Raw genomic sequence first — 72089 nt, 5'->3', positions numbered from 1 at the left:
GCGACACGACTCCAGCAATGCGCCGCCCTTACGCCATCAGATGCGTCACGCATCTGTTTATCCTTGCGCCACGATGTGCAGCATTGTAAATGCGGCGCATCTGTGGTGGCGCAAGGGTAAACTTGCGTGACGCATCTTTCCTGGCGCATCCCTGCTGATTTGCAGGGATGCGCCAGGAAACATAAATCTGCCCCTCAATATTTTGGCAATTCGATATTAAAAATGCAATATTATGTCTGTTCACCATAGAGGGCCTTCTTCCACTATCTCAAGTGCATTTTACATGCAGTCTCTTTGATCTACCAGGCATAGTGAGTTTGCATACCAGGAGCAGGGGAAGGCCGCTCAACCAGAGGTGTAGCTACTTCCTGGGCAGCATTTAAGAGGCATAGGCAATGTTGCTACTTGGGTCACTTCTCACACGTTCATGTCTCAGGTGTGTGGCGGTCAGTCTGCGGTGTTCGTTACTCATTTTGAGTGCGCACTGCTGCCAACTCATATACAGTTTTTCTTTTTGTTCTTTGATTTTTGCGACCATCAAGAAGATTTCTTTTCTTATCCTGTAACACTTTTACTGTCCTATATTTCCACCTTCTCCTCCCTGTTTATTGTCCCAGGGGTTTAGTAGGAGTTGGGAATACATGATAATAAAAGGCCTATCTAAAACAAGCTTCGCATGACCTAAGCTTCCGCCTAGACAGTAATGTCTGTAGTAATAGGGAGCATTTCCAAACAATAATGGATTCCATTACTATGAAAAGAGCTCAACCTTATGTGAGATAGAATATGCCCCATGGTAATAGATGCTTTTGGGCCCTTTTACTATTAAATATCCTGCCTTTAAACATTATGACCTCTAAATGGCATGGGTCATCAAATATATGCAATCTTTGTCAATATGGTGTTCAAGACTTGAAGCATGTTTTATTTATCTGCCCTGCTCCTCTGCTGTCCTGTCGTAAGATGGTAAGACCGCCTTTTCTGAAATTGTCTGTGCAAACTACTTTTGAGGCCTTGCAATTAATGTTCTGCCTCCTAATTTTTAACTTTTTAAAATGTTTTTTAAATTTGTATTGACATTTTTACATGAATCATGTTTTAAGACGCCTACAGCTGTAGCAAAAATGTGTAAATAGTCTTACAGTCGTTTTATGGTACTCGTTTTGCATGCAACTTTTTTGTATATGCTTACCTGTATGTGGACCTCTTTGGAGTTTCAAATCATGAAAATAAAAGTTGAACGAGCAGTATTGCAGTGTTAGATGCATCATGAAGGTGCCAGGCCTACTTTTAATGATTTAAATCCGTGTTGTAACAGGACCGAGGGGGTCCTGTCAGTGTGTCCCTGTCCTGGTGCCAGTGTCTCCCTTTGCAATTGTTATTGTTTGTGTCTTCCAAAATCGGTACCATTCGTTGAGTCTCCTGCCTCCATATCAATGTCTGTTTGTCCCAGGGTCTGTTAGTGGTTGTGTCTCCCCTGTATCCGTTCTGCACCTGTGCGCAGGCGCAGAACCTGCTGGTGATATTGCCCCAGGTGCATGATTCCTCAGACTCAGTCATCCTGCCCCACATTTCAGCATCAGCCCTCCCTCCCACAGACTTCCTGTCTGTCCCTGCCTTTCTCTCTTGCCTGTGGTTTCATGCTCAGTGGAGATATCAGCTACCCTAGGCGTCCCTCCTGTTGCTGCCGACTGCATGTTGAGTTTGTTCTGCTTCTTTGTTAACACTATTGCCTTCACATTTACATAAATCAGATTTCACAACGCACTGAGCTCGGAAAGCCCTGGGACACCCTGAGGCCTGTGTTCATGCCGCTCGTTCTGGAAATCAGCAAAGTGCTGAGCTGAGAGATAAGTAGGATGTGTTAACCTACCCTCCCCCACCGCGGAAATAGCTGCTAATGTGCTCGTTTACAGCATTACTCGGCCACTCAGGCCTGTTTTTTAAGGGTCTGGGTAGTCACAAAGGAACCCACTAAGAAATTCACTGTCCACTTGCCTCTCCAGCAACTAAAAAAACATTAATTGGAAGTATTATTGGTAAACACTAGTAAGGACATCCAGTAGCAGCTGCTACAAAGCATGGGTAGTGGGGCAGGAGAGGGTGGGGGGGGTGAATGTATAAAATAAAAATGAACTGACTTACCTGATTGCGAATGCTGCTGGGTGATGCCTCCTCTGCTCCATCTCGTCCGCGCCACAATAGGAAGCTCCCAGCCTTCCAGAAGCCCCATTCCAATCTCAACACTGCCTTAAGCAGCGCTGTGATTGGTCTGAGCGTCGTGGTATGGCGCTCAGACAGGGGCTTAGAGGCTTTGCTTGTTCCTCATCAGGCTGTGTAAGGCAGCACAGTGGGGAAGATGCAAAGGGCCGGTCAAACCGCGATGCGCACTTTAGAGTGTGCTTTACTCTCGTACCCTGCCCCCTGCACTGGCCAGCCCTGTCCACCCATCCCACCCTGCATCCGAGCAGGAAGGAAAACGAAAATTATAATAATGTTAGTTATTATCGTTTTCGTTTTCCTTTTTACACTGCTTGCAGAGCAGTGGGGCGATGCTCCTCTGCCTTTGCCGAGGAGCCGCTACTGTGGCCATCTAGAGGGATGTCCAGTATCTACAACATTCTTATGAGCTGATAGAAACTAAAGAAAGACGCTACAGAGTGACACCAATGATTTCTAGGGGGGACAAAATGGATTGTCTTTTCTTTGTAATAGTGCTATTTGAATCCTGGTAAAGCAGGTCAAAAGGGCAGCTGAGGAGAGCGCAGGATACCATGGAGAGTAGGGCAGACTTTTGGGGTAGCACAGGGTTCAAACTGACCCATAACACACAAAACCTGTAGAATATCGGAAGCAGTACTGCACGCATGTAAACATACATAGACACAAACAAAGGCAGAAAAGGCACTACATGGTCTGAACATTCTAGGCGTCCTTTCAGCAGACATAACGAGTATCACTCTCTCTTTCTCTCTCCCTCTCTCTCGTTCTCTCTCCCCCTCCTGCCCTCTCTTCCTCCCCCTCTCTCTCTCGTTCAATCCTCCCGCACTTCCCAGCTGCAGTACATTCAGGTGCCGATCACGATCCGGTAAAAACCGGGTACGAACCGTCGGACGGAGCACATTCCCCGTCCGACGCGTACCTGGTCGTCAAAATATACAACCATGGAATTACGATTCGCACGGAAACACCTTTCCCGTACGAATCGTACAAAACCCCGACCGAACAAAATAAACGTACAAATGCGATCCGGGAAAGCGCCGACGTGACGTCGGGACGCACGCAGCCTGCCATTCACGAACCAGGAATTAGGATTCACACCGACGTCATCCCGCACGGTGAATATTTTCCGGCTGCCAAAAACTGCCGGGAAATCAGGACGACGTGAACAAGGAGGACCCGTACGCGACGGACAGACAGGACGACGCGAACAAGGAGGACCTGTACGCGACGGACAGACATGGACCCGAACCTACGTGTCATCCCGGCCCTCATAGCAGTCGACCTCCTCTACAGGTTACGACGCAGACGCCGCAGAAGGTCAGAACAACACCCATGGGCAAAGGGGGGGGGGGTCAGGGGCAGGACACATAACCCCCACCCAAGTCACACAGCACACATGCCCTGGACATACCTGACCCTCAGGCCCTGGTCACTACGAGGGGGTGGGGGCGTGTCCAGCCAAGCCAGCGACCGCCACAACGGAAGTTCTTCACGACGCGAACCGGCAACACAACCATACAGGTACGTCCCGTACCCACGCCTTAAGAGCGTGGGTACGAGTCGTACCACGCCCACACCTATGTCCCCCCAACAATTGCGGGACGGCACGTACCCACGTGGCAAAGGCCTGGGGATGGCCCGCACAAGCATTCCACAGCGTGGGTACGGCAATGTACGGAACGTACCCCCACCCACGTATGCATGGAGCGTACCCCCCACCCCAACAGTGTAAGTACGACACGTACCCCCACCCGCGTACATACGGAGCGTACCCCCCACCCCAACAGTGTAAGTACGACACGTAACCCCACCCGCGTACGTACGGAGCGTACCCCCCACCCCAACAGTGTAAATACGACACGTACCCCCACCCGCGTACGTACGGAGCGTACCCCCCACCCCAACAGTGTAAGTACGACACGTACCCCCACCCGCGTACGTACGGAGCGTACCCCCCATCCCAACAGTGTAAGTATGACACGTACCCCCACCCGCGTACGAACGGAGCGTACCCCCCACCCCAACAGTGTAAGTACGACACGTACCCCCACCCGCGTACGTACGGAGCGTACCCAAACCCCAACAGTGTAAGTACGACACGTACCTTCACCCGCGTACGTACGGAGCTTACCCCCCACCCCAACAGTGTAAGTACGACCTGTACCCTCACCTGCGTACGCATGGAGCGTACCCCCCACCCCAACAGTGTAAGTACGGCCTGTACCCTCACCCGCGTACGCATGGAGCGTACCCCCCACCCCAACAGTGTAAGTACGACCCGTACCCTCACCCGCGTATGCATGGAGCGAACCCCCCACCACAACAGTGTAAGTACGACCCGTACACTCACCCGCGTATGCATGGAGCGAACCCACACCCGTGTATGTTCGAAGCGTACATATTGTGAATTAGGAGGGGTGTGTGCAGAGTCCCCCCAGCAGTGCCCAGACATATGAGGGTGGGTGCCTATCACTCCCAGCAGTGCCCAGAGACAGGAGGGGTGTGTGCAGAGTCCCCCCAGCAGTGCCCAGAGACAGGAGGGGTGTGTGCAGAGTCCCCCCAGCAGTGCCCAGAGACAGGAGGGGTGGGTGCAGAGTCCTCCCAGCAGTGCCCAGAGACAGGAGGGGTGGGTGCCTATCACTCCCAGCAGTGCCCAGAGACAGGAGGGGTGTGTGCAGAGTCCCCCCAGCAGTGCCGAGAGACAGGAGGGGTGGGTGCAGAGTCCTCCCAGCAGTGCCCAGAGACAGGAGGGGTGTGTGCAGAGTCCCCCCAGCAGTGCCCAGAGACAGGAGGGGTGTGTGCAGAGTCCCCCCAGCAGTGCCCAGAGACAGGAGGGGTGGGTGCAGAGTCCTCCCAGCAGTGCCCAGAGACAGGAGGGGTGGGTGCCTATCACTCCCAGCAGTGCCCAGAGACAGGAGGGGTGTGTGCAGAGTCCCCCCAGCAGTGCCGAGAGACAGGAGGGGTGGGTGCAGAGTCCTCCCAGCAGTGCCCAGAGACAGGAGGGGTGGGTGCAGAGTCCTCCCAGCAGTGCCCAGAGACAGGAGGGGTGTGTGCCTATCACTCCCAGCAGTGCCCAGAGACAGGAGGGGTGGGTGCAGAGTCCTCCCAGCAGTGCCCAGACATATGAGGGGTGGGTGCCTATCACTCCCAGCAGTGCCCAGAGACAGGAGGGGTGTGTGCAGAGTCCCCCCAGCAGTGCCCAGAGACAGGAGGGGTGTGTGCAGAGTCCTCCCAGCAGTGCCCAGAGACAGGAGGGGTGGGTGCAGAGTCCTCCCAGCAGTGCCCAGAGACAGGAGGGGTGTGTGCAGAGTCCCCCCAGCAGTGCCCAGAGACAGGAGGGGTGGGTGCCTATCACTCCCAGCAGTGCCCAGAGACAGGAGGGGTGGGTGCAGAGTCCTCCCAGCAGTGCCCAGACATATGAGGGTGGGTGCCTATCACTCCCAGCAGTGCCCAGAGACAGGAGGGGTGTGTGCAGAGTCCCCCCAGCAGTGCCCAGAGACAGGAGGGGTGTGTGCAGAGTCCCCCCAGCAGTGCCCAGAGACAGGAGGGGTGGGTGCAGAGTCCTCCCAGCAGTGCCCAGAGACCGGAGGGGTGGGTGCCTATCACTCCCAGCAGTGCCCAGAGACAGGAGGGGTGTGTGCAGAGTCCCCCCAGCAGTGCCGAGAGACAGGAGGGGTGTGTGCAGAGTCCCCCCAGCAGTGCCCAGAGACAGGAGGGGTGGGTGCCTATCACTCCCAGCAGTGCCCAGAGACAGGAGGGGTGTGTGCAGTGTCCCCCCAGCAGTGCCCAGACATATGAGGGGTGGGTGCCTATCACTCCCAGCAGTGCCCAGAGACAGGAGGGGTGTGTGCAGAGTCCCCCCAGCAGTGCCCAGAGACAGGAGGGGTGTGTGCAGAGTCCCCCCAGCAGTGCCCAGAGACAGGAGGGGTGGGTTCCTATCACTCCCAGCAGTGCCCAGAGACAGGAGGGGTGTGTGCAGAGTCCCCCCAGCAGTGCCCAGAGACAGGAGGGGTGGGTGCCTATCACTCCCAGCAGTGCCCAGAGACAGGAGGGGTGGGTGCAGAGTCCTCCCAGCAGTGCCCAGACATATGAGGGTGGGTGCCTATCACTCCCAGCAGTGCCCAGAGACAGGAGGGGTGTGTGCAGAGTCCCCCCAGCAGTGCCCAGAGACAGGAGGGGTGTGTGCAGAGTCCCCCCAGCAGTGCCCAGAGACAGGAGGGGTGGGTGCAGAGTCCTCCCAGCAGTGCCCAGAGACCGGAGGGGTGGGTGCCTATCACTCCCAGCAGTGCCCAGAGACAGGAGGGGTGTGTGCAGAGTCCCCCCAGCAGTGCCGAGAGACAGGAGGGGTGTGTGCAGAGTCCCCCCAGCAGTGCCCAGAGACAGGAGGGGTGGGTGCAGAGTCCTCCCAGCAGTGCCCAGAGACAGGAGGGGTGGGTGCAGAGTCCTCCCAGCAGTGCCCAGAGACAGGAGGGGTGGGTGCCTATCACTCCCAGCAGTGCCCAGAGACAGGAGGGGTGTGTGCAGTGTCCCCCCAGCAGTGCCCATACATATGAGGGGTGGGTGCCTATCACTCCCAGCAGTGCCCAGAGACAGGAGGGGTGTGTGCAGAGTCCCCCCAGCAGTGCCCAGAGACAGGAGGGGTGTGTGCAGAGTCCCCCCAGCAGTGCCCAGAGACAGGAGGGGTGGGTTCCTATCACTTCCAGCAGTGCCCAGAGACAGGAGGGGTGTGTGCAGAGTCCCCCCAGCAGTGCCCAGAGACAGGAGGGGTGGGTGCCTATCACTCCCAGCAGTGCCCAGAGACAGGAGGGGTGGGTGCAGAGTCCTCCCAGCAGTGCCCAGAGACAGGAGGGGTGGGTGCCTATCACTCCCAGCAGTGCCCAGAGACAGGAGGGGTGTGTGCAGAGTCCCCCCAGCAGTGCCCAGAGACAGGAGGGGTGGGTGCCTAACACTCCCAGCAGTGCCCATGGAACGCAAAGGGTGGAGTAGCCACAGATACCATGCCCACAAATGTCAGTCAGGTGCACAAAGACCCTGCAGTACATGTACCACATGTGTGCGAGGCTGGGAGTATACGCATGCATAGCGCCGAAAAGAAAACATGTCCACATGAAGTCATGTCAATAGTCCACACACACAAGTACTATGACTACCAAGGATGCCACGAATGATGCAGGTGGAGACATCGCTCAGCATGCATGTGCAAAGTTGAAGGAGTCCGTCACACACCCAGCTGATGTAGACACAGCTCAGCACCACATATTGGGAACACCCTGCAGGGAAGTTGTCAGGGTACACAGAGGAAGGAATACACCTTGGGACAATTTCACCATGCAGCAACAGCGTACATGAACAGAGAAACCTAGCTAACACTGTGTGATGGCACACAGATACCAGGGTCCCCCCTATGACCAGCACACTACTACATTTCCCACACACCCAACACATGATTACCACCCAAAATCAGGTCGCAGCCCCACCAACAGCAACATCAGAAAAGCAGTAGTGTTCAAAGGAAACAAAAATGGCTTTAATCAGCATGATCTTAAATAGTGTGTTAGTAGAAAGTTCAATATTTACAAAGCCCATAGGGCAGTCCATGAGTCACAGCTGGATGGGGGACACAGTGGGATGCGTGTCCCCTAGCTTGCCTGCACAGTTAGATTCCGTCGTCTTCCACAGGGGTGAGGGCATCATGTGGGGGGGAAGGAACAGGCACCGCAGGGACAGGAGGGCGAAGGGTAGGCGACGTGGGTGCAGGGATGGAGGACTCCACCACAGGGGGTGGGCGAAGGGCCAAAGGTGGATTCTAGGAGCGCGCTGCACACCTTAGCAAGGTCCTCCAGGGACTCCCCTGCACCTGAAGGAACCACAGGCCCCAAGGAGGGGGGGGGGTCAGAGGGATGGGTCGCAGCGCCACTGGGGGAGGGTGTGGACAGGGGGGGGGGACTCAAGCACCCTGACCGTGGACTTCCTTGACCGCTTGCGGGGTGGTGTCACTGTGGGGCTCAGGGACAGAGCGGCCATGAAGGAGTCTTTGGGGGAGATGTGGCCAGGAGAGCTGAGGGGAGGGGATTTGGAGGGAGTGGATTGGGTGGAATGCGGACTCCCACTCTGGCTGCGTGTCACACGTTTGCCCCCCGACCCAGTGGGTGTGCCTACTACACCCTGTGTGTGCGTGTCAGGAGGTGTGCGGCGGACCTTCCCTGCTGGTGTGGTGCCTGTGTCTGTTGTGGTGGGTGCATGCTGATGTCTGGGTGTATGTGGGACAGGCATGGGAGTGGGAAGTGTGGAAGGGGCAGGGGTAGGGGGTGTGACGTAGCGCTGCAGGAGACCCACTGCTGCAGTCAGTGTCGAGTCTATGGACCTCAGCAAGTTGCGTTGGTCAGCCTGCGATGAATGAATGCCCTCCAAGTATGCCTCCATGTTGTTGAGGACCTGGCTGTGGGCATGGAGGACATTAAGGATCGCAGTCTGACCAACCTGCAACTGCCGCTGGATGTCCACAGACTCGGCATTGGCGGCAGCAGTGGAGACAGGGGCAGGGGGTGCGGTGCCTGGCAGGAAGGAGACATGCGGTGACTGGCCACGCTGGGAAGGGACACGAGCACGTGGGAGGCGGCTGATGCCAATGGAGGGGGCGGTGCGAGATGTAGGGCTGCCGTCAGATGGTGGTGCAGCCACCGCCCACTCGGAGAGATCATCCTCGGACCCGTCAGCTTCATACTCTGTTGTGCCAGTCGACAGGTCCCCGGCTTCACTCTCCTCCGCCTCAGTCCCACTCGATGTGCCAGCCACGATGTCACCGCTGGCACTGGTGCTCGGTCCCTCTGCGCCGTCTGTGTCCATGTCTCCCTCCGTGTCCCCCAACGATGCTGTGGGCAGGGTGAAGAGACAGAAATTAATCATACACCTGTATACATATGTCACATGAGTCCAATCTACTTAGGTTACAGTGCATAGCCTGAAACAAAAGAAGAGTTACAACTACAAAACAAGGTACATATGTAGGCCATGCAAGACACAGTTGTTTGACCCACCATGCCACGGAAAAACTATGGAGAGCATGACACAATAGCAAATGAGATGACATGGAATTTTGAGTGAGGAGCAAGGCACTGGGGACAATCCAGCACTGCATCTGCACCACACAGCGTGGCAGGAAATAGGGATGAGCAGGGACCATATCCAGGAACTAGAGGCACATGCAGCATAGGTAATACTGATAACATGCCCACCCTGACTGGCACACTGCACCTTGAGTGTATGTCCAGACAAACATCACACACTGGCCAGTCCTAGCAAGGAGATTTCAGGTCTTGACATGTAGGCCATGCCCGCACCACCCACCCCCTACATGAGACAATTCTTTGGAGACACAGGAAGCACTTACATCTCTTAGTCTGGGTGAAATACACATGGGATGCAAAAATTCAATATTGCACACAAAATATCCAAGGTGCGCCTGTCCAAATAATCATGTACAAATGGGCATCACCAGATGATTGTAACAAGACACAGGCAATGGCCACCTTGAGTATGTACTTGGAAAATCAGGTCAGGCTGGACAGTGGACACTTGTACTACATTTCACGTCAATATACATGGTGCCAGGGGACAATGGCACAGAGCACAACCTATGCTGTAGACACAGAGATTGTCGACATTTTCGGATTACACACATGATACCTAGGAAAAGATGCCCCTGGGGACAGTAGTGGCCACACAACTCCATGCTCCTGAATGGGAATGACTGCAACACACGCTAGCATCCCTGCACTATGCGTACCGCATACTCATGCACATCATGTCACAGGCCACCACATAGGACATGCGTGCTGGAAGGCCTCGCACTTGAGAGATTAACTCCCATGTCTGGAATCAGCATTAGTGCCAACTGACATGGAACCCACAAGTCCAGAACTGGACAGGGCACAGGCAAGGTCACAAAAGCTGTTACACACCACCCCCACACATGATGCTGCAGGCATAGTACACTTGGAGAAGGTGCCAGGCTACATAACCTTGTGACGGAGTGACTACACACAGACCAGGGAACACATTGCAAGGAGGGGAAGGGAGGCAGGAGAGCACTGCAATACTGTGGGTAACAGGATCTGCACAGCACCATAAAACCCTGGCAGTGTATCCATGGAACAGTGCACGTACAAATGCTGGTGAAACACAACAAACACACATGTACCTACCCCCTTCCTGCTGCTGCATCTCCTGTAGGCGCCTGTCCAAGTCTGGAAAGACCACCGCCAGCACACGCTTGTGGATGTGGGAGAGACGGCGGCGCCCCCGGTTCTTATGGCTCTCAGGTGAGTCCCCCAGCAGGACCCGTGCGATCCTCCGCCAGCGTTTCCTCACCTGGGACAGGCGCCGCTTCCGACCATCCGCACTCCTCTCGGCGCTGACGGCGTCCAGCCATATCTGCTCCTTGGCAGAGGCGTCTACCTGTGAGGATGAACAAGTGACACTACATCAATACACCTGGCACATGTCACAGAGACACAGATTAGAACACATTTGCTGTTTACAACAAAGCATAGTATGCATCCAACGCATTGCACCTTTGTCATAGGGACATGATCCTCTGGGGAAGTCCAAAAGCAGTACGTGCCATTGAAAGGACACAGGTGGAATGAGGGCAACTACACAATCAATGATCCAGGCTCACACTGTGCATCACACCCACCCCTCCTGTCTCTGGGAACTGCTGGGAGTGATAGGCACCCACCCCTCCTGTCTCTGGGCATTGCTGGGAGTGATAGGCACCCACCCCTCCTGTCTCTGGGCACTGCTGGGAGGACTCTGCACACACCCCTCCTGTCTCTGGGCACTGCTGGGAGTGATAGGCACTCACCCCTCCTGTCTCTGGGCACTGCTGGGAGTGATAGGCACCCACCCCTCCTGTCTCTGGGCACTGCTGGGGGGACTCTGCACACACCCCTCCTGTCTCTGGGCACTGCTGGGGGGGACTCTGCACACACCCCTCCTGTCTCTGGGCACTGCTGGGAGGACTCTGCACCCACCCCTCCTGTCTCTGGGCACTGCTGGGAGTGATAGGCACCCACCCCTCCTGTCTCTGGGCACTGCTGGGGGGACTCTGCACCCACCCCTCCTGTCTCTGGGCACTGCTGGGAGGACTCTGCACCCACCCCTCCTGTCTCTGGGCACTGCTGGGAGTGATAGGCACCCACCCCTCCTGTCTCTGGGCACTGCTGGGGGGACTCTGCACACAACCCTCCTGTCTCTCGGCACTGCTGGGGCGACTCTGCACACACCCCTCCTGTCTCTGGGCACTGCTGGGAGGACTCTGCACCCACCCCTCCTGTCTCTGGGCACTGCTGGGAGGACTCTGCACCCACCTCTCCTGTCTCTGGGCACTGCTGGGAGGACTCTGCACCCACCCCTCCTGTCTCTGGGCACTGCTGGGAGTGATAGGCACCCACCCCTCCTGTCTCTGGGCACTGCTGGGGGGACTCTGCACACACCCCTCCTGTCTCTGGGCACTGCTGGGAGTGATAGGCACCCACCCCTCCTGTCTCTGGGCACTGCTGGGAGTGATAGGCACCCACCCCTCCTGTCTCTGGGCACTTCTGGGGGGACTCTGCACACACCCCTCCTGTCTCTCGGCACTGCTGGGAGGACTCTGCACCCACCCCTCCTGTCTCTGGGCACTGCTGGGAGGACTCTGCACCCACCCCTCCTGTCTCTGGGCACTGCTGGGAGACATCAGGCATTCCCCCCCTGGGACCCCCCCTACAGTACATAGCATGTGTGTCACACCTGGACACAATGGCAGAAGTCACAGTCACAAAAAAGGGACACAGTCTGTGCCAGTGGACACTGCACTCACCTGATAACCTGGTCGCCCATACAGCATGGGGTACTGTGGGTGGATCACATCCAGCAAAGCCATGTTCTCCTCCAGGGTGAATGGCTGTGACCTCTCCTCAGCCCTTGACATGGTTCCAGGGAATCAGTAGCAGCAGCTGGGTCGTGGAATACAGAGATGTGCAGGCAAGTGCTCCCTCATGGGACCTGGCTGCCTTATATCTGCCTTGCTGGCCCATTTCATGCACAGGAGTGCAGAGTGATTGGTCACTCACATTTGCATCCTATGTTACCTCCAATCCTTTCAAACCTAGCAGACAGTGGGTTCTTATTCTGTTTTTTTCTTCAGCATGATGTCAACCCCACAAACACATTGCAACAAAGTAGATTCATTCCAACTGACTTCTGCTGTGCACCTTCCAGAACAAAATCAAAGTTTAAACTTGGTCTCCATCACAACCAGCATGCATGTAGGCCTTAATACTTGTCCCTCATGTGTCCCCTATGTAATTTGGAGCTTCACACACAGGTACGGTGTGTTCCGGGGCCCTAGGGCACCCCAAATGCATAGCAACGGCCCGTACACGCGTGCGTATGTTCACTATCACTATGGGTGTCCTCGCGTATGCGTACTCGTAGTGGTACGGCCCGTACACACGCCTGTACGCTCCCTATCACTATGGGTGTCCTCGCGTATGCGTACTCGTAGTGGTACGGCCCGTACACACGCCTGTACGCTCACTATCACTACGTGTACGCATACGCGAGGACACCCATAGTGATAGGGAGCGTACAGGTGTGTGTACGGGCCGTACCACTACGAGTACGCATACGCGAGGACACCCATAGTGATAGGGAGCGTACAGGCGTGTGTACGGGCCGTACCACTACGAGTACGCATACGCGAGGACACCCATAGTGATAGGGAGCGTACAGGCGTGTGTACGGGCCGTACCACTACAAGTACTCATACGCGAGGACACCCATAGTGATAGGGAGCGTACAGGCGTGTGTACGGGCCGTACCACTACGAGTACGCATACGCGAGGACACCCATGGTGAAAGTGAACGTAGGCACGCGTGTACGGGCCGTACCACTATGGGTGTTCTTGCGTATGCGTACTCGTAGTGGTACGGACTGTACACATGCCTGTACGCTCACCATCACAATGGGTACACATACGGCAGCACTCCCATAGTGATACGGGAAGGTACACAGGCCCTCTTAGCAGAAGTACGGTGTTTTTCACACTTCACAGTGGTGACAGGCAGCACACAGGAAGGAATAGGGCTGACATACTTGTCCATGGATGGACATCAAGGCATTGTCTGGGCAGTACTACATGTGTGGGGCACAGGTGTGAAAGGCTGTGATGTGGCACAAAACTCCTGAGTGGAGAAGGCACCAGATGTATGATGAGATGGGTACATATGTAATGTGTGATGGTGCAATGTGTGCCAGGCATGCCCTTGACTCCTTTGACATGTGTGCATGTCGTACTGCACACTTGGCATGAGCGTCACTGGCATGGCACGGACACCAACACACGGAAGTGTCCCCTGAGGCACGGTACAGGGGTTACCACACCTGACATGTCACTACCCACGGTGCACGATGTGACTATGTCATGTATGTGTGGGGGGTTCCCATTAGGTAGATGTTTGAGCTCCCTCAAAAGCTGCAGCCGTTGCAGCAACCAACATGTGTCTGTGTGTAGATGGCCATGGCACACTGTTCCGCACACCATGCCACATGTGGTATCGGATGTGAGGTGCATATGTATGCATGGGACACGGAGTAGCGTAACAAGGACATGTCTGCATCCTCTCTATGAATGTGTGGTGAGTCATGACATGTACGCCTTCATGGCAAGGTGTGTGGGCTGTCCTAGTGTAATGTCATGTGACCTGTGTCTCTAGTATTCCGCTACCACTCTCTGCAATCGACATCCTACTTCTGCTGATGTGTGGATGTATGTCACTCCTGTCTTGCGTCTGGCTGTTCACTAGCACTGGGACACAGCTATTCCCATGCCATGGCATGTGAAGGTTCACAATCTCCGTGTGTAGCTGGGTCTTGGTAGGAGTGTCACCTGGCAGCCATAAGTGTCCAGGGCATGTAGCACATACCTGACTCTGTATGTGGCATATGTGTATTGACAGATTAACATGTGCACAGTACAAATCAATTGTTGTTGTGGTGCACTCACTCTTCCTTGTCACTTCCAAATTACTGCAGAGCGCCACCTCTTGCCCGACCAATTCCGGACTTGGCTGCCATGCGGGAGAATGACAGTATCTGGTGCTACTGCTTCCCCCAGCCGTTAATTCTGGAGTTGACGGCGAGACTGGCACCACACCTGCAACCGCAGCACAGGTATCCTACGGCACTGACACCCAAGCTGAAGGTAATGGCAGCCCTACATTTTCTAGCCACGGGTACCTTTCAAAATACCATAGCTCATGTTGGTGGCATGTCCCAGAGCATGTTCTGCCGTGTGCTGCATGATTTCTTAGAGGCCATGTTGATTCACCTGGATGACTTCATCCATTTTCCTACCCCTGCAATGTTGACTGGGGTCAAGCGTGGATTCTATGCCCTGGGAGGGATGCCCCATGTCATTGGGTCCATAGATGGGACACATGTGGCTTTGGTACCACCACACGCACAGGAGGTAGCGTACCGGAATCGCAAGCACTACCACTCCATCAATGCCCTTGTGGTGTGTCTGTCCAACATGGTGATTTCACATGTCTGTGCTCGTTTTCCAGGATCAGCACACGATGCCTACATCATGAGGCGCAGCAGGATGCCTGAAATGATGACGCAGCTGCGCAACGAACGAGCATGTGTTGTTGGTGGGTACAGTCTGTCTGCCCTGTATTTTGCGTAGACTTCCAGCACGACCGTTACTCCTGTCCTACTTATGTCCATGTGCTTTCCATGTAGGGGACGCTGGCTATCCCAACATGCCATGGCTGATCACACCTCTCCGCAACCCCATCACGCCGGCCCAGCTCCGCTACAACACCGCTCATGGCCGGACAAGGCGAGTGATAGAGAGGACGTTTGGCCTCCTGAAGACCCGATTCAGATGCCTCCACAAGACAGGCGGCGCCCTCCCATATGCCCCGGCGAAGGTCTGCAAAATCTTCATGGTCTGCTGCATGCTGCACAACATGGCAGTTGAGAAAGCTGTGCCACTCATCCTGGATCAAGATGACCAGGACCATCCACCCGTGGAGGATGAAGGGCTTGGCAATGGGGCTAGTGATGTGGAGGATGTGGAGCCGCAAGAGGACATCCGGACTCGGCTCATACGCGACTTCTTTGCTTAGTGGTGAGTACCAGTGTCTGAGTGTGCACGCATTGGTCCCCATGTGGCATGTGTTGCGATGTGTGTCTCCACCTGCATGTATGGCACGTGAGTCAGAGGTGTGTGTGGGTGTGTCACTGGAGTGATGGTGCCAGTGATGGGTGTATTTTCCCAGTCATAATTGTGACCTAGCATGTGGTCATCCTTACATGTGTCGAGTACATGCACATGCAAGTGGCTGTGCTTTTTGTGGCTGACTTCTTGTGTGTCTCTCTTCCCCAGGTACTTGCGCATGCCGTCTGCTGGTTGCATTGTTGTGGCACTGCTATTCCTCATGGACACGTCATCATGTGCTGACTCAGCGTTACAGGCATGGACACGTTTGGAAGTCTCCTTAGGGTAAGGGATGCATCAGGGGTGTATTGGGTGTGGCAGTTGTTCACGATGTATGCACACTGCCCCTGTGGATGTTTGGTTCCTCTGCAGACATGTTGCATCACCATGGTACACATTACATGCAGCTGGGTACACCTGAATAGATGGTCAGACTTGTTGACAGTCATCAGTGATGGGATTGTGGAATGTGATGATGGCATCAATGTGTGTAACACTGCCCTCGGACACATACGGTTTGCATTGGCTTGACATGCTGTGGGACTTCCACATCAGCGGATCAATGGTGTGTGGCAGGCTCTCCGTGAGCAGCAGGGGGTGTTTAGCTGTTAAACGACACTTGTGTGCCAGTTCCATGGCTATCACACATTTGTGCTGCGGAAGGGGGGTCTCAGTGTTGGACCCACATGTTACTCCACATAAACTGTTCATGTGTGCTCCGAGTTGCCTCTGCAATCCCGAATACATGACTAATAAAGGTGTCCCTATGCCTCCAAGGTGCCTCTTCTCAGTCAATGCTGGTGTGTTGCCACGGTGCATCCGGCATGTCTGGCATGGTTTTCCGTGATAGTGGCTATGTGTCTATGTGTCGAGTAGCAAGATGCAAGCTGTTTGTGTGGGATTAGACTGTGTATTGTGCATGATGTCCATAAGTGTGTGGGTATTGTGACATGTGCCATCCCCATGCATCCAACGTTGGCCATGCCACCATTCTCAGCATCCACCGGACTCAAGCTTGCAGGACATGGTTCTGCCACCTGTCTACACATACCTGGGTGCCCCCTAGGACACTCCACATGATCCCTGCCCTCTGCGCATGACTGTTGCTGCAATATGTCTGTCGGCACGGTTGTGCGGCCACCCCCGCAGCTGGTTGGGCCCATCACGGGTGTGTATGGTGCTCCATTTCTGTCTTGCCTAATACACTGTGATCCATGTGTGTCCTGTGCCAGACTCAGGCCCCAGGGTGTGGATGGTTGAAGTCAAAAGAGAACTCAGGCATGGTTAGACTTTACAAGACACATGTAAGGTAATAATGCAACCAGCCGGCATCTTCTCTTCATGGTGTGACCTTTTTATTTTAGTGGGGGGGTTGACATGAGGGGCTTTCCAGGTGTGTGGAATCCAAAGTTCACTGGGGGAGTTGGTGTCCTTGCCATTGTAAATCCTCAGAGTCCATGCCACAGTCTTTGTCAATATTGGTCAGACAGTGACCAGCAAGGCCATGTGGCCGAGAATGTCTTTTGATGCTATGATGCTGTTGCTCCAGTGGGCGAGGTGCCAGGCCAGGTGTCCTGGGAGATGGTGGTGTTGCGCCGACCCTCACGGCCTTTTCCGTGGACGACCCGCCCTCCTGCGGGGACCCTCAGAAGCAGGCCGTGACGATGTTTGGGATGCTCCGTCGGATGTTTCCTCCTCCTCCTCCTGATCCCTCCCTGTGGGTGGTGATGTTCTAGGCCTTCTGGAACAGGGAGGGTTGCCCATGTTGTCGGCCATCCGACGGAGTGTACTGTGAATTCCCGTGAACACCGTCACGAGCTCAGCCTGTCTGTCCTCCATCCTCCGTTGGTGTTGCAGTAGACAGGCATGTTGCTCCGCATGTTGCTGGGCCTGCTGGATCTTGATTTCATCGAGGGTCCCCTTCATCTCATTGAGGGTGGACACAACCTGGGCCATGCCCGTGGTGTCCTGCCGGTATGTGTCCAGGATGTTTCGGACATGGGCATATACCGGTTCCCCAGCCAACTGGTCAGGCTGGCGCCTCCGCCGTCCTCCACTCCCACCACCCCTGCCCACTTGTGCCTGGCCTGCCCTTGTTGGCACATCGGGTCTCCGGGACCCCTGAGGGATGGCATTTGCGGTGTTGCCTGCCTCCTCCTGGGTGCCCGGAGAACCTTGTCCCTCCTGGACAGACTGGCTGCTTTGTGGTGGTGGGGCAGGGATCCTGGGTGTCTCCTGGGATGTGGCAGGAGTGGGGGTGGTGGTTGGCCCCGTTGTACCTGACGCAGGTGCTGCAGGTCGTTGGACACCAGAGGGGCCAGGTTGGTCGGGGGCAGGTTCGTCCACAGAGTGGTGAGAGTCGTCGCTGGCGGTGGCTCCGTCATCCTGCCGAGCCGGGTCCTGTGAGTCTTCCCCCCCAGTGTTGGGGGGTGATCCACGACGTTGACCTGTGTGTGAGAGAGACCATGTTAATTTTGTTCCATGCAACATCCATGTTTCATTGGTTTCTAAGTTGGCACATTTCCTCTGTGAATTTGGATATGTCTTGCATTCCACTCACAGTGCACTTGTACATGGGTAGGTCCCTTGGCCACAGCTTTTGCGACTTTACCTATGTGTGGCACAGTCTTAGTTGCTGCGTCAATTGTGACTGCAGTCAGCAGTGGAGTGGGCAGGTGTGGCGAGCCATGCATTTGGCGCCTTTCTTGTTGCAGTGTACGTGGGCACATGGGGTGGTTCCACACACTTAGATAATGCAGGTGGCTGTCGTTGTGCTCGTGCACAGGTTGTGACATGGCCCTGTGTTTTGCCATGGAGGAGAGGGGGGGTTCTGGCACTGGCCACCCTTGTCTACATGCACGCAGTCTACCTGCTGATTAGCAGACATTCCCACACCCCACAAGGCTGATTTGCTCTCCCTGTGTGTCCCTTTCTCGCTCCCTCTCTGTCCCCCTCTCCCTCCCTCTGTGTGTCGGCCTCCTCCCTGTGTCCGTCTCCCTGTGTCTCCCTCCCTCTCTGTCCCCCTCTCCCTCCCTCCCTGTGTCAGCCTCCTCCCTCTGTCCATCTCCCTTTCTCCCTCCCTCTGTCAGCCTCCTCCCTCTGTCCGTCTCCCTCTGTCAACCTCCTCCCTCTGTCCGTCTCCCTCTGTCTCCCTTTCTCCCTCCCTCTGTCACCCTCCTCCCTCCCTCTGTCTGTCTCCCTGTGTCCACCTCTGTCTCCCTCCCTCTCTGTCCCCCTCTCCCTCCCTCTGTGTGTCACCCTCTGTCACCTGAGCCCAGCTTCCTGGGCACACACTGTTAGCAGATCTTTGAATGGCCCTTGGATTGTTGATGTGAGTTTGTTTGTGATCTCCAGGCACCCATTGGGTGTAGTGTGTGTGTCTGCACTGCTGCTGTGGTGGTGTGTGCTGCCACTCTTTCACAGTGTTGGCTGTTCATTGGCTGCTGTCATGTGCAAGAAGGTGCCGTCACCCCCATGTGTTGATGCAAGGCGTCCGCCATTTGCTGGCGAGTCTTTCCTGTGTGGGGACACACTGTTTGTCTGGCTGTGACCTAGGCCATATGGGCAGAGGGCATTGTTGTCTGCTTCTGATTTGCACTATGTCATTTTTTGGGCCCACACTCCCGCCATGTGGCTTACCGTGTCCTGTGTTGGTGTTTTCTGTGGCCTGTGACTTGACTAGGCCTGGGCGAAAATTTCGTTCCGTTCGCGGAAATTGCGATAATTTGACATTTTCGCGTTCTGCGGAGAGCGCGAAAATGTCAAAAATTCCGGTTTCCGCTGCTTGGCGATAATTTGTTTCTTGCTCGCGCTGTAAAATAATACATTCTCGCGCACGCGCGATCGCCTTACCTGAATCCCTGCGTTCGCCGACAAGTTTTCTTGATCCGGTCGCGTTCTCCATGAGATGTTGTATTGTTTTTAGCCATTTGCGCTGTCTCGCGACAGTTCGCGCCCGCAGTGACGTCATGCGTCGCGCGATCACGTCTTTCTTCTCGCGATCTTGCACCGCGAGAACAACTCAAAACAAGATGGCCGCGCCCGCAAGCAACCACATGGGTAAGTTGGCGACCCGCAACCATGCAGAAAATCTCGCGAACATGCCGGAAAAAAACTTCCGCATCTTCGCGATATTTCCGCTTGTTTGCGATAATTTTAAACATTTTCGCGATAATTTGCGAAAGTTAATTCCGCAAATTCCGCCCACCCCTAGACTTGACATTGTCCAGCTGTGTGCATGGGGCATGGTGGCGCCAGTGGCATGTGCGTGTTCATGGAGTGTGGTTGAGTCATGCGATAGCTTGGGGTGGTTGCGTGCCTGTTTGTGAGTTTGGTTGTGGATGACGTTCCCCCCATGTGAGGTGAGTTGTTTGTGTACTCACCCGGGTCTCGGAGTCCTTCTAATCCGTCGACTGCCACCACTGGCAGTATGGCCATCACCCTCTCCTCCCAGGGATGGTAGTGTACGGGTCTGCGGGCCGGCCCTCCTCCAGTGACGTTGGCCTGGTTGTGGTCGTCGGTCAGTTTGGCTCTGACCCTCCTCCGCAGATCGTACCACCTGGCTTGGCATTCATGCCTGGTCCTTCTGGTGTCCGCAACAGCATTCACAGCATCGACGATGGTCTGCCACATGGCTGTTTTTTCTGAAATGCTGGTCTGTCTGACCAATGTTCCAAAGAGGTGTGGCTCAACTCTGAGGATTTCATCGACAAGGACCTCCAACTCTTGGCTAGTAAACTTTGGATTCTTGTTGGTGGGCATGGTGAGGGGTGTGGGTGTGGATGGGGGGGGTGTGGATGGTTGTGGGTGTGTGGGTGTGGTTGTTTGGGTGTGTGTGTGAATGTGATGTGGGGGTGTTTGTGAAGGTGTGTGTGTGAAGGTGTGCAAGTGTGAGGTGTGGTCAAGCTTCTAGTATGGTGCTGTAGGTTGTCTGTGGGGTCTGGCAGCAGTGAGTCTGTTGCAAAGGCTCATGGTTTGTGTGTGTGGTCCCTTTTTATTGGTCCATTGGTGGGTGTGGCTGTGTTTGAACTTTGGGTGGGTGTGTTATAAGGAGTGGTGGTGTTTTGGGCCTCTGTTTGTTTTTGGCAGTTGCAGGTCAGTGAATGTGTTGTTTTGGTAGTTGTTGGACATGTTTTGTGGCTTTGTACCATTCGAATGGTGTATTCTTGTGTCGTTTTGGTTTGTCCTGGTTGTGTACGTGCGTTTTTTGGCGTGTATACGGTGTGTACATGGCCCATTTTGTTGAACAGTGCTGTCCTTGTGTGTGGCTTAGTACGAGTCGTACATTCGGTTGTGATGTTGGGGCCTGGGGTGCGCTCCGTCCTTAGGATGTTGTGGTGGGGGTACGCCCCATGCATACGCGGGTGGGGGTACGACTCTGACGTACACGGGTGTAGGTACACGGGGGTACGACATGTACAGGGGTGTACATACACGGGTGGGGCTTCGACACGTACACGGGTGTACATACACGAGGGGGTACGACACGTACTGGGGTGTACATACACGGTGGTACGACACGTACAGGGGTGGGGGTACGACTCGAACGTACAGGGGTGTACATACACGGTGGTACGACACGTACACGGGTGGGGGTACGACTCGAACGTACAGGGGTATACATACACGGTGGTACGACACGTACAGGGGTGGGGGTACGACTCGAACGTACAGGGGTGTACATACACGGTGGTACGACACGTACACAGGTGGGGGTACGACTCGAACGTACAGGGGTGTACATACACGGTGGTACGACACATACACGGGTGGGGGTACGACTCAAACGTACAGGGGTGTACATACACGGTGGTACGACACGTACACAGGTGGGGGTTCGACTCAAATGTACAGGGGTGTACATACACGGTGATACGACACGTACAGGGGTGGGGGTAGGACTCGAACGTACTGGGGTATACATACACGGTGGTACGACACATACACGGGTGGGTGTACTACTCGAACGTACAGGGGTGTACATACACGGTGGTACGACATGTACACGGGTGGGGGTAGGACTCGAACGTACAGGGGTGTACATACACGGTGGTACGACATGTACACAGGTGGGGGTACGACTCGAACGTACAGGGGTGTACATACACGGTGGTACGACACGTACAGGGGTGGGGGTAGGACTCGAACATACTGGGGTGTACATACACGGTGGTACGACACGTACAGGGGTGTACATACACGGTGGTACGACACGTACATGGGTGGGGGTACGACTCGAACGTACAGGGGTGTACATACACGGTGGTAAGACACGTACACGGGTGGGGGTACTACTCGAACGTACAGGGGTGTACATACACGGTGGTACGACACGTACACGGGTGGGGGTAGGACTCGAACGTACAGGGGTGTACATACACGGTGGTACGACACGTACATGGGTGGGGGTACGACTCGAACGTACACGGGTGTACATACACGGTGGTACGACACGTACAGGGGTGGGGGTACGACTCAAACGTACACGGGTGTACATACACGGGTGGGGGTTCGACACGTACACGGGTGTACATACAGGGGGGGGTGTACATACACGGGGGGTGTACATACACGGAAAGTACGACTCGAACGTATGGGTGCTGGGGGGAGTGTTGGGCGCGTATGCGGGCACATGTCTCCATGGTTGCTATGGGAGTTCGGTGCGGACGGTGTTTTTACCATACGGTTGTAAGATCGGACGCACGGGTTGGATCGTGATTCCTCGGTCGGACTTCACTTTTCACATTTGTACGGTAATTCGTCCGAGGACGTGTCGGACACATTTTCCGACCCGAGGACGTGTGGGGAATAATTCCCAAGGCGGTTCGTATGGACTTTTTACCATGCGAATCGTGATTGCCAGTTTGTACGGCACTTGTACGATTCGTACGGTAAAAAGACCGGATACGAGTCGGACGGGCCTTTTTTTTACCGGATCGTAATCGGCACCTCAGTATATGGTCAAGTGCTTCTCGCTCAAATCCATCGAAGCAAAGGTAGCAGAACACACAGGGGCATACGTACAAGCCCCTATTGCCACGGGAATGTCACTTTTTGTGACGTTCACGTGGCAATAGGGCCCTTGCCTTGCGTACAAGGCAGCGTTAAGCCATTAACGCTGCCTTGTTCATGAGGCACCCTTTCATGCGATGCTTAGCGTAAAAGAGGCGTGCAGTGGGTTATGCGGTGGGCGTTCCACCGCAACACCCATTGTATTTGATGCTGCCCCCTATGTACAAGGGTGGCAGCACCAAAATTAAGACCAAGAAAATCCTGGTCTTAAGTTGGCAAAACGAGGAGAAATACATTATTTCTCCTCGTTTTTGCTTTTTCTATGTGTGCTGCCTTGTGCAGGACACATGGAAAACGCAAAATGCCATTGTTTGTTTATGTACAGGAAGGTGTCCCTTCCTGTACATACACAAACCTTTTAGAAACATGCCATTTTGTAACTTTCATGCGTGCTGCATGAAGCAGCACACATGAAAGTTACAAAATTGCATTTTAGGATTGTTTATGTGCAGGAAGGAACACCTTCCTACACATAACCAATCCTCCCCTGCATGAAGACACCCTTGCTCTCTGGTGCACGGGTGCTTGCGTTGGCGCTAAGTTGTTAAGCTTAGCGCCATCACAGGGGGAAACGCAAGGTTGCACCACATTCTTGTAAATATGGTGCAGCCTTGCATTTCCGACGTGGCGGAGCGTGTCGTTAAGCCCAGGAGGCTAACGACACGCTGAACCACTCCATTGTACATATCCCCCACAATGCACAGAGGGCACGCTGGATTTAATGGTAGCGCTCACGGTGCAAGTAGAGGCAGGGTGCACTAAAAGGGGACGGTTCATGGAGGAGGGCCACATGCTTGGTGCAAGTGCGCACGCAAAATAGCTACAGCACTGGTTGCTGCAGTCTATTCCTGCAACACACAGAACATTTACATCAAAGGTGGAAGCACCTAGGATGCTCTGAGCTGCACAAGGTGCGAGGTAGCACAAGATGTGAAGGGAAGTGCATTGCATAAAGGAAGTGCAAACTGCAAGATGTAGTGCACAGTGCAAGTTTATCCAGCACACAGACACAAGGTACAGTATAGGGAACAGCCATGCATGCTTTCCACATCCACACATATGTGAGCACATGAACACGTACACGTACACTTTCAAACACAATATGTACCCCACAAGCGCAATCAGTGCCAGATTCTTTCATACACATAGAACTTATATTGCATGTGCATCAGCAGTGCAAACTTCACACACACAAAATTTTCAAACTTCACACACTAGCACATACACTGCTTCCACTAAGGTCACTCGTTTCTGACTGGTATACCAAAAGCAACCCTCGCCCCTCTGAAGGTATCTGTGCAGGTAGCAGCTTGTTTTGTCACTGCAAGCAGAAAATGTGAACACATTTGACCTATCATGCTTATGCTTCAGCACCTCCCCATCCCTCCCCCTCTTTTGTACATTTGTCTCATATTCCAGGCAGAGGACTCAACTTCTACAAGACAGCCTATTTCACCACAAGGTTAGTCTCTACAATGTACCTCGCCTCGCTGCCTGACCAGTGGCATAATGCAAAGTGCTGAGGCCCACTTTAGTATGTGGTGTTGTACCTCAGAAACTTTTGTATCTCAGGTATCAAGGGACTTGAGCTGAATGGGTGGGCCATCAGCATGGCGGGGGACCCCCTGCACCACAGGGGCTTCAGAGGCCTTCATTACACCCCTGTATCTGATTAATAAACTGAGGGACATATTTACAAGCCCCTATCGCCATCACAATGTCACTTTCAGTGACATTGGATGGCGATAGGGGCCTTGCCTTATTTACAACGCAGCGTTAAGCCACTTAACATGGCTTAACGCTGTCTTGTATATAAGGCACCCTTTCAAACTGTATTTAGCGTGAAAGGGGAGGGTAATGTGTGTTGTGGTGGGTGTTCCACCGCAACACCCATTGATTTTGATACTGCCCCCTATTTACAAGGGTGGCATAAATAGGAGGCAGCGCCAAAATTAAGACCAGGGAAAACCTGGTCTTAAATAGGCAAAACGTTTTTTGCTGTTTCCATGTGTGCTGCATTGTGCAGCATAAATAGAAACAGCAAATTGCTCATGAATGGAAGGTCCCCCTTCCTGTACATAAACAATCATTTTTAAAAAATGCCATTTTGCAACTTCTAAGTGTGCTGCATTAAGCAGCACACCTGGAAGTTACAAATCAGCATTTAAAGATTGTTTATGTGCAGGAAGGAGGACCTTCCTGCACATAAACAATCTTCCCCCAACGCAGACACCCTTGCACCATAAGCAAGGGTGCCTGCGCTGGCACTAGGCAGCGGAACACAGTTCCAGCACTAGGGGAAACGCAGGAGTGCGCCGCATTCTTGTGAATACGGCACATCCCTGCATTTTCAGAATGGAGAAGCTTGGCGTCAGCAATGTTTGCTTAACGTCACGCTTCTCCATTCTGCTGTAAATATGCTCCTCAGTTTGATAAGATGTCAATGGTCTCCACACAAGGAAGAAACATCTCTCCTAGAAACTCCACGTTTAAAAAAAGAGTATACAATGGCATACTGAATACTGGTTTCAGTCCATGTTTATTGTTACCTTTCTACTTTGACAATTTTGCCCATTTATTGTAAAATGTTCTAAGGCCTTTGGATCTTGTTTGAAATATATAAAACTATATATATATCAACTGAAACAACCAAAGGTTAAAGTAACTTTTCAGTTAGGTGAAAATTTCTGTGACAAAATAATGTTTTAATAAAAAAAAACACTGAAAATAGTTATCTCTAGGAACTATAACTTGTGCTGTGAAGTGACTATAAGATACGCCATCAATTATGTCATTTCAGATGTTGCAGTCAGTCCTGTTATCAATGATGTTATAGAACATTTCATCAGTGAGGTAATATATGTGGTAACTGTTTATGGTGAGGGTGCTAGTTAGTGTTACTTTATGGCACAAGTTATAGCAGTTTATACTGTAATAATCAGGATCAGAGCCATGGCAGTGACTGCTGTGGTGAATCAACTGCTTATACGGGTCCTAATTTAGGAGTAGAAGGGGTGTGATGATGCAGAGTGTTTGACCAATCATAACCAAGTTCTATACAAAACTTCGCAAGATGATTGCTAGTCTGTTAGCTGCAGGCAAGCAACTCCTAACTTCCTTGTGGGCTCAGAGCCCCTCTGCATGGTGACTAAGGAGCTGTGCAATGGATTAGGTCCCACCCTTGATGGAGGTGATTCACCGGCCTTGGGTGAAGAGGAACATTTGCTGTGTAAAAAGGGCACTGGAAGAGTACGCTGAAGAATTACACAATCTAGAAAAGGAGGGCCCGATTCACAGAATTAATTTAAGACAAAATCCTAAACTTACTACTTTTGGTATTCACAGAATGCACTTACTACTTTTGGTATTCACAGAATGGATTTACGACTACTAACTTTACGTCCGCACTTGGGTCGGAAATTCCGGCCCAGAGGCGGGGCTTCCGGCCCGGAGGCGGAGCTTCCGGCCCAGAGGCGGAGCTTCCGGCCCGAAGGTGGAGATTTCGGCCATGGCTAAATCTCTGCCACTGGCCGGAATCCCCACCTCCGGGCCGGAAGCTCTGCCTCTGGACCGGAAGCTCCGCCTCTGGACCAGAAGCTCCGCCTCCGGGCTGGAAGCCCCACCTCTGGGCCAGAAGCTCCGCCTCCGGGCCGGAATTTCCGGCTCGAGTGCCGACGTAAAGTTAGTAGTCGTAAATCCATTCTGTGAATACCAAAAGTAGTAAGTGCATTCTGTGAATACCAAAAGTAGTAAGTTTAGGATTTTGTCTTAAGTTAATTCTGTGAATCGGGCCCGGAGATCACAGCTACCGAGAAAAGATATACAATTGGGACCATCTAAGCGAGGGAACAGACCATCGCGTCTCCTGTGCTAGGGCGGAGGAGCATCGCCCCACCGCTCACTGATTAATTAAAAACAGAAAAATACAATTATTATAATTTTATTTACATGTTCTGGCTCAGTTGGCTGGGGGAGCGGGGTGGGGCTGGGCTGTTTAGAGGTTGGAAATGGAGTGGTAGGCACTTCCTAAGTGCACATGACATTTTGGACGACCGATCCGGACAGGCCAAAATGTCATGCGCACTTTCTATGTTCTCAACCCAGCCTGCATTACAGCCTGGGTGGAAAACATGCCCAGGCCCCATCTGAGCGCTGAACTACAGCGCTCAAACCAATCACAACGCTGCTGTAAAGCAGCATTGTGATTGGTCAGGGGAGTCTGGGAGGCTGCTTGCTTCCTGCAGCCCCGGAGATGAGGACGAAAGCAAGGCGGTGGTCGGCCAGGTCCAGCTGCATCAAAGTAAGTGTTTTTTTATTGCCTCCCCTTCTGCTGCTCCCCCTCCCCATGCGTGTTTGGTAGTATCCGCTACTGCCGCTACGGCCAGTAAGCACGAACCCTCCTGAGGCGGAAGCCGGGAGATTTAGCCTGTTGTTTTAAAAATTTTGATTGTCACTATTGCTGATTTTAAGAGCACTTACTTTATTATTTCATCAGGACTCTGCCCTTGAAAGCACCGCACAGCCGATTAAGCGCTGGTCGCGGACACTTCCAAAATGCACTCTTCCCGCCGAGGAGATGTGAGGCCACACCCACTTCGAGGCCACGCCCCCTCCCCTCTGGGTTTAAAAGCGCCGATTCCCTGCGCCCACTGCCAGTAAGCACGAACCCTCCTGAGGCGGAAGCCGGGAGATTTAGCCTGTTGTTTTAAAAATTTTGATTGTCACTATTGCTGATTTCAAGAGCACTTACTTTATTATTTCATCAGGACTCTGCCCTTGAAAGCACCGCACAGCCGATTAAGCGCTGGTTGCGGACACTTCCAAAACGCACTCTTCCTGCCACGCCCTTTCTGAGGCCACGCCCATCTGAGGCCACGCCCTCTCCGAGGCCACGCCTTCTCTGAGACCACGCCCACTTGAGGCCACGCCCCCTCTGAGGCCATGCCCACTTGCGGCCACACCCCCTCTGAGGCCACGCCCCCAGGCCTCCCCCTCCCTATTTCAGAATGTGCTTACACCGTACGCGCAGCGGACGGGCGCAGCGGGCGCACCGTTTGCGCGCCAAAGGCGCGCCTAAGGCAAGCCCGTCTGCTCCCGTCATCGCCACGACATCACCATTCGCCAGTCCCCCTAGTCTAACCGTGCCCCATATGCCCTTATGGTACAACCGAGAAGAACTTCTTGCCGTGAATCACAGACAAAGATGTTCTGATGTGACAGGCGTTCTTGGCCACTCGAAACTCCAGTGCAACTCTTGCCACTTTATTACTGACAGCCCAAATCGCGTTCGGGGAAACCGAGGCACTACCACCACCTCGCCCCTTACGATACTTCAACTTAACGTCAAGTCACTCACCAAACACCATCTAGAGGTCAATTCGCTCATATTGGATGAAAACCCAGACATCCTCTTTCTTTGCGAAACGTGGCTACGAGATGGCGCTTCTGCCATTCCCAACCTTACGCTCCCAGACGAGTATCATTTGGCCACCTTAAATCGCGATACACGAGGCGGTGGCATCGCGGTAATTTATAAGAAGCATTTCACCTGCTCATTTATTAAAGAAGCTCTCCCTGATTGTGAATGCGCCCAATTTAAAATTACCACAAGCCCACAATTCACAATGTCGGGTCTATATATCTACCGCCCACCTGGCCCTGCTTCCAGGTTCATTGACGCCCTCCTCGAGGTGTCTACCGCACTTATAACCAAATCTGCCAACTTTACTATTCTGGGCGACCTCAACCTGCATTTTGACCTATCCAACGATCACACTATTACTAATCTTCTCACTGATCTCTCGGCATTGCAGCTTAACTCCCTCATCCAGGCTCCCACCCACCTAGCCGGGCATACTCTGGACCCGGTCTTTACCAACATCCAAGAGGCAGTCACAGAAGTCCCCATACCTATGGGATGGACGGACCATTACCTCATCAAACTAACCGTCCCAGTTCCAGGACGTCAGTACAAAACCGAATCCAACCGCCGCCTTAAAAGACCATGGCACAAACTTTCCACCCCTATTTTCCATGAAACCCTAGGAGTATTTCATCGGGAAGCCAATCAAGACATTGACACGACCTATACCTCCTTCAATAACTGGATCACAGGTGGACTTGACACTCTCATTCCAGCCAAATTGACCAAAGGACGGTCCACACCATCTAACCCTTGGTACAATGACACCCTTAAAGCCTTGCGCAAGGAATGCAAAAGAGCCGAGCGTCAATGGAGAAAAGACTTTGACTGTCAGGATAAAGTTAACTATTTATCCAAACTTAAAATATATGTAATGTAATGTAATGTAAGGAGATTTCTAAAGCGCATGGCTGCCCTTGAGCGTCCCAGCGCTGGAAGATGCGACAGCGAGTTCAACCGGAGGCGGAGCAGAAGGTTATGGGAACAGCCATGTCTTTAGTGCCTTTCGAAATGGAAGCAGATTGTATTGAGCCCGAAGGTCAGGCGGAAGGGAGTTCCAAAGCTTGGACGCATGAACGGAAAAACGTCGACCTCCTGAACGAGCCTTCCTTATCTTAGGCGTTTGAATCAGATTGGCATGCGAGGATCGGAGGATTCTGGTAGTGGTATAAGGGATCACAAGGTCCTTTAATATTGACGGCGCTTTACCCTGTATGATTTTATGGGTTAGGCACATAGCCTTAAAATGTATCCTTTGCTCAACAGGCAGCAAAAGCCATCCGTACTGCCCGCGCTGCTTTCTATGCTGACAAAATCAGCTCCAACCCAAATCCAGCTAAAATGATTTTCAAACTAGTCAAAGAACTTCAGAGTCCTAGGTCACCCTCTCACAAAATTGCATCCATTGAACAATGCGAACAGCTTGCCACATATTTTGTAGAGAAAGTCCAGAATATCTACAAAACCTTTTCGCAGCACCCTCTTCACCCTGGTGAACCCATCAACCTTACCTCCAATATCACCCCTCTCACCCAAATCCCGGCTATCTCTGCTATCGACCTAATCAAACTCTGCAAAAAAGTGAAATCTGGCTCCCATGGGGATCCTATGAGCCCTTCTCATTTTCTGGACTCGCTTGACTTTTTCCTACCCCCCATGATCGAAATACTCAATCTTTCCTTCTCATCCGCCACTGTACCTACAGCCTGGAAACAGGCTTGGGTATCACCCATTATCAAAAAACCCTCCCTGGATCCTTCGAAGCCAGAAAACTTCCGACCTATATCCCTTCTCCCCTGGATGTCTAAAATAGCAGAAGCCCACGTCAACGGTATTCTCTCCAAACATGTGGACCTAAATGGCATCCTGGACCCATCCCAAAATGGTTTCAGACCGGGCCACAGCACGGAATCTGCCCTGTTGGCCACCACCGAATATCTCCGGACGATTTTAGATTCCGGTCAGAGTGCTGCGCTGATCCTTCTTGATCTCAGCGCAGCCTTTGATACGGTATCCCACGACATTCTTCTTAAACGTCTGGAGATGGCCGGTGTGTCTGGCCTTGCTTTAACCTGGTTCCACTCCTTTCTCAAGGACAGATCCTTTCGGGTGTCAGCTCCCCCTTTCCTCTCAAAACCTTATCCCATAACACAGGGAGTTCCCCAGGGCTCAGCGTTGAGCCCCTCCCTTTTCAACTTATACGTTCAGCCTCTTGCGGAAGTGGCCAAAGAGTGAGGGCTTACTCTAGTATCGTATGCCGATGACACCCAGTTGGTCGTCACCCTCACTGAAAACCCTTCCATCGCGGCGTCCAGGTTCAGAAATGGCCTGGCAGCAGTGGCACAATGGATGACGGACAATTATCTACAACTGAACGCCGGGAAAACCGAGGTGCTCCTCCTTGGCAGAAACACCAGCCTTTGGAACGAGCACTGGTGGCCGTCATCCCTTGGTACCACTCCACTCCCTAAATCCAGTGTCAAAAATCTGGGAGTCTGGATGGACGCCACTCTCAGCTTCCAGACACATACCAAAAAGGTGGCAGCCACTTGTATAGGTCTTCTGAGAAATCTTAGGCCCATACTTGGCTTTTTCGATCCGAAGGTTCGCCAGCTGATTGTCCAGGCAACTATCTTATCACACCTGGACTACGCGAACGTCCTCCTCCTAGGTGCAAACAAAGCAGAAACTGCTAGATTTCAACGAGTGCAAAACGCGGCGGCAAGAACGTTGGTCGGTCTTCCCCGCAGATGCTCAGCCAGAGCCACCATCCGCAAACTCCACTGGCTGCCCGTTGAAAACAGAGTAAAATTCAAAGCCCTCATCACGATCTTTAAAATCTTTAAACAGGGAAGCCGCACTCTCCTACAAAACCTCATCTGCCCCTATGTTCCTAGCCGTGAGTTGCGCTCCTCCAACCAGCTCCTTCTGAATGTACCCCGAATAAAGCTCTGTCGCATTGGAGGTCGCTCCTTCAAGGTCCTGGGACCCAAGCTGTGGAACGCTCTACCTCTTCACATACGTTCCATAGACAGCCTTTCTGCCTTCCGTAAGGCAATCAAGACCCTCCTATTTCCTTCCGACTAGTGCTGCTCCCTTTCCCCCCCCCTTCCTCTTCCTGGTAGGTTCTGTGACTTCTCTCAGCGCCGGGATGCCCCATTGCTGGGGTAGCTGTTGCGCTTTACCAAACCCAGAATAGAATAGAATAGAATACTGCAAAGTGCATCAAAATCGCTGCAGTGGAGTGATGGTCTTTGAAGAATCTGTTTGCGTGTAGTACCCGGAGGTTTCCTGCTGTGATCTGAGGTACTGTGCAACCTCACCACCAACCTACATTGGCCATATTGGCTCTGTGGCATGCCCCAGTCTGCCTTACTGCTGGGTGAAATAGCATGTTACCCCAGACAGTGATGGCTGGTGTCAATATCGAACATGTCACCTGAGTAAAATCATCGTCTGTGGCCCAACATTTGTGAAGGCACTGGGGAAGCTGAGCTGCTTGTGGGGGGTCACAGAGGACTGTTAAGCAATGGGAAAACAAAGGAGAAGCAGGTGAGAATTTGTGGCTCAATAAGGAATAACCATTAAGGAACATTATTTCTGGCTAATATTTTGTTGTTTCTGTGGTATAGACTTTTGGTAATCTTTTAACCTGGTTTTAGGCCTGACTGAAAACATGATTAGTCTCACTGGGCAGTGGCCTTATGTTAATGATAAAGTCTGTAGGTTTTGGTTAAATGCTTGAAATGTTCTTGTTGAAGGTGGTAGGCTTTTTATGTGCTTTGTGGTCCTTGTGAATTTTTTGACGAAGTCTCTAGGCCTAATTGCGTTGTTTCAGAAGAGCTCATGTTCAATAAATCTTTCTATGGTGTTTTCTAGTTGGATATACTAAATTGCAAATTGTTACATGGCACCTTATCTTTGTTATCTTGAGGATCAAGTACTGAAGGAGTTGGTTGGTTTTCAATTTGGGGTGACAATAGTAAGGGAACCTCTGGATTCTACTGATAAAGGACCTCAGCTGCTACACCTGAGGTCCAGTAACTCCTGGATGTCCAAGGGCCACCTTGGGGATACCATTGCAGCCGAAGTTTCTGCAGACGTGGTGGGAACGCTTTAAGTTAAATTGTAACTCCATATCATGCCTGCTCTGCATTTATTTTGCTTTTGCACAGAAACAAAAGAACAAATTGGCCAGACGGGATGGGAGTTTGTCCAAATACGTCCAGTGTTCAAATTTCTGCAGGCCCCTGGTGTATAAAAGGTTCCCCTGGCGATTGGCTTCCTGAAACCCCATGATTTTCCACTTTTTTTTTCATGAGGAGTGGAATCAAAGGTTTGGTAGTGTGGGATTTTGCCAAACCTTAGAAAATGTCCCATCTGATATTTAAATTTTTGTAGAGCTTTTTATTGCGCAAACTCGACACAGAGATATCAGGTATCAGAGTGCTTTACATGAGCACCAGTTTCGTTACAGATGGACACATTCATTAGGTCGAGCCTAGTGCGCTGTTCGCTCTGCGAGATTCTGTAGTAGAGTATGGGAGAGAAGCCATGCCCACTCTCCTCCCATATTTTTCATTGGCTTATGTCATTGTCTCTCATAAATGCTGCCTTCGGATTCGTTAATAGGCTTGTTAGTCCCTCCTTAGTACGGCCTTGTCTTCATTTGTACCCTCCCATGGCGACTGGCCCTTTTACTTCGGTTGTTACACCGTACCTGTTATTTAGTCTGTAAGCACTATTTTCTTTATTGAGTTTCTCTGAACCGCTTGTGTTATTTTAAGCAGCACGGCCGCCCCCTGAATTCCAGGTAGCACATAAGCCTGTGCTAATGGGCTGAAGCTGACAACTGCACATCTGTGTTGCATGTCATCTGTACTAAAGCCACCTGAGGGATTGTTTATAAAAAAGCCTGTTTTATTAACAACACCACCACCAATACCAATAACAATCGCACCACCTCCACCAATCACCACCACCAATACCACCACTGCCAATACCACCACCACTGACAATACCACCACCACAAATACCACCAATACCACAACCACCAACACCACCACCAATATCACCACCAATACCACCACCACCACCAATATCACCACCACCAATAACACCACCACCAATACCACCTCCACCAATGCCAGCACCACCACCACTACCACCATCAATACCACCACCAACCACCAATACCACTACCACCACCACCACCAATACCACTATCACCAATATCACCACTACCAATACCAATAGCACCACAACCACCAATACCACCATCACCATCAATACCACCACCTCAACCACCACCAATACCACAGCCATCACCAACACCACCAATACCACCACCACCAATACCACCACCAATACCACCACCACCAATATCCCCAACACCAATACCACCACCACCACCAATAACACCACCACCACCAATATCACCACCACCAATACCACCACCACCAATACCACCACCAATCCAATACCACCACCACCAATACCACTGCCAATACCAATACCACCACCACCAATACCATAACTGCCAATACCACCACCACCAATACCACCACCAATACCAGCACTAATACCACCACACCAATACCAACACCAATAAAATGCCACCAATACCACTAACACCAATACCACCACCACCATGCTACCAATAACACCATCACCACTAATACTACCACCAATACTACCTCTAATACCACCATGAATACCACCAACAATACCAGCATCACCAACAATACCACCACCACATCCACCAATATTACCACCACCAGTCCCACCCCCACCACTACCACCACCAATACCACCACCATCACCAATAACACCACCACCAGTATCAATACCAATAACACCACCAATACCACCACCAATACCACCACCACCAGCAATACCATCACCACCACCACCAATACCACCTACCCACCAATACTACCACCACCACCAATTCCACCATCACCAATACCACCACCACCAATACCAATACCTCCACCAATACCAGTACCACTACCACAACCAATACTAATACCACCACCAATACCAATGCCACAACAAACAATACAAATACAGCCACCACCAATACCACCACCACCAATACTAGTACCACCACCAATACTAGTACCACCACCACCAATACCAATACCACCAACAATACCAATACCACCACCACCAATACAACCACCACCAATACCAATACCGCCACCACTAACATCAAAGTTACCACCACCAATACCACCACCGCCACTACCAATACCACCACCACCACCACCACCAGCAATACCACCAGCAATACCCCACCACCAATACCACCACCACCACCAATAACACCACCAATACCACCACCACCACCACCACCAATACCACCACCACCAATACCAGAACCACCACCAATACCACCATCACCAATACCAATACCGCCACCACTACCACCAATGCCACCACCATCAATACCAGCACCACCAATACCACCACCAACAATACCAATACCACCACCCCAATACCACCAATACCAATGCCACCACCACCAATACCACTACCACCAATGTCACCACCAATACCACCACCAATACCTGCACCACCAATACCAGCACCACCAATACCACCACCACCAGTACCAACAATACCACTACCACCAATTCTACCACCATCAATACCAGCACCACAACCACCAATACCACCACCACCACCACCAATACCACCAATACCAGCACCACCAATACCACCACCAATACCACCACCAGCAATACCACCAGTAATACCCCACCACCAATACCAGCACCACCACCACCAATATCACCACCACCACCAATACCACCATCACCAATACCACCATTAACACCAATACCACCACCTCCAATACCAGTACCACAAATACCACCAATACCAATACTACCACCAATATCAATACCACCACCACCAATACAAGCACCACCAACACCAATACCACCACCACCAATACCAATACCACCACCACCAATACCAGTACCATCCCCAATACCAATACTGCCACTACCAATTCCAATACTGCCACCACTACCACCAATGCCACCACCACCAATACCACCACCACCAACACCACCAACAATACCACCACCAATACCACCAATACCGCCACCATCAATACCAATACCGCCACCACTACCACCAATGCAACCACAAGTACAACCAATACCAGCACCACCACTACCACCACCACCAATACCACCACCACCACCAACAATAATATCACCAATAACCCCACTACCACCAACACTGCCACCACCAATACCACCACCACCAGCAATACCAGCAACACCACCAATACCACCTACCCACCAATACTACCACCACCACCAATGCCACCATCACCAATACCACCACCACCAATACCAATACCACCACCAATACCACTGCCACTACCACAACCAATACTAATACCACCACCAATACCAATACTACAACAAACAATACAAATACAGCCGCCACCAATACCACAACCACCAATACCAATACCACCAACAATACCAATACCACCACCACCAATACCAATACCGCCACCACCAATACTGCCACCACTAACACCAATGTCACCACCACCAATACCACCAGCTGCACCACCAATACCAGCACCACAAATACCACCGCCACCACCAATGCCACCACCACCAATACCAGCAGCACCACCACCAATACCACCACCAATATCATCACCAATAACCCCACCACCACCTATACTGCCACCACCAGTACCAATACCACCGCCAATACCACCACCACTATCACCAATACCACCACCACCAGTACCAGCACCACCACCACCAATACCACCACCACCAATACCACCAATACCAGCACCACCAATACCACCCCCACCACCAATACCACCACCACCAGCATTACCCCACCACCAATACCACCACCACCACCAATACCACCACCATCACCAATACCACCAATACCAATACCACCACCAATACCACCATCACCAATACCAGTACCACCACCAATACCAATACGCCACCACCAATACCAATACCGCCACCACTACCACCAATGCCACCATCACCAATACCACCACCACCAATAGCATCAGTAACAGCACCACCAATACCACCACCACCAATACCAATACCGCCACCACTAACACCAATGTCACCACCATCAATACCACCAGCTGCACCACCAATACCAGCACCAAAAATACCACCACCACCACCAATACCACCGCCACCAATACCAGCACCACCACCACCAATACCACCACCACCACCAATACCACCGCCACCAATACCAGCACCACCAATACCACCACCACCACCAATACCATCACCAATAACCCCACCACCACCAATACTGCCACCACCAGTACCAATACCACCACCAAAACCACCACCACTACCACCAATACCACCACCACCACCAGTACCAGCACCACCACCACCAGCACAACCAATACCACCAATACCAACACCACCAATACCACCCCCACCACCAATACCACCACCACCAGCATTACCCCACCACCAATACCACCACCACCACCAATACCACCACCACCACCATCACCAATACCACCAATAACACCAATGCCACCACCACCAATACCATCACCACCAATACCATCACCACCAATACCAGTACCACCACCAATACCAATACGCCACCACCAATACCAATACCGCCACCACTACCACCAATGCCACCAATACCACCACCACCAATAGCATCAGTAACAGCACCACCAATACCACTACCACCAATACCACCACCAATACCAACAATACCACCACCACTAATACCACCACCACCACCAATACCAATACCACCAATACCAAACACTACCACCAATACCACCACCAATACCAGCACCACCAGCACCACCAATACCACCACCAATACCCCCACCACCAATACCACCACCACAAATACCACCACCAATACCCCACCACCAATACCACCACCACTGCCAATACCACCACCAATACCACCACAAATACCACCACCACCAATACCTCACCACCAATACCAGTACCACCACCACTAATACTAATACCACCACCAATGCCACCACCACTAATACCAATATCACCACCACCAATACCAATACCACCACCACCATTACCAGTACCACCACCACCAATACCACCACCATCAATACCAATACTGCCACCACTACCACCAATGCCACCACCACCACCAAGACCACCACCACCAATACCACCACTAATAACCCACCACCAATACCACCACCACTACCAATACCACCACCACCAATACCACCACCACCAATACCAATATTGCCACCACCAACACCGCATACCGCTACCACTACCACCAATGCCACCACCACCAATCCACCAAATCCACCACCACCAATACCACCACCACCAATGCCACCAATACCACTACCACCAATACCACCACCACCAAAAGCAATACCACCACCTTAGCCCCTCTCGCTCACTAGTAATAGCAGGGGCACTGTACGAGGCCGGAGTTGCAACCAAGACCATCCCTCCATGCCTGCCATAAAGCACAGCCCACCCAGGAGGTGAAGCCAGGGTCCTACTACAGCTGGCATGTTTTTTATGAGGCCAAAGACAGCAATGACATTTCGCAATGCAACATTGCACACTCAAATCACGGAGAGGGCGGGAAATACCACCCCCACTCTTCATCCTGAGCCGTGACAGTGTAATCGCAGAGGGAAAGGGGTTGGAGCACTTTGTTAGTGTTTATAGCTCGGATCATATGAAACTCTCCCTTCACACTGTGTGTCTGTGTAATTTACAACACTTACACATCTTCTTCAATGCACTATTTAACACTAATTTGAAGACGTCGCATGCCTGTCTCTTCCTCTGATATTTTCAATAAAACAAGCTGTCGAGAAGGCCCTTTATTTCAATGCAATAGGTCTTGCATTTGCATGAGTTTATGCTATTAGGATTGTAAATGACAATGCCTTTTATTTATGTTTTAAAACCCAAAACATAATTAAAAGGCATTGTCATTTACAATATTAATAGCTAACACACGTGGGAATACGAGACCTTTTGCATTGCAAATGCTTGTTTTTGTTAAGCACGGGGAGAATAATTGATTTGGCCAGAATGACATGAGGTTGAGCGTACCTGCTGAGACTCAAACCCGGTTCACCAGCTTCGAGGTCGACCGTTCTAGCCGAAGACTACATCTTCTCCCCCTAAATTAGTTGTCGTTGTCACACAAAAAACACAGTTCATGAGCCTCAATGCTCCTTCGAGATACTGTGGTTATAAAAGAGTATTCTGCGTCAAGTGTAGGACTGACATCGTTATTACAAGAACATTTCCACATTTATGGAGTGTAGAAGAAACATATTCATTGTAACTCACTGCATCTCGTCAGCTTTCACAAATTGTGTTTTCTAGTGCCAGTTGCCATTAAATTATACTTTTATTTATTTATTTGCAGACGCATATTAAAAAAATGTAAGATTTTGTAACAGTCTCTTCCTAACTTTTATAAGTACTTTCTACATACAGCCCTTCATTTAAACACTTCGGGATGTTTTTCACCATTGCTGTTGAGTATTTGACTATAAAATGTATTTTCCCCCAATCCATCCGCAGTTCCTGTGAAAACATACTCGACGCTTTTCTAAGAGCAGATGGTTACCTGTTGGAACGCAGTGGCCCTCAAAAGCTTAATCCAAAGATGGCTGTGCGGAAATGCTCTAAAACAATTGTGAGGCTTTACAAAGTATATGTGTGTTGGACAAAGAATAGAGTGAAAAAGCAATTGATCACAGACCCTCTATAGGCTAAAGAGAAGGGGCAGATTCACTAAGATTTTGCGCAATGCACAGCTGCGTTGCATCAAAGGCATACATCAGAAATGCACCATATTTACAAAGATATTGCACATTTCTTCTGCCGCCTTGCCTAGTGCCAACGCAGGCACCCTTGCACCATAGCGCAAGAATGCCTGCGTTATTCGCAATATTGTTATTGTGCAGGAAGGGACACCTTCCTACGCAAAAACAACCCTTAAAGAAATTTGGCATTATCTATGCGTGATGTGGAATGCATTGCACATAGAAAAGGACGTTACGAGGAGAAATAAAGATATTTCTTGTCCTTATGCCTGGGTCTGGGAAGCATACCTTTTGACAGATTCCCAAGTTTACAACTCCTTGTAATTCTGGGAATGCGCCAAAATCCAAGGGTAGACGCGTGGGAACGTCCACACTCCACCCATGGACGCCTCCCTGCTGCGAAGTAATTCAAGGCAGAGAAATGCGCTGTGTTGTATTGCCTTGGATTTCCCAAACCACGCAGAGCCACGTATGGTGGCTTTGCATGGCGTAGTAAATCCCAGTTAAGGGCTTAGGTTGCCTTATGTGAGGCAATGCAAAAGCTTAGTAAATCGGGCTCAGAGTTCTTGAAGAGGCTGTTCAGCTATGTATGGGTCGAGCCTTCTTTGAAGACTATGTTTTGGATACATCCTGGAATATATGCTGCTCTCCTATTCATCAAAGGGTTCAGAGAGCAGTTGTAAACTAAGACCCATCATTCATGAGCGGCAACTGGTTCTACTCTTGTACTAGTAACTCAGTTATGAGGCTACTCATAGAATAAGAACAATAGTTGGACCTAGCCATTTTTACAGGGTTAGCCCCAACGTTTTGCCCTCTTCCTCCTATTTGTCTGACCTTTTTGTTGGCTTTAGGACCGTGGGCTATTTACCACTGCTAATCAGTGCTAAAGTGCATTTACTCTCACCCCTAAAACAGGGTATGTTGGTCTACACCTGTTTGGCATATTCAATTTACTTATAGGTCCCTTGTAAAGTAGAATACCATGTACTCAGGGCCTGTAAATTAAATGCTACTAGCTGAGCCACTCACAGAGGTTCCTTTCAAACCTGTCTCAGGCCTGACACTGCAGAGCCTGTGTACGCAGTTTACTGCCACACTGACTTGGCATTTAAAACTATTTATATGACCACTAGAGACCTCAGGTAAAGACCTGAGGAAGGAACCAGAGGCAGTGGGGCACTAGAAGACAGCCAGCCTCCAAACTAACATGTATAACACAGTGAAGACCGCTTCTAGAGAATGACCGAGTATATGTGAAGTGAAAAGTGCTAAAGTGGGCACATTACAAAAAGTGATGGACTGGCATCACACACCACCTGGTGTCATGCTTCATCATCTGCCAGTCCTCGCCCTCCAAAAACCGCGTTTGGTGGAGGGCGGGCATACACCTAAAGATAGGGATGCACTTCTAAACTAAGTGGGGGCCCAGAGAGTAATGTGAGTTTAAAAAGCCATAATAGTGCACCTGACAACTTTTTATTTTAATGTGGTGACTAGATGGAAATAAAAACGTAAGTGCGGTAAATAGGGACCTTAATTATCCCATCACCGCTGTGTTAAAGGTCGACATGTTTCTGCCAGTTGTCCAAAAAGTTACTTGGCATTCATCAGGACCATATAGAAAAAGGGAGGGCTCCTAGTCTGATCAAAGACTATCCACTGGGTGTGGTGACCTATGGTCACTCAACACTAAGAGGGTACATTAACCCTGCTCTTTCAACCTACTTGCCCCATGGGAGTTGGAATGAGGAGAGCCCCTGTATTCAAACTTTGGTCAAGGTGCGCTCTCCACGGAATCACCTGTAGATTATACGTCCATCCTCCCCACATCCAGTGGATAGTCTTGACAAATGACAAACAGCCTATTTTATTTCTCACTACTGTGAGGCCTACTCCTCTCATAGGCTAGCATTGAGAACTCCCATATATGTGTTTAAGTGGTAAGTCCTGATCTGAAAGGAGTAGTGTTACCATGTTTGGTATGTTTAGAATGGTAGTAATAAATAATGCTTACTGGTGTCGGAGGAGTTTTTATTACTAGTTAACAAATGACACTTTCAGAAAGTGAACATTTCTCTGTGCTTAGAACTCTAGGGCTTTGCTGCGTGACTCCAAACTTTGTGCATACTTTCCGGACAAACAAAACACAGGGAGGGCTGTGTGTGACAGGAGAGGCATCTACATCCCTCTGCATACTGATGGGCTGGGAGAGAGTGACGCTGGCACACATTCATTTGTGTAGGCTGTGTCTTGCCCTCACACAAAGGACTCACTTACCCCCTACTGATGCCTGGAGCCTGGGCTGGGGTTGAAAGGCGGTGCTGTACCCTTTGGAGGCTCCTTTAGAAGTCACTTCTACATCAAAGACATTTGGAGTATAAGTTTATGAGCTCTGACCCCATCATTTAGACACTGCATGGACTTTTAACCAGACAATGCTTGTTCTACACACTGCAAAAGAGGACTGCGGTGCTGCCAGGAAGATCACCACTTGGACAACTTTGCTTGGTTGTGCTGACCTGCTTGCCTGCTTGGCTGCTAAAGAGACTGCCACTTTGCTGAGGAAACCAGTGTGCTGGCCTGTTGCCTGCCTGCATGTTCTCCGTGCCCCCAGTGCCAGTATCCAGGGACAGGTGGTCGGGTCCTCTCCCTGCACCATTAAGCCCCTCTACCAGCTTAAAGGACAGCTCTGCCACGGGATTAAGGAACAGCGTGTGTCCTCAGTGTCTCCTGTATCAGTGTAGAGAGCGCTTCACTTTTCCGGTGCCTTGGATTGTGAGTGATCCCTCTCTGGAGATTTCATAAAGATAAATTCTATAACAACATCACATGATAGATTCTGAACCTGCCTTGTCCCCCAGTGAGTTTTCTGGGAGTGCACATTTTCCCCTAAGCATTGCACAGTGCATCTGGATTCTATCGCTGCCTGCTGGGAGTGTTCGGGAGTCACACTTGCCTCCCTAGACTAGGCACGGGATTCTCTGAGTGGGAGCTTCTGAGGCGTTCCTCATTTCTACAGGGGGTCTCACGCTCTATAATACATTCCACATTGCGAACACCGCCTGAGCTGCCAAGCACTCCCCGGGCCCGCACTACGCATCACCGAGGGCCAGAGTGTGTGCTACGGTCCGAGGAGGCTGTATGTGACTCCCACCTGCCACTAACCTCAATGGAGACCGCTGCTTGGTTGATGGAAAGATTTAGCTGTGAATTACAGTCACAAATATAGTTGGTATGCAGGTGGTCCTGTAACCCACGTTCGGTGACAAATTACAGTACAATATTTAGTAAGAGCACAGGGGTGCTGTTCCCTATTATGTCATGGGAATTTAGGGGTTTCTGGTGGTACTTCATGCGGTATGCATTACTAGTGATATTTGGTGGTTTACGCATTACAGGGAAGTATGGTGCTTCATGCGCTTTCTTGCTATGTTATGTTATGAATTGCATTTCATGCCCTAAATGTCCCAGTTTATGTAAACTTTGATTCCTGAAATGACAGGATAACGAGTTCTATTTCAGAAATCGCATAAGGTGCACAGTATTTGTGGTTCATATTGTTTTGGTCTATGTGTTATGTACAATATACTATATATTTTTATATATCATCCTGTGTGGAATCTCTTTTGTGGTGTATTGATTGTGTTACGGGTGTGAGTGTGTGAGTGTGTTGCGCACATGCTTTCCACATGCCCTCTGAGATAAGCCTGACTGCTCTTGCCAAGCTACCAATGGGGTGAGCACAGGTTGTCTTTGGTGTGTAACTTACTTGTCCTGACTCTGCCTGGCTTACGTGGATACCCTAGCTAACTAGAATTCTCCATTTCTATCAACAATAATTTATAGTACATACATCACAAATTAAGGCACTTCAATAATGAGTGACGTTATTACCCAACCCAGTTATGTTCCTACTCATGTATATGACAGAAGGATGAAAGTTGAAGCTGACGCTTCAGGTTTCATTCCTGCAACCAGTAACGTACTCATAGCAAAAAGATCTCTGCATAATTTTCTCAACCCATGATTCATTAAGTGACTCTGGATCATAGCAGTCTGGAAATGTTGAAGTACTCTTAAAGTATTGGAACAAGGGAGGTTCTCTTGTCTTTTTACACAAGACATCGTGGCTCGACTTCAAAAAATTGAGGCAGAGGGAAAGAAAATAAAGAAAAAAATGAATGAAGGGGGAAGTAGCGCAAGGGAAGGGTAGGCATCATACCAAACTATAAAATTGCTGTACTAAGGATGGTGACAGTAAAAAGCCCAATATAGTTCTGATCTCGACCTTTCCACACAATGCTTTCAGAAAGTATTTCCATGGGAACTGAGAATAGCTCCTTGGATTTTCAACCTTGCATGGTTTCTGAGGCGTTGGTGGAAGCTAAATTAGCTGCAAAAGCCCAGGGTACTGTGCAGAAGGGATGCCAAGGTGTTCTGTGTGATGCAGTTATTGTCAAGGCCCATTTAGTTCAGTTTACTGTCCTTACTTTATTGTCTGTCATGCAAAGAAACTGTTGAAAAATAAAATATGGCTCAACGAAGACAGAAGATACTATATATGAGTGAGGAAAAAAGACTAATGAAAGTGGGGAGACAATGCAACTGAATTCCATTCCAATTTGAGGTCAAGAGGTCAAGAATGCACTCAAAGTTAGTAGAACCTTCAGAAAGCATCTTTTCAGTAACACATCCAGTAAATCGAATTATACTCTCTCTCTCTACTTGGGGTATTGATAGGGCCACTGGAATTTTTCACATTGTTGGAAAGAAGGAGTATCTCATTGGATCTCCATTCCAACAGCTATTCTGGGCTGGACCTGGTGAACCGGCCGACCGAAGGGCAATGTGCTGAATTTGTCCTGGTGTAAATTCCCGACCCCAATACACAATTAAGCAGCGCTTGCATGTTGTCTGCGTTCTGTTTGGAGCAGCAACCTGCAAGTGGCTTGGGGGCTTTCTTCTTTTCACTTCAGCAATTGAAGGAAATAAAGGTACACAGCTTATAATTTCACAAGTACTTTAGAGACAAGGTAGGTTTTTAACTTTGTTCAAACCCCCCCCCCCCCAGTAGAAACACAAAGTCTGGATATTAGATGTAACACAGTGATTGGGTGGTCTGTACTAACAAGACTGAATTCCGGATAAATTCCACTTTCCGCATCGTGGAGGATTTTTTTTCAGTTTGTGTGCTTGAGTCATGTTTTTGCACACGCTGATGAGTGCAACAAGTCTTGCCAGGCTCTCATTAGCGCCCGCGAGACTTGCCAGCTGCCGGAGAGCGCCCGCAAGATTTGACATCCTCTAGCTCTGCTTTAGGCGCTGTTTTTCTGAAGAGGGAGAGTGAGCGCAAGTAACCGTGGCTGTATACTCAAGCAGATTTTCTCCTCGAGAAGCTGCTAAAATCTACGCAAAAAGACGTTTCTGAGTTAATATTCTTCTCCAACTGACTGTTCCAGTTCTTTTTTAGTGCAAGGAGCCTTTTCTTGATTTTACAGTTCTTTCAACAAGGAGGAAGTGCCCCAGAGACTCCAACGTCCTGCTTCTGTCCAGCAGGTTCCTCCCAGTGCTTTGTCCAGCTCCTGGTTACCTTTAATTTGGATTTGGAGCTAGAAGGATCACTCACTTTGTTTACTGCATATATACCATTGGATTTAGGGACTTTTTTGTGATATTACAAGTAAGTTTAAAAACTGTTTTATAAGGGTGTTGTTTGTGTGATGGAGGGCATGCACCAGGATGTATTGCTACATTTATTCAATGAAAAAAATGTATTGTGGTGAGTGGCCTGCAGTTTTAGTAGGGGCCTAGTTATGTTTTTTGCATTTGATCTTTCTTCTTTTGTAAAGGAAAAATGTTGCACAGTTCAGTACATTTTCTCCATGTTTATCAATACTTTTTCAATATTAACTTATTTTACTGTGTGGCCTAATCTGCCAATGGGATACCCAGCCAGTAGGCCCAGTACTAGTCATGAGTGCATGAAACAACTGTTTCTGTGGTGTCTGTTTTTGGCATTTCATGTTTTTTCAGTATAGGTGGGGTAAAAAATATTTGATGCCTTGTAAAAATGTGTGTTTTTACAGCTCAGTTCATCTTTGTTTTTGGAATTGCTGAATTAATGCTAGTGTTTTGTTCAGTGTTATCATGTCTCCTTTGTCTGGCCAGTGTGTGAGTGTGGTTGCTGTAGGCCACCATTTGTATTTGTTCCCAATGCCATGTGGCCAATGGCCATTTTGGGTCGTCAGTGTCCATAGGCCTGCAAGTGTTCTTTGTTGTCCATGCCTCCTTGCTTGGTGTTGTCGCTTTGCCATGTGGCCGGCTGCCATTTTCAGCAGTCAGCCAGTGCATGTTTGCCATAGACCTGCGTGTGTTCTCTGTTGTGGATATGCCTCCTTGCTGGCTGTTGTTTGACCATTTGGTCGGTGGTCCTTTTATGTAGCCAGTCAGTGTGCTTTTTACCATAGGCCAGCATGCCTTCTTTGTTGTGGCCATTGCTCCTTGCTGGTTTTTTGACCATATGGCCAGTGGCCATTTTGTGTAACAAGCCAGTGTGCTTTTGCCATAGCCTGCATGTGGTCTTTGGTGTGGCCATGCCTCCTTGCTGGCTGTTGTTTGACCATTTGGTCGGTGGTCCTTTTATGTAGCCAGACAGTGTGCTTTTTACCATAGGCCAGCATGCCTTCTTTGTTGTGGCCATGTTCCTTGCTTTGTGTTGTTGTTTGATGATGTGGCTGGTGGCCATGTTGTGTATCCAGCCAGTGTGCTTTGCCATAGGCCTCCATATGTTCTTTGTTGTGGCGATTGCTCCTTGCTGGTTGTTTGACCATATGGCCAGTGGCCATTTTGTGTAACGAGCCACTGTGCTTTTGCCATAGCCTGCATGTGGTCTTTGGTGTGGCCATGCCTCCTTGCTGGCTGTTGTTTGACCATTTGGTCGGTGGCCCTTTTATGTAGCCAGTCAGTGTGCTTTTTACCATAGGCCAGCATGCCTTATTTTTTGTGGCAATGTCTCTTTGCTTCGTATTGTTGTTTGACCATGTGGCCGGTGGCCATTTTGTGTAGCCAGCCAGTGTGCTTTTTGCCATAGCCTTGAATCCCTTCTTTGTTGTGGTCATGCCTCCTTCCTTGGTGTTGTTGTCTGACCATGTGGACAGTGACCACTTTGTGTAGCCTGCTGGTGTGATTTTGCCATAGACGTGTGTCTGTTCTTTGTTGTGGCCATGCCTCCGTGCTGGTTATTGTGTTTGGCCATGTGGCCGGTGGCCATTTTGTGTAGCTAGCCAGTGCGCTTTTCCCACATGCCTGCATGTGTTCCATGTTGTGGCCATGCCTCCTTGTTGGTTGCAGCTGTTTGAAAATGTGGCCGGCGGCCATTTTGTGTAGGCAGTCAGTGTGCTTTTTGCCACAGGCCTACATGCCTTTTCTGCTTTGGCAATGCCTCCTTGCTTGGTGTTGTTGTTTGACCATGTGGCCAGTGCTGGGTCCAAACTGGGGTGGCGTGGTGAGCACAAGAACGATAGATTAAACCCAGATCTTTGTGACTGGGGGTGAATGTTTGCATTGTCCAACATTCCTTCCATCATTTGTTCCTTTTGCTTTTGTAGCCCTAAGTGGGAAGGGTATGCCCAGACATGTGTCCATCACCGTGCCCACTGCTCTACTGGATTCAAGCTATCCTGACTGATGAGGGGTGATTCCCGGAAACCGGTCCCAGGATGCTTGTTTCTGGTCCAAGGAGGACCTGACTTGGCAATTCGGGCTGGACTGTTCCCATGAGGGCCAGGGTCAAGACTGATTTGCATACAGCTGTGTCCAAACTGCGGTGGTGTGATGAGCACAAGAACGATGAATTAGACCCAGATCTTTGTGACTGGGGTGAATGTTTGCATTGTTCAGCATTCTGTACATCATTTATTCCTTTTGATTTTGTGTAGACATCCACGGTGCTTGTGCCATAGGCCTGGAGGCCTTCTTTTTTGTGGCCATGCCTCCTTGCTTGGTGTAGCTGTTTGACCACTTGGATGGTGGCCATTTTGTGTAGCGAGCCAGTGTGCTTTGCCATAGGCCTGCATGTGTTCTATGTTGTGGCCATGCCTCCTTGCTTGGTATTGTTGTTTGACCATGTGGACAGTGGCCATTTTGTGTACCTAGCCAGTGTGCTTTTGCCATAGGCCTGCATCTGTTCTTTGTTGTGGCCATGCCTCTCCATTGGTTGTTCTGCTACACAATGTAGCCGGTGGCCATTTTGTGTAGCCAGCCAGTGTGCTTTTTGCCATAGGCCTGCATGCCTTCTTTGTTGTGGCCATGCCTCCTTGCTTGGTATTGCTGTTTGACCATGTGGACAGTGGCCCTTTTGTGTACCCAGCCAGTGTGCTTTTGCCATAGGCCTGCATCTGTTCTTTGTTGTGCCATGCCTCTCCATTGGTTGTTCTGCTTGACAATGTAGCCGGTGGCCATTTTGTGTAGCTAGCCAGTGTGCTTTGCCACAGGCCTGCATATGTTCTTTGTTGTGGCCATGCCTCCTTGCAGGTTCCTATTGTTTGACCATGTGGCCGGTGCCCATTTTATGCAGCTAGCCAGTGTGCTTTTTGCCATGGACCTGCATGCCTTGTTTGTTGTTGCCATGCCTCTTTGCTTAATGTTGTTGTTTGACCATGTGAACATTTTGTGTAGCCAACCAGTGTCCTTTTGGCCATAGGCCTGAATGCCTTCTTTATTGTTGTAATGTCTCACTTGGTATTGTTGTTTGACCATGTGTCAGGTGGCCATTTTGTGTAGCCAGTCAATGTGCTTTTGCCATAGGCATGCATGTGTCCTTTGTGGTGGCCATGCCTCCCTGCTGGCTGTTGTTATTTGACCATGTGGCCAGTGACCATTTTGTGTAGCAAACCTTTTTCCAGTTTTCAAAGCGATTGTCTATGGAAATTGATAGGAGAGGTCTAAGCCTTTTTGTTTGTGTTCCTTTCTTTACTTGTTTGTGTTAATTTCTTAACTTTTCCCTGATATAAGTTTAATATAATGCTGCAGGCCCTATTGCTAATAGTTAATGTATTGTATATTATGACTATGAACAGCTTCAAAGACTATATATTTTTTTCACCTGCACCTCCTTGCCTACCAAGTCCCAGTGGGTCTCTCATAGTCCCCTAGTACATCAGCAATTCAATGTTTGTTTCCATTGTTTTCTTTTATTTCCTTTTAATCTTTTAGAATTTTTCTGTAATTCTTTTCTCCCAAAACAAGTATATTACTTGTTTGTGTTAATTTCTTAACTTTTCCCTGATATAAGTTTAATATAATGCTGCAGGCCCTATTGCTAATAGTTAATGTATCATATATTATGATTATGAACAGCTTCAAAGACTATATATTTTTTTCACCTGCACCTCCTTGCCTACCAAGTCCCAGTGGGTTTCTCATAGTCCCCTAGTACATCAGCAATTCAACGTTTGTTTCCATTGTTTTCTTTTATTTCCTTTTAATCTTTTAGAATTTTTCTGTAATTATTTTCTCCCAAAACAAGTATATTTTTACATTTCCCCCATCTATTATCTCCCCTGCCTACCATATGTGCACAGCTGCACAGCAGCATTAATTTTCAAAGGATTATTCCATTTCCACCTGGACCTCCCTGATTGCCATATGTGCTCCCTAGATGATGCACATAAAGCAAACAGTTGCATCTGTATGTTTTTGTTAATTATTATTCCTGATTGTGAATGAAATATTATGTATTGCTGATAATTATTTATTTATAATTTACGTAACCATACTAAATTATATTGTCTGATGTTGAATTGGATTTGTCTCTTCACAAAGTAGTTCCCAGTCCTTGCCTGAAACTCAGCTAAATGGACAACAAGAGCCGCAACTAGCAATAGTAGATCTTCTCGAAGTAGGAGCAGAACAGGAGATTGAGCTTTCTGCTGAGCTAGTAGATCCCCCTCTATTGGAAGATCCTTTTGCTTCCAGATCTCAAGCAAGGAAAAAGATCTTCTGAGGAGCTGGACGTGGATTGGAACCCGCCTCAGTCTGAGACTTGCTAGGAGAGGCAAGGGAAAAATAAAGTAATTGAAAAAATTAGAGTTATGGATGAAGACGAGGCGGATGATGAGCCAGTCATCATCATGGACAATACCCCAGCCCCAGAGGACACCAACATTACCCCTCCTCAACCTGCTGCGAGGGACGTGGCACTGATACAATTACCACTGCCAGCATCAATATTTGCAAGGCCCCTGTGACCTGCATCCACAACTAGCTCAGTAAAGTACTCAATGAACAGAGGCAATTATCGACATGCTCATCTACCTCCATTTCCTTAGGCATTGGCAGTGGCACCAGTGGCTCAATGAGAAAGTTGACCTCCCCAGATAACATTGCCATATGCTCCATTTGCCAAGTGTCTGTTCATTGTGGTAAGTCTGACACGCACTATGTATTGGAGGCCTAATGACCCATATGAATGAAACATCATGCAATCTGCTGGGAGGAGCAAATTAAAACAATTGCTGCAGGTAGTGTTGGTGAAGGTAATAAGAGCAGGGAATCTGCTCTGATCACGGCGGAAGGTGAAGGTGATGAGGAATATGAGGGTGATATCTATACGCAAAGCAGCCCTGTCCCCAGCAGTGTACTAGTATCGCCCACATTAGTAATGTCAAAATGGCACAAGGCTCAGAGTCAGATGGAGGCACCACAGCAACAGCATACAGTGACTCCCTTAACACACACATTGAGTCTACCACCTTCTTCTCTCCTGAAGTCGCCTGTGTCAGTGGCACCAGAAAAGAAAAAATTCCACTCTGCTATTATTTCCATGTTTAGGCAGTAGGGGAAGTATGAATGCAACCAGCCAACGACACGTTTGTTCAATGGAAAGCTAGCTTAAAAAATAACGTTAGATGTCCTGCCTTTTTCTTTTGTGGAAGGAGTGGGTTTTATAGAATTTGTGGTGTCCATCTAACCGAAATGGAAGGTTCCTAGCCAGACCTATTTCGCTAGAACCTTTGTTCCAGCAATCCATCACGATGTCCTTGAATTGGTTGGACAAGCTTTGCAGCAGGGCGCTGTTCACATTATCCACCTGATGACAGACATGTAGACTATTTGCCAAGCCACTGATTACATAAGTATCACTGCACACTGGATCTCTTTTGTGGGGGTAGAGAAATTATATCTTCAGGTTTCGACACTGATTACATTTTTAATCATGCCCAGAAGCATGCAAAAGTAACCATGTTCTCTATGGAGAAATCCCATACAGCTGCCAACATCTTGGAAGACTTTAACAGCAAGATCTTTGAATGGCTGCAACTCAGAGGGCTTACATTTGATTTGTTACCACAGATAATGTCAGTAATATAGTTAAGACCATGGCAGATGATAGCTACTTCAGGGTCCTGTGTTTGGTGCACTGCATCAGCTTCGTTGTACAGTATTTTCTCATTAAAGAAGACCAAGTCAGCAACTTACTGTCCAGCTGCAGAAGAATCTGCACTCATTTCAGCTATTCTTTTAAAGCCCGGAAGCAGTTGAGGGTCATTCAGCGTGATAATAGAGTGCCAGTTGAAACCCTAATACAGGAGGTGCCAACACATTGGAACTTGAACTATTGCATGTTGCAACATCTGTTTGAGCAGTACAGACCAATCAATGAATATGTCATGCAAGGAGGGGATGCAGTTGGGAAAGACATGATCATTGAGATAGACAAATGGGTCCTAGTCAAATGGCTGACAGAGATGCTGTTTCCTTTTGAGGTTTTCACATGGGAAGTCAGCAAGGAGGACAGTACAATAGGCCTAGCTATCCTGTTGTTGCATATGCTACAGGAACATCTAAAGAATGTGTCTGAAATGTATGCAGGTATGGACAAAAAGAAAGAAGCATATGAGTTGGTGGAGAGCTTAATTCTTCATCTGGCTGATAATACAAGGATCCAAAGAGAAATTGTGTGGTCCAAACATTTCATCTGTGCCACAATTTTTGATCGATGGTACAAAAAATTACTGGCCAGTTTGATTCCTTTTTCTAAAGGGGATGTTTCACAATACAAGACGTGAATTGCTGATCGACCCAGCAACCTGGAAGAAGAATGAGTGGAATTTAGAGACCCACTCCCGGCCAGAAGTTCTGAGGTTCCACTTTCAACTGCCAGAGAAGGCAGTCCTGTTGTCTCACAGCCAGCGACAACAACACCGGCAACAACCACACCACAGGAGCATCAGCCCTAACTTCTGCAATTACTTGGTTTTAAGTGGCAGGTCTTAGGTCCCATGCAGAGGCAAAGGAAAAAGAGTTTGAGCAAGTTACAGCACCAATGACCAATCAGAGGATGGTCCAGGACTATCTAGATGACCCAACAGAGGTCTATCTGGATCAAAGCCCATTGTCGTATTGGTATGGGAAGAGGTGCCAATGGTCAGTGCTCAGCAGGCTGGCAATAAAGTATCTGGCTTGACCGGTAGCCAGTGTGTCTGCTGAGTGTGTATTCAGTGCAGCTGGTACAGTGGTCACAGTGAGAAGGAACAATCGCGAACGTGGAGAGATTGACCATGATCAAAATGAACCAACACTTTATCCCACCAAGTTACACTATACCTGGAATAACACAGAAGGAGAATGAGGGTGATTGGTCAGACTCAGGTCATAGTAGTGTGTTAGCTGACCATCTTCTGGGTGAACTACCTGAGTTTGAGGACAAACTCTGCTTCCTTGGCTGAGTAGGCCTAGACCACCATAGAACTTTATATCGCTGAACTGCGTTGCCCAAAAACAAAAATTTGGATATAGCTAGGAGAACATTATATATTTTGTTTGCTTGTGTTTGACTCACTTATGCAGCCCCACCATTTAAAGCACATGTATGGCTGGATTGGAATTGGACCAGTGTGCAGTGAAGAAGCCTTCCCCTCCTTTCCCTTCAAGGACATTGGAGAGGCAATGCCTGCCTCTGTCCCATGCCTATCCTTATTTTCATCCCTTAGCAGGACTTTCAAAGAATATTTGATTTACAAGACTGGTCAATGTGTGTTGTATACATCAGAGGATCAACAATTGTGTACCACCATGCTTGGATTAGAACAGGTAACTATTGGACCAATGAGTGATATATGAGTGGTTGTGAGTGATGATTAATGTGGTGGCACACAGTGAGGGAGGGTGTTCAACTATAATTTGTAAGCTTGATTGTGAGGATTTGCAATGCCTGCGCCTTAAGGGTGAATCCCGAAGGTTATCGGCCCTTCATCTTTGACAACTAGCAAGATTTTCATTGCCAGGTCCACTCCTTTCCATTCTTGTTCACGCTCCTCAAGGACAAGGCAAGTCTATTTAGTTAACAAACAGAAATGTACATAAAAAATGACTAATGCTTCTCTTCTTGTACATCAACAGCAGTGCACTACAGGTCAATCTCTCATTTGGGTCAGGACAGAGTTAGACTGATTCATTACTTTGAGTTAGGATGACAGAAGGACTCAGGGCGGGACTACCTCAACAACAGCCGGAAGAAGGAAGTTATCAACTTCGGGGAAACCACCATGATGATGACTCTAAGAGGCATACTCAGCTCTGTGGACTGGTGACAAGTGTGTTAATTTGGGAAATGCAATGCTGCTGAGTGTGTGTGCTGGCTCAAATTTGAAACTCCACCATTACATGGGCAAGTGGGAGGCCTGTTGTTGTAATTTGTAAGTAACTGGAGATAGACATGCGATGTCACATGCACAACGCCTTGCATTATGCACACGCTTGGATAAATGTTATATTGACAGTTCTGACATAGATCAGCCTGGTACATGTAGCCACTTATCTGTGATTGGTTGTAATTTGCTCTCACTTCTCAGTTAATTGATCGCACATGAGTCATAAAATGAACAAGTGCAGCAGACAATTGCTCTGCCTCTGCATCTTCTTCGTATTCTTCTCATGAAGCTTACCTTCTCTCCTTCTCCTTGGCTCTATAATATAATTTAGAGTCCTACTCTTCAACTGCACAAAAGACAAAAGCACCATAACACTCCTGCTTATCTTACAACCTGCTTCAGTTAGGTACCTACGATTGATGGACAATCCGAGAAGACTACAGATGCACCTCCCAATTTGGCAATACTGTATCATTTTTATTTTAAGAATATTTATTATATCTGTGTGTTCACTTCACTCCTTCATAATTTGCATTTTTCAAACCTAGATGACAGAACATTCAGATATACAATAATAACTTGGGTCTTTTGGGTGGCAGGACTGTTTGCAATGCATTTAACTGAACTGTGTCATGCTGATTCCTTCATTTCCTTCCACAACAGATTGATGATGTGATGCTCATCACCCAGATGAATATTGTCATTGTGTAGTGCTTTGTCTTCGTCTTGCCTTTCCTCAAATCCCCATTCCTACCCATGCTCTAAACCACTAATCCTCTTCCCCAGACTCTGTGATTTATTGAGGTGTGGCTTAATTTACATCATAAATGTATCACAAAATTGGTGGGGTGAATGTGGTGAAAGCAACATCAAGTATCTGTGGGATCTTCTATTACCTGAGCAATAACCCACACTGGCCCCATTTACCCACCCACGCATAAACATGATCCATATTTTAGATATAGAAGAACATCATTTGTCAGCATCGTCATTAAAGCCTTGTTTTGCTTAAATGCTTAACCTTGTCCACTTTTTCTAACTCAAGGATTTTCATAACTTTAGTTTTGATTAAATACTAGCTCCCCATTGTTCAGAAGAAGTTACTATTGCTATTCTTTGTTGTGTCATGGTGGTAGTAGTCTGGTGACTGTCTCAAACTTTGTAAGGCTATGATATATATATGACCCACCAACTCATAGAGTTTTTCCTTCAATTAAGTTGCCTTGCCGAATCCTTTAAATTAATCCTACAGTTGGAGATCACCTAGGAGGGAATGAGACCATTGTTATGTTATGCCATCCCTCGAGAAACCCTGCAGTAACTAAAGTTTTAGAAGATTGAGAGAGGCAGCAGCCATTGCTTCATCTATTCAGATAAGAGAACTATGGCATGAAGTGAACTAGTTTCCTTAGTAAGTGAGCAACTAACTTCTACTGCAGATAAGTAATTGTTTATCTAGGTTGTTGTAGGAAATATAGGTCAAGGCAGCATACCTACCTAATGGTCAAGATAATTAAGTTACAGAGGGTAGTAAGACAAGGCTATATAACTTACTATGACTAATAGGTATACACTTTGATAAACGGATTAAAAAACAGGCTGCGCAATAAGGGAGCGGTGCAAAGTAAAAGTAAAGTACAAAAAACTACTACAGGCATAAAGTATGATAAAATAATGTTTCCCTTTAATATTTACCAGCAAAACACTCACCCTCTCCACCTACCCTCTCCCCAAACAAATTGCCCCATCCCCAACCAATGTCCAAAGAAGAAAACTGTCCAAGAAAGTCCGCAAACATCCTGTCCCAACTACCTTCCCACCCTCTCTACCCACATAACTAAAGTCCCTCCCAACTAAAAATAAATTTTAAAAAATGGGCCCAGAAGATGGGGTTGTCATTGCGGCTCCAGAATTAATCCAGGCTTTGCTCTATTTGTCCCAACTGGCTTTCAGATTGGTCCATTCACTGCAGGAAGCAGTGGTGGAACAGGTGGACTGAGTAGGGGGCAGCAGTTTTGATGAGGGCCCCTGACAGCAGGTGGTAGCGCAGGCGATGTACTGGCTGGGAGGCTAGAGGCTAAGGCTGGCTGGATGAACTTGGGGCAGAGGCAGATGCTTCTGCCTCCACATCCTCCAGGGCCACCATTATTCAGCCTGAATGGTCTCCAGTCTCTGCTCCCGCAGTCGGACCACTATCGCCTGCCATGTCAGTGGTGGTGGTGGACTGGGAAGAGTAGTTGTATCGAGAGAAAATACACATTTTAAACAATGCTCTTTGCAAACACTTGTTTAGAATTCAATAGTGGGTGCCACATTAGCAGTACATTGCTGGTCAATCAATCAATCAATCGATCAATCAATCAGGTCACTTGTAAAGCGCTCTACATACCCGTGAGGGTCTCAAGGCGCTGGGGGAGGGAGGGAGCTAATACTGATCAAAGAGCCAGGTCATGAGGAGTCTTCTGAAGGCCAGTAGGTCTTGGGTCTGCCGTAGGTTACTGGGGAGGGTGTTCCAGGTCTTGGTCCCTTAAGGCCACTTGAATTTGATGAGATAAGGAGAGTCACAAGGCCACTTTTCACCCACACATGACTTACATAAAAAGCACTGACTGTCTGAAAAGAATTAAGGCAAAATAATACCAGATTTAAAAACTGAGTGACTTAATTATTTTACTTTTAAAGGCTTTCCTAGTAAAAAAAACTAAACGGGCACTTTGTGTGGAAAAATATAAATAAATTACCTCTCATTAATGAATAAGGCATAATGCATTATGGAGTACAAGTTGTTGTGCTAAATTAATGTAAGCATGCTACCCAGCGTGTGGGGTACTTTGCTACTCTCTGCAGTCTGCAGCTGGGGTTGCTGCAATGGATAATTATCTTACTTTAATTCCTGTGACCCTGCTCTTCTCCAAATTCCTTTCAAACTCTACCACGACTCCAAAGATGCAGATGAATAACAAATGAAATACTATGTCAAACACGTCATGTATAAAAGGCAGATATCCTGTCTTCCATAAGTAGATGATGGGACAAAAGATGTACTGCACTACCTGCAAAGTCACGGAATGTATACACTGTATTTGACACGTTTGTTACAGAGTATCCCATCTACCAAACTTGAAATCAGGCACTTAGTGCAACTCGCCCTCCACCACAAACTACTTCCAACAAATTAATTTGCTTTGCAGAATGGAAAGGGAACTTGACTTACTCTACTGTAGGGTATATTAGAGGGATTAGGATGGATAGGTAAAGCTTTGGCCATAGAATAGCAGGGTGTCACTGATCATCAAGATGTGCCTAAGCTTTGGCTTATTCAGTAACTGTAAGTGATGAAAGTCGAAAGGGAAAAATGTGAATAGGCATAAATTTGTTATGGGACACCATTAAATGTTTTTATGAATCAATTCACATGGCCATAAAAATATGGCTAATGCCAAGAATGGATTTTTCAATTGTTTGGTATGCTGGGACGGAAGAACTTAGGAAAGAATAAAGAAGTGAAGTACTAAGAGGTGAATGAGTGGACAGTGGGAAACATACCTTGTGTTCTGTTTACAATGGAATGAAAACTTTGTAAATGCTATATTAACTGATGCAGACGCACATTGCATAGCCAACACTGCAGTCACAAATTGAACCATCCTGCACTTAAGTCATAGGTGGAAAAATGCCATGGGCAGGTAGGGGTTGATGAATGATTATAGGTGGGATACATATCTGTCTCACTTAACAAATACTGTGAGTGAAGGGAGTAGACCAAAAATTAAAATACCCCCCATTTTGAACCATAGCTTTGATAATCATAAAGCCAAGTAAGTGAAGTAGTTGAGCATGCCCCTTTCCAGAAGAGCTCACTTGTTTCTTCATTTAGGTAAGTATTCATCCATCCCTTCATTCTTCTATACTCACCCATTGATAGCCACCATGATTTAAGCTTTACTTTCACTCATCCAGTCTTTCACCAACATTTCTAATCCATATTATCTATGCTTATATCCATCCACTCAGTATCCACCCTTTAAACCATCCTTTCACCCATCCATTCATTTACCCAAAACCCACCCACTCATCCTTTCACCCATTCACACATCCTTTCACTCATATACCATTTCACCCATCCTTTCTTTTAACCTTCCGTTCTTTCCCGTTTCCATCAAACCATCATTTTTAGTGTTCAATATGTGAGCTTTTGATGAGTTGCAAATATAAGAGGCCATAAGAACTCAAGCATCTCTGTAGCTGCTAAAGTGGGGGGGTTCATCATCACGGGGGCGCCAGCGTAGTTTGCGGTGTTTTGCAAACACTGCACTCCATTGGAAGTGCAGAGTTCTACAAAAAACTCTGATGCCACCATGTGGCGGTGTTTGCCCCCGCCGGCCACCGCCCACTGGACTTTAAAAAACATCTATCTATCCGCAGGTGTTTTGAAAGCATGCCTGCTCTCCCAAAAATTGTTTGTGCACTCCAATGAACACAAAAAGAGTCATTTTTCACCGTCTTTAGATTGTGCATAGCTCAGACTAGCATTTGTTATTTTGACAGATTTAAAAGTGCCTTGGATTCACAGCGCTACCTGGAGTGTTAAAAACAACATCTTTAGATTTCTGTCATTACAAGTCTGCTCCAGACACAGCCGGATCAAGTTGCCTTTCCCTAAATGTGTACGTTGAGTGGAATAAAAGGTTTACTTACTTGGTTTGTTCTGACCTCTTGGGTTGTTTGCCTGAGACGTACGTTGCAGCAGTAACACGGAGGCTAAAAAGAAACACCTATCCCAACCGACCATCCTGCAGCTGTGTGTGATTCTGCCTTTTACTAACTTCTGCACTCCTAAGTGAGCTATTGTGGACAGCATGGTGGTACATGCCTCCTACAGGTCAAGGAAATTGGTCACAGGTACGTTTTTCACCTTTTTGCATCTCTGCTTCCAGATGAGGAAGTTGGTATAATTAATTTCTCATTCTGGAGGAAGAGCTGCACAGAGGGAACATCCCTGCTATGTCACCTTACAGAACTAGTGCACAGACTATGGTGGCCGTAAGGCTTTGAACACCTCCACCGAAGAGCCGAGATAACCGAATCCTGCAAAGCACCATCGCAATGTCGCTGCTGCAGTTGGCATTGGATTTTCTGGCAAGCCTAGGGGTCCTGGGGGCCTCTAGCAGAGACCAGAATGACTTTGTGAGGCAGCCAGTAGAGCTATTAGAAAATATACAATAGGCCGAATTTATTGAGCATTTTCTCCTCCATTTTGTATACCATGTATTCAGTGTACATCTGTTTCATGTATTTCATTACTTACTGAGTTGCTGTTCTTGGCTAACCGAAAGTTTTGTCTTAACATTTCTTGTAAATCATGTGACTGAAGTGAAACAACCCAGCTGCCCCTCAGTCTAGAGAGCGCTCTGCCCTTTTCAAGGCTGCAGTGTCTGATATTGATAAGAACATGTTTGCTACATCTGCAGATTTTTGTAAGACATGTCTAGGCTTGAGCTGACTGGAGAAAACTGGTTCTAACGAGTCTGTTACCACCTTCCTGTTTGTTCACTACTATAAATGTAGCCCTCAGATACCTTACGTCCACGCACTCCTGTACACCCTCCCTGGAGGCTGCACGTACCTGTGCCCGCTCACGTGTATAATAAATATTTCTTGTTCTACTTTCCCTCCGAGTACCTGGTTATTAGTCTACCAGTGGACAGAGTAGTTTTGAACCAGACAAGATGGTACAGTTGTGTTACTAATCATTTCTCATCTCCACAGATCAGGGGGAGCTGCGGCTGCGCCTCGTGGAAGATGAGTGGTGATTTATTTGTATTGGTGGATGATTGCATTTGACAGTCCCTAAAAGCAGATTCTTAGCCAAACGACGCCCATTGACTTCGTACACCAGACATTCTATGACCTCTAGGGTGGAGCGTAACTCTGAGGAATTCCAAGAAGTTTTTATGCAACTCTGCGGAATTCTGCATAATGCAACTCCACGAACTCCACCCACCCGTAAACACGAGTATCACAATGCCTTGTAGCGGTGAGTATAATAGTAATTGTCAATAAGCAAGCAATGTGTCTTACCACCGCCTGGCCCTGCCGCCACTGTATCTCCCCCTCCAACCGCCTCTTCAGCAGAACCGGCCCTGGTACTGGTGGTCTGATTGGCTACAAAAAAACTTACCACATTTTGTAGATGCCCCTATTTTTTTTCATTAAAAATAATAAAACCATAATACATCACTACAGTTTACTTAGCAGTATCTTTAATCAAAAATATCACTCTGGACATGGTGTTGGTTGACAATGTTTGAAAAGCCAGGTAGTCACCCAGCCTAAAACTTTACATAAATGGAGGGGAAGAGCTATAGCCTTTGATGATTGAGGTGCACTGAGGGGGTGGAATAATGGTCAATGAAGGACATATGGTGTTGGTTGGCAAATTCAATGGAACCTCAACTTTCCAGCCATGTTGCAATATCATGGGAACTGCTGATATACTATATAAATGAATTACAGCACAACATGGTGGAGGTCCATGACCATTGCCACTCTCTCGCTAACTGTTTAAGCATCAGCAAGAAAAGGTGAACATGGCGGCCAGCGAGTAGCGGGTCGCGGAGGCTCCCGTAGGTCAGGAGCAGATTTATCCTGAAAAACGTGTCCCGAGGTTTTGAAAATGCATGTAATGCACTGATTGCCCCCCAAAACTGAATTTGTCGAGGAGTAGAGATTTGCAGTACCTCTGAATTGGGTCCTTTCTTTGGCGACTTCGTGGTAGTCGACTTGTGCGTCTGCCGTTGTTGTTCCTGCTGGTCAGTGTCTGTGTGGCGGGGGCTGCTGGGGCTCTTGGCAGGATTTGGCGGGACTGGAGACGGTGACTGTGGGTGTCCCGGCTGCCCCGGGAGAGCAGGCAAGGAGGTTTTGCCCGGGGGGATCATCGTGGAAGCTGCCGGGTTCGTGCATGGACTGGGAGCCGCTCTGGGTGCGTGCGGCTCGGGAGCTGGACCAGGGGAGGAGGGCCGTGGCTGTGCTTCGCTTCCAGGGCGGGAGAGGCAGGGGCAGCACAGTTACGGCACCGGAAAAGACGCAGCAATTCCAGTGCCAGAGCTGGGTGGAGAGGAAGCGGTAGCAAGTGGTGAGAGCAATGGAGGGGGAGTCAGAAGCTGAGAACTTGTGCAGAGTCTCTGGAGAACTTCGTGTCAGCAAGGGAGGTAAGATTGAGCAGCAAAAGGATACAGAATTAGGCTGCATGTCAGTAAATTCAGGCTGGGGGCGAACCAGGTATTCCCTTAGAAGTACAAAATTGAACGTCCACATGGCGGATTCTCAAGGAGGCAAAGACATAAAAAATCCTGGAGTACAACAACCTAAAATTAACAAAAAACCGCCAATACAGAATAAATTGATGAAGAAAGATTTAGGCGCAGCCAAATTTAAAGCTCCTTGCAAAAAGAAGAGTGGCTCTTTGACTAAAGAGACTCCTAAATTAACACCTTCCTTGAGAAGTTATTTTAAAGTTACTCCCAGCACGCTAATATTAGAACCAGTAGAGCAAACCTCTTTATTCGATCCAAGCGAATCACTGACGAATCTCTCCACCTTCAATAGATTTTTTCCACTAATGGATGAGGCAGAACTACTGGGTTCAGAAATGGCTGACAAAGTAGATAATACTATGGTGGCAGCAGAGGTGGGTCAGAGCCATAAGGATAACCTCATAGAAATATCAGAAACACAGGATTCTTTAGATAAATTTCAGTTTGGGCCAATCAGAGACAACTCGGAAGAGCCTGAGGGAGCTCATGCACAGGTTGCTGAAACTATGAGTTGTGATACTGGGAGTGAAAATCAGTCAAAATCATTGTGTGATATGCTACAAGCTCTTGCTAAAGAAATGAGAGATAGATTCTCGACATCGGAAAATAATCCAGTGGATAGTAAAAGCTTGTGTAAAAAATTAGATATCAAGATAGATTCACTTGCTGCCAGGACCATGGCCTTCGAACTCACTGTAATTGAGTTAACAAACCAGATGGAAGAGAATACAAAGAACATAGTGGCATTAAAAGAAAAAGACCTGGAAATACAAGACAAACTAGAGTCATTAGAAAATTCTCAAAGGAGAAATAACATCCGCTTGCTCAAAGTACCACAAGGAGCACAGGGGAGTAAAATAAAAGAGTACGTAGTAAAGGTAATAAAACAAGCAACATATGTTGAGTGCTCGGAGGAGGCTCTGATGGCAGATATACAAAGAGTACATAGGGATCCTTTTAGGCTCAATTCCAACAAAACAAGACCAAGGAAAATACTAGTACACTTTCTGACATACAGTTTGAAATAGGACATACTTAATAAAGCACTAAAATGAAACTCCTTGATTGCAGATGATATAACACTCCAGATCAGATCGGATGTCTCAGCAATCAGCTTCTAGACAATGGGAACTCGGAAAATTACTAGATCCTTTTAAAAAAATGGGTGCAACAGCACAAATAAAATTCCCAGCATCCACTATGGGAGGCCTATAAAACAGTGCTCCGAGGGGAGGCTATCTCACTGGTGGCAGATCACAAAGCATCCCAGAAAAAGGAGGTCGAGGGGCTGGAACAGAGGGTGTCCCGGGCTGAAGCAGCGCATGCGCTACAGGTAGATGAGCATACGACACACCAGCTGCACCTGGCGCAGCAGGAATACAAATCATATGTCTGGGGGCTGGCGACCGCGAGGCTCACGGAGACGTGACATACAGTGTATGAAATGGGTGATAAGGCGGGAAAATTGTTGGCATGGCTAGACCGCAGGGAACGGGCCAATAGATGGGTGGCTAGAAGTCAACTAGCTGACGGCACGTCTACGACAGAGCTGCAGCAGATAGCAGAGGCGTTTGCATTGCATTATCGCGGAATTTACACCCCGAAAGCCACGAATACCGTGGACGACAACTTGGCCTTCCTCCGAGATATACGCATGCCGGCACTGGCCCCTTCGGCAGTGGCTACCCTAGAAGCCGACCTGACTCCCGAGGAGCTCACGGCGGCGATTGCTGCCCTTCACCCGGGGAAGGCACTGGGACCGAACGGCCTACCTGTAGAATTTTATAAAAGGGCGGCGGCGCAGGTGGTGCCCCACTTGTTGAATATGTACACAGACAGCCTGGAGAAGGGGGCTTTGCCCCGAGATCAGCGGCTGGCCACGATTGTGGCAATCCACAAACCCCATAAACCTCAGCACGAATGTGCCTCCTATAGGCCGATCTCCCTTCTCAATGCGGAAGCGAAGATTTTGGCAAAAGTGTTGGCCACCAGATTACAGGCCTACTTAGCCACCATAATACACCCGGATCAATCGGGCTTCATGCCTAACAGAAACACCGCCCTGAATCTCAGGCGTCTTCACGGGGTCCTCGCACGGCAAATCACTATTGAGGAAGAGGCTGTTATTCTGTCACTCGACGCCAAAATGGCATTTGACCTGGTGGAGTGGCCCTTTCTTTTTGCGGTTCTTCGGCATGTAGGCTTCGGTCCAAAGTTCTGTGCCTGGGTCCAATTACTTTACTCACACCCTCTAGCCCAGGTCGTAGTGAACGGCCATGTGTCATCCACTTTCCCGCTGGGACGGGGAACGCGACAGGGAGGCCCCCTCTCGCCGCTTCTTTTTGCGCTGGTGCTGGAGCCGCTGGCGGCTTGGATTCGGCAGGACCCGGTTATCCGGGGTCTCCAATGGGCAAGGGGATGGGAGGACCGCGTATCCCTATATGCGGATGATATCCTGCTCTACCTGGCATCGCCGGCGAGCTCCATTAATTGTCTCCTAGACATATGCACATCCTATGGCCGAGTGTCCGGGTATACTATTAATTGGGAGAAATCGTGTCTCTATGTGCTCCGGGGCCCCCCACCACGGCTTCCGCAAGGATGCGGGATGCAGATAACGGAGGAGGGGTTAAAATATCTGGGAATATATGTAACCGCCGACAAGGCGCACTTCGTCGCGAAGAACCTCGTAGAGCCCCTTATGCGGCTTCGTCGTGATGTCAAGCATTGGCGCTCCTTACCGCTGACGCTGTTGGGGAGAGCGGCCCTCTTCAAAATGATGGCTCTCCCCCGTTTCTTGTATATACTACAAAACATGCCGTTTCCGGTCTCCCACAAGTATTTTGCAACGATAAACGCTGAGGTTACCAGCTTATTATGGGAGGGGAAGGCACCACAAATAGCGATGCACAAATTGACAAAGGGCTGCTACGATGGCGGCATTGCCCTCCCAGATATCAAAATCTACTACTGGGCCTCGCAACTTGCGTTTGTCAACCAGTGGCTCCACGCGCCAGGAGATGAGCCAGCGTACCGCATGGACCGGATGCTGCTGGGCGAGGGCAGCATCATGGGGGCATTGTACAACAAGAATAAGAGACATAATCTTACGGGCCCGACGGCGCACACGGTTCAGGTGTGGCATGAGGCACAGAAGGACCTGGGTTGGGACGGAAAGATAACACAGGCTATGCCGCTGTGGGACGTGCGGAGGCTGGGTAGTCTGCGTAATACTAAAGGATTTCAACAGTGGGACCTGATAGGGATCTCGCGAGTGGGGGACCTCTGGAGGAAGGGGGGGGGTGATATCATTCGAGCAGCTGCAGACTGAGTATGACATGGACGATGCCGAAAGATTCCGATACATCCAGGTCAGACATGCGCTCATGGCACAGATCGCGCCGGGTACACAGTTGGCGGAAGCATCGCCCTTGGAGGACAGACTCCTCACGGACCACCTTACTAAGCGAGCCATATCTCAGACGTACCGCAAAATCATAAACAATCAGCCAGACCCTTTGGTGGCCCTAAAAACGAGGTGGGAGGAAGAGCTCGGTGACTTTGACGAGACGGAGTGGCAGGAGGGCATAGCCTTCCCTAGGGAGGTAGCGATACCATCCAAATTCATACTCATACAGCTGAAAATACTACACCGCACATATTACACACAAACTCTCCTTTATAAACTCAAACAGACTGACTCTCCCCTCTGTCTTCGACGCTGCGGGAAAGATGGGAGCCTCTTTCATGCCCTGTGGACGTGCCCCGTAGTCAGCCAATACTGGAGGGCGGTCATGCGTACACTTTCGCAGGCGACACACATCAGGATGCTCCAGGAACCCAGGAGGTGTCTCCTCAATATATGGAAACCCACCGACCTTAACTGCGCAATGCAAACATGGGCAACAATAGGCATGATGGTTGCGAAACAAAACATAGTGCAGAAGTGGGGGTCCAGTCAGTTCCCACCCTCCCCCAATGGTGTAGGGACATGGACTCGCTCATGGTTGCTGAAAAGGCGGTTTATATACATAGGGGGTGCCCCAAGAAATGGACACAGATATGGGGGAAATGGAACAGTTACCGAGGAGACATCTGTGAGCCCCCGAGGGAGAACTCAGATCAAGAACTTAGTGACTAGGCATTCTTGGGGACGGGCGGAGGGGTGGGTGGGTGCAGCTGGGCTCTTAGCAAGCGTAATGACACATGTTTTAGCTCTACTGTACCTGATAATGATTGTACTGCCGTTTTTGATGTGGAATGACACTACAGTTACGGATGTACTGTTTCTCGAGGTATGCAAATGTCACATATATTTCTGTACGTTATGAGAAAACCAATAAAAAGTTATTTTAAAAAAAAAATTCCCAGCATCGTTGAAAGTGATGTATAACAATAAAATGAGGATAGTCAATAGAATGGAAGATGCTGAGACTTTTCTACAGTCTATATCAGGGGGAGTAGGGGGGAAGAGATAGAAAAATAGTAACTCTCGGGATGTGAAAGACCGTAAAGTTCAGTACTAAGCTCCTGACCTAAGAAGAGGGGCCCCCACAGGCCTAGGTGGAGGCCATGGAGGAGGTAAGGGCGGTTTCTCCAGGGAAGGGTCAGTAGAGGGGGGGAGGGGGGAGCACAGGGTGGGGAGCAGTGGGAGAAAATAAAAGAAAATATTTCCAAATCGCCAAATTGCTGGAATAGAAGGTTTTAATCAGAGATCAAGGAAATGGTTTGCCCAGTCGATAACCAGAATTTTGGGTTAAATGTGCTTTCCTGGAACCTTAATGGACTGAGGACAAAATATAGGATGGAAAAAGAAATTCAGTACTTGAGGGATACCTCAGAATAGATTCTTATGTTACAAGAGACACATTTGTTGGAAAGTGAACTAAAGTCTCTATGTAAATCTAGAAAATGGATTCAGAATGTTATTTGTACTACGCAACAACACTCAACAAAGGGAGTAGCTATAATTATTTAAAGAAATTCAGCTATCTCTCTCTGGAGTCCAGTACAGTGGATAAAATGGGGAGATGGGTCATAGCCAGGGTTAAATTCCATACTTTTAAGTTTACAGTGGCAGGATATTATGGCCCGAACACTGACGATCCAGGGCCTTTAAAAAATGTATTGTCTGAATTATTGAATTACACAGATCCATTAAAACTGGCTGGAGACTTTAATGTGGTCCTAGATCATGTACTTGATAAATCACAGAGAAGTAGAGCTATTTTAAACTATAAAATGGCTGGATTGATTAAAAACACAATGAAACAGCTTGATTGGTATGATGTATGGAGGACGAAAATGGGCAAGAAAAGAGGTTATACTTTCCATAATAAAAAATACAATCATAAGTCTAGAATAGACTACTTTCTCTTGAGTACGAAATGGATCCAGGTTGTCAACCATATAGGGGAACATCTTTCTGATCATTCAGCAGTGTCATTAACTCTTAGGGTACTAGTTAGACCGATTTCCAGGAGATGGACTGTGGAGCGTGCCATCCTTTTGGAAGAAGAAATAATTGAGAAGTTAACATCAGAAACAAAGGCCTTCTTTCAAATTAATATAGGTTCTGCCCCGATACATATGGTTTGGGATGCGTACAAGGCTTTTTTAAGGGGTTTAATAACATCCCTACAACTTGCCAGACACAAAAAGTATAAAGCAGAAGTTGAGGGAATAGAAAAAGAAATACAAGTAATAGAGAATCACATCATTACACATCAGAGTAACCCCTCAGATATGAACATGCCAGCAAGGTTAGAATCTCCTAAATCAGATTTGGCAGCTGCTCTTGACTCAAGTTTGAAAAAGAAATGGCAAGCAAGTAAACTAGCTCACTTTGAGTATGGGGAGAGTTGTGGGAAGCTTCTGGCATGGAAGACCAAGCAAGACCTGGCCACAGGTACCATTAATGAGCTGAATTCTGCTGTCCCGGGAGGTATACTTCAGACCCCAGACGAAATCGAAAAGGCCTTCCTGTTATATTTTGAGTCTATTATGAAGATTTAAATGTTCAAGAAGGAGAAATAAGAAAGTGGCTGGGTCAGACCCCTATTAAAAAGATCACTGATGATAAATCTCACAATATGGATATGACGATTTCTAGAACTGAGATTGGGAAAGCCATTGATTTGGGTAAATCTGGGAAAGATGCAGGACCGGATGGGTTACCTGCGGAACTGTACAAAGTTCTAAGGGATGTTCTTGCCCCGGTTTTGATGATAATATTTGCCCATATCTTTGAAGAGATATGGGCTCTTGTGGAATGAAGCAGCGGTTTAGCTAATTCTTAAACTCTCCAAATCACCAAGATCTTGTGATTCATTTCAGCCCATCTCTCTGCTCAATATTGATTATAAGATCTTTGCAAAAATATTGGCAGAGAGGTTGAATGGGGTATAAGAGTGCCTTCTCCACAGGGACCAAAAGGGATTTGTTAGAGGGAGAGGAATAGTGAAGCTCACTTATAATTTGATTGGGGCAATTGATATAGCTACCGTATACAAAATCCTGCTTGCTATAATAACGATAGATGCTACGAAGACTTTTGATAGAGTAAACTGGGCATACTTAAAACACATACTAAAAGAATATAATCTCGGAAATAACTTTTGTAGGTCAGTTTCTCTGATATATCAAGCCCCTATAGCCAGAATTTTAGTAAATAGAAATGTATCTGCTCCTGTCAAAATCCAGAGAGGCACTAGGCAAGGATGCCCTTTATCCCCAATGCTTTTTAACTTATATATCGAGCCTCTGGCGGAAAAGATCAGACATCACTCAGGTATACAATCTTTTAAATTTAAGGATTGGGAAAAGAAGGTGGCAATACGCCGATGATTTAATGGTTTATACATCGGACTTGAATGTCTCAATCCCATTGATATATGAAGAAGCAAAGAAGTTTGGGAGTGTTTTAGGATATGAAATAAATGCTACAAAAACTGAATGTATGGCATGGAATCTGGGTACCTGTGCTTATCCAACAAAAAAGGTGATTAGGTATTTGGGAATACTGATTACCAAAAATATTTATAAGATTGCAGAAACAAACCTTCAAAAGATCATGAAAGAAATACATAACTCTTTAATGGGTTGGGTCTATTTACCTCTGACTCTGATTGGTAGAGTGAATTTAATACAAATGATGCTGTTACCCAAGTTAATTTTTATATTACAGATTAAATATCCCATTGGTATTCAATGAAAAAAGCTTGAGGACTCTCCAGTCAAAATTAAATACCTTTATCTGTGCCTCAAAAGGTATTAGAATATCGTGGAGGAAGTTGTCTAGGAAAAAAAACAAGGGGGGTTATGCCTACCTGATTTAGTTCTGTACGCAAGGATATTTTCAGTGAGGGCAGGTAAAATCCTCATGGACATACCAGATGGTTCGGATGTGGGTATGATGTTTAAGGAGATGCTCACTGAAGTTGAGAGTGGGAGTCAGGGCTTTCTATACAAATACGGGGACCCAAGATTTTTTAAGAAAGTTCGCTTAAAAATACTAGGTGGTTTTGCTGGTACCTGGGCCAAGATTAAGAAAACTTTGAAGATTAGCTACTTTAGTGCTCTTGCTCCTATCTGGAATGCTCCAGGATCGCCAGGGTGGACTAGAGATTATCTGTCAACTCCTCTGATAGAGGCAGGTATTCTGCGTTGGGAACAGATAATATCGGAAGGGTCTCTGCTGTCCTGGGACGAGCTGAATTCACTTACAAACAACCGGCTTTCCAAATTGAAGTACTGGCAAATAAAAAGTTGGTATCAAACTATCGAGACTAAGGTGGGCTTGTCCAATGAACTAGAAAATGTACTTTGGAGAAAAATTGTAAAAAAGAAGGAGGCAACGACTTTTTACTGGTTAATGCTGGACCTGGAGGAAGGAGAGTTTAAACTATTGACGGAGTTGTGGGGAGAGAGCTTGACTGGCAATCATCTTGAAGATATATGGCAAGTGTCTCATGGCATCTTGTACACTACAGTACAACCTGCAAATTTAAGAAGGAAGCATATCTTTTGTGTTCACAGGGTGTATTAGTCTCCCCTTAACCTCTCAAAATTCTAGAAAGGTCCAGCGCCTAACTGCCCAAAGTGTCTCCTGGTTGATGCGGATGATATTCATATGTTTTTAACTTGTCCCAAGCTTCGGCATTTCTGGGCAGAGGTAAATAAAGGTATGGAAGATATTTTTGGCCTAAATATCCAGGTAAGCACCGTTTTATTTTCTTTGGCTTATTTTCAGATTATAAGTCATTTACCAGGTGGGAAAATAAGTTATGTTTATATTTGATTTTGCTTGCAAGAAGATACATTTGCAAAAAGTGAATAAAGGATATTTCCCCAACTTTTTTAGACTGGGTGATCTCCATCAAATATACAATGAAGATGGATAGAGTTAAATTAGAAAAATATAAAAATAATAGAGATAATAGAATACATTTTTGGGGTCCATGTGAGGAATGGTTGGGCAGTCTTGATCAATATGGAAATCAGTCCAATGACTGAGCCTTTACACTTGTTTTACTTCATCTCTCTAGTTCTGTAGGGCGCCCAGGATTATACAGAACAAGTATGTAGAGAGGCTCTGTGTAAAGCATTTCCATCTAGATATAGAGCTCTCCAGTTGGTGCTATTTGAGAGGGAGGCCACAGGAGTAAATTCAACAGCTCTGAATTATCTAATGGCGAATGAGGACAAATAAAAAAGAAAACCTTCTCAACAAACATGTGTGGTGAATATTATAAGACCAGCTTACTGCAGCCTACAATCTTCATTGTAGAGAGCAGAGTACCAAAAATGTGTTCTTAGTCTTACAGTAACACAAGATATACAGGGGAGGGGATACTAACAAAGCAGAAGAAACCTTTAGACTAGTACAGACAAGAGAACGTCAGCTACAAAAAAAAAACACGAAATACGGAGAAAAAAGGATAATGGAGAGATGACAAGAATTAAACAAAAACTGGATAGAGGAGTTAAAAAAAAGGAGAGTATAAAAAATAAACAAGGCAAAATTAAAGTAGTATAATGCTGGCTGAAGTAAAAGTTAGGGGGATAATAATATGACATACTGGGATGAGTAGAGCCCTCAGCAGTGGAGCTGGTGGTCGGGCGCATATTCGTCGGCTTCCGCACCAGCCTCGAGCTGTCCCTCTCCTTCTTGCCCTTGGGTGCTGATGTAAGAAATAAAAAGGATAAAAAAATAGATTAGTGGTACAGTTATTGTCCCCCAAAATTATTAGGACAAGCAAATGCAGTAACATTGTACTTTTCTAAATCAGATTGCCTATAGTACTAGTACCAACTATCAAGTTGGCCGTACTAATCCTAACATCCCAATTCCGGATTTCCTTAACAAAACCTACATTTGGTACTAATGCATTGCAATGAATGATCTTTTATTCTATTTTCATTTCCCACCCCCTTGATGGACTAACTCAGTCTCCCTTTTTTGCAATGCATAGATGCATACTACACTTCACTGTGAGATTGCTTAGGACTGTAACAGCTACATAAAGAAAATCACAGGAATGCTAACTCATTGCTATGACTAATTCACTGTGGTGGCAGGAGGACAGAGGAGTCTGTAATGACTTCTTGAATAATCAACCAAAGCGAGCACCAACGAGTACGCTTAGGTAGCGTTGAGCACCTGGCTGGCTGAAACAGGATCACATACTATTCTTAACATGTCCTTAACTTACTTCTGAGTGTGACCAGCATGCTTTTTGGATTTTTTTTTAGCATTGTACAACACAAATACAACAAATAAACAAGATGACGCAGCCATGCAAACCGCGTGGTGCCTTTCGCATGCAGTTTCAGGTGCGAGAACGCACTCCACGCTGCGTACACGTACAACGTAAAAAAAATCACATGAATGATAACAGTGAGCAGCTATGCCAGCTCGCTGACGTTTTTTGGGACACTCTGCGGAGTTCCATGTCGTGCGACTCCGAGAAGTCCGCCTGGGCCTAGTCCTCTGTGCCTTCATGCAAACTATTCCTGGTCACTACAATGGTTTTGTCCCTCTCATCTCTGCACTGGCCTGCCGTGCTCATGGGCCCACAACTCTGCCCCTGTCTCTTTGCCCCTTGGGGGGCAGCTTTCAATCACCAGCAGGGCCCTCTCTGCCACCTGTTTCAGGGCCTTGGGAGGAGCCCAAACAGGTTGGCAATCAGTTTGTAGGCCTCATGACAGAGCTGGCCGCAGGCCGTCTGCAATTTTGCCAGAAGTTCATTTGCCGCTTTCTCCTTCTCTGCCCTCCCGATCCACTGTGTGTTTGCTAATATGCTGGGGAGCAGTAAGCCGTCCCACTCTCTCTATTGACACCCACCCTTCTCTTGTTCGTGCATCAGCGATGGACTAATAGGACACCCCGGGCCGCTCAACTTCTCAGTGCACGGGGCATGATGAGGACACTGCTGTTTGCTTCCATCGCTTGCTGTGTTCTGGGGTGACTCTTCAGCCTCCCCAGCAACTTTTGCATGTAACCCCCCCCAATGGGTTCTCATAGCTTGGCCCCAGACCCACTCCACAGGCTTCCAAAACAAGGCATGGCCCACTCCAGGCAGCTGCAGTTGCAAACATTGGCATTTTTGGCCAAACTCGCTGTAGCACAGCCTGCTGCCCCTCCAAAATACTTTGCTTGCAGATTAACTGTCGTTCTTCATTGGATGGGCAGGAAAAAAAAAGGATTGTATCCTCTGGCCAGCAGACCTAAACTAAAGTATGGCCATGTTGCGCCCCATCGCCAACTGACCCTTGCCAAGATTACCAAGGCCACCAAACCGCCTCTGTCTTCCTCTCCCCCCGCCATGTCGGATATGGCCTGGAATCCATCATGTGCACTGTGCAAGCTATACAGACCTCCATTGCTATGGTTGAAGCTGCTACTATGGAACAAAGACAGAACTTCAACTACTGAAAGGCAATCTGGTGCAACTGTGGCACCCCATGGATATTACGGAACACAGGATATATGATCTTGATCTACGGGTGTCAGATACCATGACTTGAAGCACTGAACTCTGGAACACTGACAAAGAAATGACGGACTTGGAAGAAAACAGTCGCAGGATGTCCCCCAGTTCCTTCAGTCTCTGCTCCTGCAGTTGCTGGGCCTGTCCTTCGCCTTCCCCCTGGAGTTATAACGTGGCATTAGTACAAACTTCTGCCTCCTCTCAGCAGAGGTGGGCCCGATCATTGCCTGTCTCCTTCACCATGAGCAGGCACGTATGGTCCTTCTTGAAGCCCGCAAGCATGGCCCGAACTTCTGCCACAGCAATCGGATCACTTTTTCTGTGAAATATTAATTGAAGACAAAGATCTTATCAAAATGGTTTCTATCCTTACAGACGGCATACCAGAAGTTGGACTTGTGCTTCAGCCTACTGAAACCCACTGTCATGCTGGTGATGGCCAATGGCACAGTGCAGGAATTCAGGCACCCTGCTGACTTGAAATTTTGTCTGGAGAACAAGGAAATCTAGTGGCAATCCTCAATGAATAGCTCCTTACTCCCTTTCTCCCATCACCAGTGCTGCGCAAAAAGAAGGCACCTCCTAGACCTCAGTACTTCGAGCGGGACGCCCGACCAGATCATCATCACAACAGGAATAAGTCTAGGTCTCCTCTTAAACCTTGACGTTACCTCGCTAGCAACTGCCCACTGCTTGGCTCTTCTCTCTGCATCTTCTTGCAGCTGTGGCTCCTCGTGGTGACCTGTCACCCCCACCAAAAGTAAATTAAGGTTGACCTCTACTTTTTGCTTGATTGTTGCCAGTTCGTTTCAACATACCTCCTCATAGTATGACAAATCTCTTTGTTTGGTCACTTAATGTGAACAGCATGACCGAAACGAAAAAAGACTCTTGCATTGTGTGGCACTAAACACCCCGATACGGCTCTTTAACAGGAAATGTATCTCACGGCAGAGGAACCGGCAAAGCTTAAACAAGACTGGGTAGACACGGCTCTGTTCTCTGTGGGATCTGATGAGGGTCTATTCGCACATGGCTCCGACATTTCTCCCCCCAGGAAATACGTGTGGCACTTCTGTTCCATGAGAGCTTCTTGCGCTTTCTCAAACCCTGGTAAGATGACCACGGTCGATATATCTTTGCAACAAAAAAAACTTGCAGTCAAAACCCTGATTGTTGGCTCCATCTATGCCCCCATGGGAAGGAAATTCCTTGGCTCTCTCACCTCCATAGGCACCTTAAGGAATTTGGAACCCATAAGCTCATTATTGGTGGCGACTGGAACTTGATACTGAACCAA

Source organism: Triturus cristatus, chromosome 1_2 (assembly GCF_964204655.1).
Source record: "Triturus cristatus chromosome 1_2, aTriCri1.1, whole genome shotgun sequence".
Taxonomy (NCBI): Eukaryota; Metazoa; Chordata; class Amphibia; order Caudata; family Salamandridae; genus Triturus; species Triturus cristatus.
This window is presented reverse-complemented; position numbering follows the sequence as displayed.